This window comes from Lathyrus oleraceus, chromosome 2 (assembly GCF_024323335.1).
Source record: "Lathyrus oleraceus cultivar Zhongwan6 chromosome 2, CAAS_Psat_ZW6_1.0, whole genome shotgun sequence".
Classification (NCBI taxonomy): Eukaryota; Viridiplantae; Streptophyta; class Magnoliopsida; order Fabales; family Fabaceae; genus Lathyrus; species Lathyrus oleraceus.
Window position 1 is genome coordinate 359,258,001 of NC_066580.1, and position 72,089 is coordinate 359,330,089.

The 72,089-nt window shown below is 40.2% G+C and overlaps 3 protein-coding genes across 3 annotated transcripts; 2 read left to right on the top strand and 1 right to left on the bottom strand.

The window, feature by feature from the left end:
- Positions 1–14,252: 14,252 nt before the first annotated feature.
- LOC127123268 (uncharacterized) lies at positions 14,253–24,947 on the top strand (the record flags this gene model as incomplete). Its single annotated transcript, XM_051053503.1, has 2 exons — positions 14,253–15,464; positions 24,897–24,947. Coding segments are annotated over 2 exons (1,263 nt in total), but the record flags the coding sequence as incomplete, so codon positions are not given.
- Positions 24,948–25,492: 545 nt separating this feature from the next.
- Positions 25,493–26,245, top strand: LOC127123269 (uncharacterized). Its single transcript, XM_051053504.1, has one exon. The coding sequence runs from the start codon at positions 25,493–25,495 to the stop codon at positions 26,243–26,245; it is 753 nt and encodes a 250-aa protein (XP_050909461.1).
- A 1,023-nt stretch (positions 26,246–27,268) lies between these two features.
- Positions 27,269–30,458, bottom strand: LOC127119527 (APO protein 4, mitochondrial). Its single transcript, XM_051049766.1, has 3 exons — positions 30,274–30,458; positions 29,895–30,169; positions 27,269–28,483 (listed from the first exon to the last, which is right to left on the bottom strand). The coding sequence occupies exons 2-3, from the start codon at positions 30,158–30,160 to the stop codon at positions 27,736–27,738; spliced, it is 1,014 nt and encodes a 337-aa protein (XP_050905723.1). The 5' UTR covers positions 30,161–30,169; positions 30,274–30,458; the 3' UTR covers positions 27,269–27,735.
- Between the last annotated feature and the right edge of the window lie 41,631 nt (positions 30,459–72,089).

Genomic DNA, 72,089 nt, shown 5'->3' on the forward strand with positions numbered 1-72,089 from the left:
CCAGGGCGTTAACCGGTTAACACTGTTAAAATTGGCCAGGAAGCGTGTTCTGTCCTGCGTTAACCGGTTAACCCAGGGCGTTAACCGGTTAACACTGTTGGAAATTGAAAAAATTGATATTTTAATGTTGTGAACATAATTGGTGATTGACCTATATCGGTGTGTGATATAGTAGGGATTATTTCCCGTTGTTTTGAGTAGGATAGGTATTAGTAGAGTGTGCTAATACTGTGATTGAATTATTTAGCATGACATAATATGGTTATGTGATAAATATGCTGATGATGTGTGAAAATATGCATAATTTTGTGAATGTATATATTAAGTATGTAATTGTGGATGGACTGTTTTATGGCTTAGAGTGTGAGCATATGTCCATTGTGGATTGTTGTTGATGTTGCATGCTAGGTGATTTGGCATAGCATAATGTGGCCTTTATGGTGGTAGCTAATTCCCATGGTGAGGAATTAGTGATGTTAGTCATTTTGGATTGTTGTTGATGTTTGCATGCTAGGTGATTAGCGTGCATAGCATGGCCCTTGGGGTGGTAGCTAATTCCCATGGTGAGGAATTAGTGATGTGAGTCACTAGGTCTCAAATGAGTGGGACTAGTGAGCTTGGTAGCCGTACCTGGATTTGGTCGGTGAAGTTGAACTATATGTTCACGAATAGTCGGTACCGCATGCATGGAGTCTCATTGCATAATGTATGTATGGCGTATAATATGAATGGATGTATTCCAATATTATACGTGTGTTTGTGTTGGTATTGAGTATGAGTATGAATTGTGTTGGTATCGAGTATGATAATTGAGTTGATGTGCCGTTACTGAATGTGTGATATGATTAGGGTGATTGATGTGTTATTTACTTAGCATTACATGATATTTTATAATGCTTATTATATCGATTGAGGAACTCACCCTTACAACTATTTTTCAGGTAACGAGCAGTGATTGAGTAGGAGCTAGTGCTTGAAGTCTAGTGTAGTTCCTTAGTGGGTCATGCTCTGGTAGATGTAACATCGGGATGAGATGTTTTAAATGCTTATTGTTGGTTGTGAACCAGTTTACATGTAAAATGCTACATGTTTTGCATGATTGATTTAATCTCTATCCGCTGCGTATTGTGCAAATGCTTTATGTTTTGAATTAATAAAAGAGCATGACAGTTATTATGGTGAATGGTGTGAAGTGTTTGTGTGACACCCTTAATTGCATATTTACTCTGATTGATATATGTTGTTATTTTAATTGAACTTTTGGGGTATTTTAGAAGGGTGTTACATCCGAAACATGGGAAGTTACCTACAGACGTGGGAGAGATGTGCTGACACGTGTCATCTCGGGAAAGAGTTGTAACCTCCCAACTGTTATTTTCTACTAGTATTTAAGCAAGTTATAAGGATCATTTCAAGGGGTGGCATTTTTAGCACTGCAATAGGAGTACACTTGAAGTACCAAAGCGTTTACGAGAAAAGAGTCATCTCCCTACAAAAATGTACTTTTGTTTCCACTTATATTTACCAGTCATTTAACTTATCAAATTGTCTTTGTTTATTTCTTTTATTTCCACCAGACGTTTGTATTTTATTGCATGACTTTACTGTATTTTTAACTTGCTAAAAGTTACACTTACTCCATTTAAGCATTCCAAATACTTTACCAACAAAATAGCCATATACTCAACACCAAGTCTAGGACTTTGTAGCCGGTCCTGCAAGTAAACCTCTGATAGGAAGACTAGATTTTGTTGGAGAAAAACAATATGTCAATTGAATAATTTGTTGTTGTGTGGTCCTTTTAGTTGTTAGTATGAGGGTGTTCTACGAAGATGTAATGTTTTTGATTATGTGTAGAGTGTAAGACGCTCTCCATACGACATTTGGTTGCGGTGCGGCCTAAGGAGAGTCACCTGAAAAAGGATCTTTGAAACATTTTGGGTCGAAGCTTTTATCCGCGAATGGAGTCATGCCAGGGGCAAACTTGTCGGCCTCGATGAAAATATTCAAGTACTTCATAAAGAGGTGTTTGTTGGGAGTTTCCTGGCATGTCAACAGGGTTAGCCTTGCTCATTCGATCGGTCTATCCTCATTTAACCGAAGTATGCGTTCCGACACTAGGTAGCCTAACTGATATTCGAAAGTGGCATTTAACCAGTGTTGTAAAAGCCATGTGGAACCCGACAAGTTTAGGGCCTTGGGGGTAGTATGGAGAAGTTTTAATTTCAGGGTTGCAAGCCCCAAAGATTGATACAAGGAAGCTAGTAGCAGCTTACCCAAAGAAATTTGTCGACCCTCATGAATTTGGATCGCCAGATTGATGTAACTCTTTGCTATCTAGAAAGAGCTAGGACAGAATACATAATATGAGAGCCACAGTGTGATAAAAGCGATGTGCTCTTTGTTTGAGACTTCGACGAAATCTTTGTTGTGGTGGTCCTCTATGTAATTTTCAAGACTAGCTCGACCAAACGAAAAAGTGGCCTCTGTTGGAAGTGTGGGGTCGAAAGTATCGCTCAATGGCGATAGACCTGTAATGGCCGCTACGTCAAAAAATGTAGGCATCAACATCCCACATGGAAGTTGGAAAGTGTTGGTCGAACCTTCCCAAAAATACATAGAGGCCAACAACATACAAGGATTAATTTGGTGAGCATACCTAGAGATTTGGATAACGTCGAAGATCCCTTCACTTCTCCATTGATCTTGGCGTTTCCTTTGGAATTTGTTGAGCCACGCCAAATATTCTTTGTTGCCTGGGGTAGGCATAAATCTGAATACCTTAGCTTTGGGATCCATGAATCTAACGTCGATAGCTCTAGCCTTGTCGAAAGCTGGAGGAGCAGCAGAAACATAGCCAGGGAAAAAGCCTTGAACTATTTTTGCTGTAGATTTTGGGTCTGGGAGAGGTCCATGAAACACAACTAGTTTCCTATCAATGACAAAAGGAATAAGCATATGGTGTTGCCAGACTTTCATCATTGCTTCATCAGTAGAAATAGGTTGAGGAATATGCTTCGTGCTTTCTATTGCATTGAGTTGAAAGACAATAGGGTTGTCACCAGTGTTGAAAGAGCTTGCGCCTTTGGTGTGAGTGGAAGAAGTCATTGTTAAGAAGTTTAAAGGAAATATGTTGAAACTGAGGTTGTTGTGAAAGTTGCAGAAGAAATATGTAAAAGAAATATGCAGAAGAAATACACAGTTGCGGAGGCAGAAAAGTTTGAGGATGAAGAAGTGGCTATTTATAGGCGAAGCAATGGATAACCAAGCGTCAGTCGACTGACAAGTGTCTAACTAGGAGGTAGTGGGAGAGTTAGTGGTGTTGGTTATGATCCCACGACCTAGAGGATAGCTAGTAATGATGATAGTGTGTCTGGGAAACCGCAACGCAGGAAAGTCATCAACATGTACAAAACCATCATTAATGATTAGATGGATAGCCAAAATTTAGAAAGTTAAAAGTTAGGTTTCTCGGTCGAAGAGCTCATGCCGAAACTAGCCTTTTCAAGGGGCAATTTGTTAGCTATAAAATTTCGTCCCAAGGAGTGAAAGGCCTGGTCGACCAAAGGACGGTCGGAGCTTGGATCGACGAGGCAGAATGTCAATAGCGTTGGGTCGACGTAGGGGAAGCCTGTCGAAGTCGAAGGCCAATGCACCATGGTGGAGAGTAATCGTGGGTAATTGAACGTGGGAAGTTACCAACAAACGTGGGAAATGTGCTCTGACATGTGTCATCTCGTGAATGGGTCATAACCTCAAAACGATTATTTTTTACTAGTATTTAAGCAAATTGTAATATTCATTTCAAGGGGGGCATTTTTAGCATTGCAGTAGGAGTACACTTGAAGTATCAAGCGTTTAAGAGAAAAAAGTCATCTCCCTACAAAATGTACTTTTGCTTCCATTTTTATCTTCAAGTCATTTAACTTGCCAAATTACTTTTATTTGATTTGTTCATTTACATCAGTATTTTGTCTTTTATCGCCTTACTTTTATTGAGTTTTAACTTGCAAAACGTTGCACTTACTACCCAAAAGTATTTCAAACACTTTACCAAGGAAATAGTAATATACTCAACACATAAGTCTAGGACTTTGTAGTCGGTCCGGGAAGTAAACCTCAAATAGGAAGGCTAGAGATTGTCGCGAGAAAAAAATTGGCACACCTGGTGGGACATGAAGTGTTCAGTATATGCAACTACGCAATGGCAAGATGGTGTCACCACGACCACATGAAGAAACGTCTTCGGTGGGAGACATACATGCGTCACAAACAACCGATATTGGTTCCAGTGTTATATCTACGGTTTCGACTGCGTATGTTGGGCCAATTCTAACATCACGTCAGCCTCAAACACCGACGCAAATAACAATGGGAACTCCTAGGCAATACATGCCCAGTTTTACAGTCCCCATGCATAGGACGTTGGGAATGCCGATTGAGTTTATGGAAAGTATGCATAATATTGGTTCGACTTTCGATGAAACAACATCATCGCCATTCCCACGCTACCAGGGGTTAGGACCTTTGGCAACCCAATTTGGTCGACCCATAGGTTTTGGATTGTCATCTCACTCAGTCCCAATTTTCACGTCGAGTTCTGTCGTAGTCATTAGACAACAAATGGACTAAAGTAATCATGAAATGGTCCATATGCTGACTCAGCAAATGGGCATCATAATGAGGCCTTTGATCCAAGATTCGACACATAGTTACCAACAACTGGCAACTCAAATAACCATAATAGGGGATTTCTTAGGGGGGGCCTAGGGTGAAAGTTCGTCAGAATCCCCCACCTCCTCCTCGACCAAAAATCCCAGTCCGACAAGAGGAAATGACGGACAACAAGGTCAAACAAGAATATTAGGAGGTCGAACAGATTCCTAGGATGGCTCGAAGGCCTCCCATGGTTTTAGTCAATAGAAACCAGGATCCCGACCACGTGGTCAGGAAGATTCGACAAGAGGCAGCAGTTGGGGAACAAAACCTAGAGGTTATTGTCGAATGGATCATAGTGAAAAATGGAATAAACCCAGGCCTATAGAGGCCGACATACTCTTCGCCTTTACCAGATTTTATCTTACAGACAGAACAGCCCAGGGGGTGGAAAGTTCCGAAATTCACTAAGTTCATCGGGGATACTGAGGAATCCACTGTCGAACACGTTTCCAGGTATCAGGCCGAAGCTGGCGACATAGTGAATAATAAGGATTTGAAGTTAAAGTACTTTCCAAGCTCTCTTATAAAAAACACGTCACATGGTTTACAACGTTACCTTCACAATCAATCCAAACATGGACACAATTGTTCCATCAACAATTTTCCATGAGGCAATCGAAGATTATCCTGAAAGAACTAGCCAGCGTCAAAAGAAAGATCGTTGAGTTAGCTGATCAGTATTTAAACAGGTTTAGATTGTTGAAAGCGAGATGTTGTAGCAGTGCATTCGTGACCATTGAGCTATGGGTAAACCCGACGTCATTGAAAAATCAGAGTCGCCACCGTGCTTTTATTGTTTCCAAAGGAAAGGGGAAAAGCACGAACAAAACCCAAAGATAAGAAGTTTCAAATCAAAACTAATAAAAAATGTTAGAGATTACAGGTGAGGGGTTGGTTACACAGAGGGAAGGTATTAGCACCCAAAGCATCCTAGGTACTCCTAGGGAGCCCTTTTTGATTTGGGGGTAACTCTTGATTACCCTATCTTGTTTCTCTAACCTGTTTGTTGAGTTTTTTTGTGAGGGCTCACATGACTCTTGCAGAGATGGCCTGGTGTTCCACTTTATTTGTGGAATACCCCCTGGAGGTTTATTCTGATTACCTGTGCTTAATGGCTTGAGATATTTGTTTGCGACTGCTTATTCCAAAGGATGGGAGCTACTTGGATCATCAATATGATCTCAAGAGGGGAACTCCTAATGTGGTTTTATTTTCTTTTCCCTTATCTCTTGTATGTTTAGGAATTTAACCCTTTTCTTTTTTTTCCCCATTCTAACCCAAGCCAAAACTTTTTGTGCAAACAATAACTTTTGTTTTCAACATTAGAAACCTAAGCCTTATGCTTTTGATTTTCAAAACTTATTTTTCATAACACTTATTCTGAATTGAACCTTTTAATCCACTTTAACCATATTTTTGTAAATACTTTTAATTGGTAAATATAACCCATTCAAATACTTTTTGTGGTTTCAATGGCCACCTTCTTAATCAAACCTTTTTTTTATAACCATTGGCTATTAGGTTTGAATTATCCTTGAGGTAGATATAATACTCACCTTTATCCTTAGTGATGGACAATGAGTCTTCCATGCTTATTATAGGGTTAACCCTTCACTAGCATGTCGAAGCTATCCTCACATGCTGGATTTGTGGTTTTAGGTTGAGTTTTCTCCCTTTGATAACAAAAGACCTTAAGGTTTTTGGACCAATCAATTCACCAACTTTTTTTTGAATTTTTTTACCCCGAACTACGAGGTTTTGATCCTAATCTTTTTTTAAGATGGTACGTAGACAATGGGTTCATCCATTCAAACACAAAATGTAAATAAATTTGTATATTCTTTTCTCATCCCTTCAATCATGTTTGCACAAATAAATTTTCACAAAAAAAAACAACAACCTTACAACAAATGTGAAAAGGGCTCCCTAGGAGTACCTAGGATGCTTTGGGTGCCTAACACCTTCCCATTGCATAACCAACCCCCTTACCCAGATCTCTGACATTTTTACTAGTTTTTTATTCGATAAAACTTTTAGGTTTTTGTTCGCTTTCTAACCATTCCTTTGGATAAATAGAAGTGCGGTGGCGACTCGACTTGTATGATTTACCTTGGATTTAGTCAATATCTCTAATGGTAACGAATACCCCGCTACAGAAAAGTGGTGACTCTACTGGGGAATCATAATTTGCCTAGTGGGTTTTGCCTACTTTTCATATTTGTTGTATTGTATTGTATATTTTTTTTGTGACATATTTTTGTGCAATTTGGGATTACTGTATTGTATGTAATGATTGAATTGTTTGAATATTAATTCCTTGTATGCTTGGTGATCTTCGTGAGATGAGTTCTATACCCGAACTCGAGTGCACTTAGGATAGGAGAATGGCATAGTCTTGTCGACTTGTGTGGAGTTATTCCTTAGCAAGTTGACTTGCAAGTCCATTCACTTGGTGGAGGTTATGTTGGGATCAATAATGTCACACAAGTAAGTTGTGGTTAGACATTACTTTTCCAATATAGACCTTAGAAGCCAAGGACCTTAGTTTACCAAACCCATCTTGACCTATGCTTAGGATGTAGTGCGAAGGTTGTTCAAGTGTAAGATTTGATAGGATTGTTACGCGATACTACACTCATAAGAGTCTCTCTTGAGAATATTTTTGGAATACGAGTAGTCGTTTCTCCGATAATATCCAAAAGATGGGATGATGACTATGGGAACCTCTTGTAGAACATGTTTGGCAGGTTTAAACCTTAGTACACTCCCTTTTGGGTGGTTCTTAACCTAAACTCCATGCTCGTGACTTGCAACAAACCCTTGATTCATGGTTGATCCGTTCAGGTATCCTTAATATCAATGGAACTTTGGTGTTGATAAGGTGTAAACCATAATCCACCAAAATGGATGATTGATATTAAGGATAACATGATCCATCCCATGACCTTTGTTTGGTGTGCTTTGCTTGATCATTGAGTGTGATTGTTGCATTCATGCACCCATTTGCATTCATATCATCAAAATAATAAGAAAATTTTCAAGGAACTTAAGGGGGTTTATTTGCAAAATTTTCAGACATGGAAAGACAAAGAAGGAATACAAAGAAGTACAGTTTCAGACAACCAGACTTGAAAGAGTTAAGGAATTTGACATCTTATGTATTAGATCCCTTGGGTTTCAAGGCTCGTTTCGGGAAGCTTCTTCCTCTTCTGACCACTCAGGTGGATGAAGGATTGATGAGTGTATTGGTGCAGTTTTATGATCCCTTGTACCGTTGCTTCATGTTTCCGGATTTTCAGCTTTTGCCTACCCTTGAGGAGTATGCTTATCTTGTGGGTATACCTATTCTGGATGAGGTGCCGTTCAGTGGCTTGGAGAGTATTCCTACTTCACAAGAGATAGCAGACATGTTGCACATAGATGAATCTCTGGTTGGTGCTCATATGACTACCAAAGGTGGAATTCAAGGTCTCCCTTCTGAGTTCCTCATTGCTCAAGCTACTATGTATGGGAAGGCCATGAGTGAGGACGCCTTTGAGGCCATATTTGAACTTCTCATCTATGGGCTAGTATTATTCCCCAACATCGACAAGTTTGTGGATGTGAACGCTATTAGGATTTTCTCTACTCTTAATCCCGTTCCGACTCTGTTGGGCGATACCTATTTCTCTTTGCATATGAGGAATGCAAAGGGTGGTGGCGCCATTGTGTCTTATTTGCCTCTATTGTATAAGTGGTTTATTTCTCACTTAATGTAGACGGTCGCTTTCAAGGAGAACAAGGAATGTCTACGGTGGTCCACGAGACTTATGTCTCTCACTAATGATGATATCTCTTGGTATAACCGTGTGTATGATGGTGTGTAGATTATTGACTCTTATGGCGAATTCTCCAATGTACCTCTTCTTGGTACATGTGGTGGGATTAACTACAATCCTGTTTTGGCACGTCGGCAGCTTGGTTCCCCCTAAAGGATAAACCCAATAACATTCTGTTAGAGGGTGTATTCTTTCAGGAGGGTAAATATCCCCAAGGCTTGAAGGGAAGAATGGTCCGCGCTTGGCGCAAGATTCATAGGAAAGGAAGGAAAGAGTTGGGTCCTAAGAATTGCATCGCTTTGGAGCCTTACACTATTTGGGTTTGGAAGAGGGCGTCTGAGTATCTCATTCCTTACGAGTATCCGAGACCTACACCTATGATTATGGCTGGGCCTTCAACCCTCCCTAATCAAGGAGTAGAGGAGTTGAGAGACGAAGACCGTTCACGTGCCTGGATCCGTGAACGTGAAGAGTTGCTTCAGCAGATTAAGGAGAAGGATGCGTTGATTGAGTTTCTTGAGCATCAGGTTATTGATGACCCTGATGATGTATGGACTTCTCTACTTCCTCAGTCTTCTAAGTTCTGGAAGAGGAGGTATGATCGACTCGCCAAAGAGAAGGCCGATATGGAGGCAGCCTACGAGAGGGAGGTGAAGAGGCTTCGCGCATCTTATCTTCCTGTGTCCCGAGCTTTGGATGATTGTTTCTAGGGATCCATAGGATGATTATTTTCCTTTTCTCTTGTATATGATTAACAACGCTGCACTTCTTTTCCCTGATATTATTTGATGAGATATTTCCATATGTGATAAAATGCTTAATATTTCCAGAATTTGCAAATAAAACTCTAAAGTTCCTTTGAAATAAAAAACAAATCATATGCACAAGCATTGCATGCATCATATGCATAAGCATGTTTTGTTTCCGGTCCCTTGCCCTGTGGTCTAACTCTGTGTCCTTCATTTATTTTGAAGACAAGCTGACTCACCGGTACTACACTAGAGCCAACATTTCAAGACTGATGGATCACTTAGAGCAAGAGAACCGCGAGCTGAAAGAGGAAGTGGCCAGATTGACTGCCCTAATGGAGTCACTCATGGCTGCCCAGAGCCAGTCTTCTCCGACACCTTCAACTCCTCCCCAGAGGACAGTTATCTCCGAGATTGTCTCCTCTACTGTGCCCGCTGCCAGTACGCACTTTGTTCCAACAACCATGCCAACCGGGTTCCAGTGGGGGATGTCTCCCAATTTCATGCCTGAGGGTCTTGTTCCAGCCTTTGCTTCTATGCCGGTATCTAGCCCGGTCCTTGTTGTTCCTCCTCCCATCGTGCATACTTTGCCCAGGGTAGACGACACTATCTATCATTTTGAGCCGTTTGAGGGTCCAGATGTTTATGAGAAGATGGATGCTATGAACGATCAGTTTCTTGAGCTTCGCAAGGAATTGAAAACTCTCAGAGGGAAGGATCTTTTCGGCAAGTCTGCTGCCGAACTCTGCTTGGTTCCAAATGTGAAGATCCCTGTGAAATTCAAGGTCCCTAACTTTGAAAAGTACAAAGGAAATACTTGTCCTCTCAGCCACTTGGTCATGTATGCCAGGAAGATGTCGACTCAAACCGATAATGACCAACTACTCATCCACTACTTTCAGGACAGTCTGTCCGGTACCGCTTTGAGATGGTACATGGGGTTAGACAGTGCGAACATCTGATCCTTCAATGATCTCGGCGAAGCCTTCGTCAAGCAATATAAGTACAACGTGGATATGGCCCCCGATAGAGATCAATTGAGAGCCATGTCCCAAAAGGATAAAGAAACATTTAAGGAGTATGCCCAGAGGTGGCGAGAGGTGGCAACACAGATCGTGCCTCCGCTAGAAGAGAAAGAGATGACTAAGATCTTTTTGAAGACTTTAAGTTCTTTTTATTATGAGCGGATGATTGCTAGCACTCCTTCTGACTTCACCGAGATGATAAATATGGGGACGCGTCTAGAAGAAGGGGTCCGTGAAGGACGGTTAACCAGAGAAGAAGGCTCTTCTGCCAAACGTTATGGGGCGTTTGCAAAGAAGAAAGATGGAGAGGCACATGTTGTGACCTCCCATGAGAGACCAAGAAGACCCTCTGTGATGAGGAAGACCGAGCGTCCCGCCGGTAACCAGCACCAGGTGGCTCATATAGCACCTGTTTTCAGAGACAATCAACAATATTAGCAACAACAGCTCCGTCCGCAACAGCAGGCCTACCAACCTCGAAACAGTAATCAGACCAATACAAGTTACGAGAGGAAAAGGGTCGCCTTCGATCCTATTCCTATGACGTACGCAGAGTTATATCCCTCTTTGATAGAGAGGAAGCTGATTACTCCGAGAGACCCACCGGCTATACCTGCTAACCCTCAATGGTGGTATAAGCCCGAGTTACATTGTGTTTACCATTCTGGTGCTCCCGGCCACGACGTGGAGAATTGTTACCCTTTGAAGACCAAGGTTCAGGACCTTATGAGGTGTGGAATTCTGTGTTTTGAGGACGTAGGTCCTAATGTGAAGAAGAACCCATTGCCCGAGCATGGGAAATCTGTTAACATGGTCCAGGGGTGCCCTAGCAAATACAAAGTCAAGTATGTCAGTCATATCCGACAATCTCTGGTCCAGATGCATCGTTTGCTATGTGACTACAGTCATTACGAGCATGACCATGATAGATGCCGAGTCTGCTCTGTTAACCGATTGGGTTGTTGCCAGGTGCGCAAGGATGTTCAGGAAATGCTGGACGAAGGAGTCATTGAGATCCTTCAAAACAGGAGTGTTGATGAAAATGAGCCTGAGGTCAATGTGATCTCCCCAGTGTTCCGGATACCCGAGCCTGTTATCATCAAGTACAATGGTAGCAAGCAGAAGGCTTCTCCCGCTCTGATCATTAAGCCTGCTGGTCCTATGCCTTACTCTTCTGAAAAAGCAGTTCCCTATCGCTACAACGCCGTAGCAGTAGAGAATGGGAAAGAGGTGTCATTGCCCTCTTCTTCTGTTGTGAATATTGTCGATGTTAGCGGTTTGACCCGTAGTGGCCGTGTGTTTTCAGCGCTGCTGAAGCCTCAAATTAATGTTGATTTTGTTGAACGCCCGATTGGGAACACTATGAATTCTCCGAATCCGGCACTTGCTGTTAATCCCTCCTCCGTACTGAAAACTCCTACTTCTGTTGGCCCGAGTGGCAATATGAAAGAAAACTGTGATGAGATGCTAAGGCTCATCAAGAGAAGCGAGTACAATGTTGTAGACCAACTTCTACAAACGCCATCCAAAATATCTGTGTTATCCTTACTCTTAAATTTAGAACCACACCGAGAGGCTCTGCAGAAGGTGTTGGATGTGGCATATGTGGATCACGATGTCACTTTGGAGCAATTCGATAGCAATGTTGCAAATATTACTGCTTGTAACAACCTGAGCTTTTGTGACTCTAATCTCCCTGAGGAGGGAAGAGACCACAACTTGGCTTTACACATATCTATGAATTGTAGAGACGACGCCATGTCCAATGTACTGGTGGACATTGGGTCATCATTGAACGTATTTCCAAAGTCCACTCTCTCAAAGCTATCATATGAAGGATCCCCCATGAGGCAAAGTGGAGTAGTTGTGAAGGCTTTCGATGGGTCTCGCAAAACTGTGATTGGGGAAGTTGATTTCCCAATCAAGATCGGACCAAGTGATTTTCAGATTACCTTCCAGGTTATGGACATTCACCCATCGTATAGTTGTCTCTTAGGCAGACCATGGATTCACGAGGCAGGCGCCGTGACGTCCACCCTACACCAGAAACTGAAATTTGTGAAGAACAAGAAGCTGGTGGTGGTAGGGGGAGAAAGGGCTCTCCTGGTTATCCATTTGACTTCCTTCTCTTATATAGATGCTGAGGATGAAGTTGGAACTCCCTTCCAAGCTTTATCTATTGCTGAACCTGTTAAAAAGGGAACTCCTTCATTTGCTTCCTATAAAGATGCAAAGTTGGCCATTAAGCATGGTGCAACTGCTGGCTTGAGGCAAATGATTGAGTTGGAAGACAATAAGTCCCGGGCTGGCATAGGTTATTCTTCTAGGGTCTTCAACGAGCAAGGGCTGTTCAAAAGTGGAGGTTTCATCCACACCGGTCAAGATGAAGAGGCTGCTGCCATTCTGGAAGAAGATAAGGAGGATTCTGACAATTTCATCATCCCTGGAGGGATCTGCAATAATTGGGTCACTGTTGATATTTCGACAGTTATCCATAAGTCAAAGTAATGATCACTTTGTTTAAAAACCCTTCTCCCATGCCAAAAGGAGGAGTGATGACATTGTTGGCGCATAAACACAATGATATTTTCATTCAATAAATTCATGTTAAATGTTTGTTTTTCCATTTATTTTCCCTTTTCGCTTTTTGCATGAAATTGGTGATCACATAAAACCCTAAATAAGAATAAAATCAATCTTTTCATCTGCATAATGATTTGCCTTGTTTGAATTCTAAAGCTTTTCATATCCAAAAATCATTATGCAGGTTGATTTCTAGACCCATTGAACATAATGACCCAACACCATCTCCCAATTTTGAATTCCCTGTATTTGAGACAGAGGAAGATGATGTTGAAGAGATTCCTGATGAGATCACCCGGCTACTTGAGCATGAAGAGAAGATCATTCAGCCGCATCTTGAGAATCTGGAAATAGTCAACTTGGGGTCTGAAGATTGTGTGCGAGAGGTAAAGATTGGGGCACTCCTGGAAGAATCTGTTAAGAAGGGGTTGATTAAGTTGCTACGAGAATATGTTGACGTCTTTGCCTGGTCATATGAAGACATGCCTGGTCTAGATACTGATATTGTGCAACATTTCCCACCTCTAAAGTCTGAGTGCATGCCTGTAAAGCAGAAGCTCAGAAGAACTCATCCTGATATGGCAGTGAAGATCAAAGAAGAAGTTCAGAAGCAAATTGATGCGGGGTTCCTGGTGACTTTTACATATCCTCAATGGGTGGCCAATATTGTGCCCGTGCCTAAGAAAGATGGAAAAGTCTGGATGTGTGTGGACTATAGAGACTTGAATAAAGCTAGTCCGAAAGATGATTTCCCTCTACCACACATTGATATGTTGGTAGACAATACAGCTAAATTCAATGTCTTCTCGTTTATGGACGGATTTTCCGGATATAATCAGATTAAGATGGCACCCGAGGACATGGAGAAGACAACATTCATCACACCTTGGGGAACATTTTGTTATCAAGTGATGCCCTTCGGTTTGAAGAATGCCGGAGACACGTATCAATGAGCTATGACCACCTTGTTTCATGATATGATGCACAAGGAGATTGAGGTATATGTTGACGATATGATTGCTAAGTCAAGAACGGAAGTTGAACATGTAGAGCACCTGTTGAAGCTTTTTCAGCGTTTGAGGAAATATAAGCTTCGTCTGAATCCCAACAAGTGTACATTTGGAGTCCGTTCTGGCAAGTTATTGGGCTTTATCGTTAGTGAAAGAGGTATTGAGGTTGATCCTGCAAAGGTCAAAGCAATACAAGAGATGCCTGCGCCCAAAACTGAGAAGCAAGTCCGAGGTTTTCTTGGCCGCTTGCATTATATCTCCAGATTCATATCCCACATGACTGCCACATGTGCGCCTATATTCAAGCTCCTCCAGAAAGATCAGTCCCATGATTGGACCAAGGATTGCCAGAAAGCTTTCGACAGTATTAAAGGATATCTGTCTGAGCCTCCGATTCTGTCTCCACCTGTAGAGGGAAGACCTTTGATCATGTATCTGACTGTTTTTGAAGACTCGATGGGTTGTGTCCTTGGTCAGCAAGACGAATCAGGGAAGAAGGAGTATGTTATTTACTACCTGAGTAAGAAGTTCACTGATTGTGAGTCTCGATACTCGATGCTTGAAAAGACATGTTGTGCTTTGGCTTGGGCTGCTAAGCGCTTACGCCAGTATATGATAAATCATACGACTTGGTTGATATCCAGAATGGATCCAATCAAGTACATCTTCGAGAAGCATGCTTTAATAGGGAGAATTGCCCGTTGGCAGATGTTGTTATCTGAGTATGATATTGAGTATCGAGCTCGGAAGGCTATTAAAGGTAGTATCTTGGCTGACCATTTGGCACATCAGCCTATTGAAGATTATCAGTCAGTTCAGTATGACTTCCCGGATGAGGAGATTCTGTATTTGAAGATGAAAGATTGTGATGAGCCTACACTCGACGAAGGGCCAGAGCCTGGTTCCAGATGGAGTATGGTATTTGATGGCGCTGTAAATCAGTATGGAAATGGTATTGGGGCCGTGATTATTACTCCTCAAGGCGCACATATTCCTTTTACAGCAAGGCTAACTTTCAAATGCACGAATAATATGGCTGAGTATGAGGCTTGTATTATGGGATTGGAAGAATGCATTGATCTAAGGATCAAGCATCTTGATGTATATGGTGATTCGGCCCTCGTTGTTAATCAGATTAAGGGTGAATGGGAAACGAATCAGCCTGGCCTCATTCCATATAGAGATTATGCGAGGAGGATTTCAACGTTCTTCACTGAGGTTGACTTCCATCATATTCCTCGAGATGAGAATCGGATGGCAGATGCCCTTGCTACGCTAGCTTCAATGATTGTGGTTAAATATTGGAATGAAGTTCCCAATATCACCGTGATGCGCTTGGACAGACCAACTCATGTATTTGCAGTAGAAGAAGTAAAAGATAATAAGCCGTGGTATTATGATATCAAATGTTTCCTTCAGAGCCAGATTTACCCGCCTGGGGCGTCTGTGAAAGATAGGAAGACTTTGAGGAGATTGTCAGGCAGTTTCTACCTCAATGGCGAAGTGTTTTACAAAAGAAATTTTGACATGGTTCTGCTCAGATGCGTGGATAGACACGAAGCAGACCTGTTGATGACTGAGGTCCATGAGGGTTCATTTGGTACTCATTCCAATGGACATGCCATGGCTAGAAAGATGTTGAGAACAAGCTACTATTGGCTGACAATGGAGTCTGACTGCTTCAAATTTGTGAAGAAATGCCACAAGTGTCAGATTTATGCTGATAAGATTCATATTCCCCCAACACTTTTGAATGTGATCTCATCACCATGGCCTTTCTCCATGTGGGGAATTGACATGATAGAGCCGAAAGCATCCAATGGACACAGATTTATTCTCGTAGCAATTGATTACTTCACCAAGTGGGTTGAAGCGCGTCGTATGCAAATGTGACCAGGCAGGTGGTCGTGAAGTTTATCAAGAATCAACTCATATGTCGATATGGTGTGCCAGATAAGATCATTACTGATAATGGATCTAACTTGAATAACAAGATGATGAAAGAGCTGTGTAGTGAATTCAAGATTGCACATCATAATTCTTCTCCGTACAAACCTAAGATGAATGGGGTTGTTGAAGCTGCTAATAAGAACATCAAGAAAATTATCCAGAAGATGGTTGTTATGTACAAAGATTGGCATGAGATGTTGCCATTCGCTTTACATGGATATCATACATCTGTCCGCACTTCAACAGGGGCAACCCCTTTCTCTCTTGTTTATGGCATGGAGGCGGTACTCCCAGTAGAGGTGGAGATCCCATCAATGTGAGTCTTGATGGAGGCCAAGTTGACTGATGCTGAATGGGTTCAGAGTCGTTATGACCAGCTGAACTTGATAGAAGAAAAGAGATTGACTGCCATGTGCCACGGTCAGTTATATCAGCAGAGGATGAAGAATTTTTTTGATAAGAAGGTCAAGCCTCGTGTGTTCCGAGAAGGTGACCTTGTGCTCAAGAAAGTTTTGTCTTTCGCGCCCGATTCCAGGGGCAAGTGGACTCCGAACTATGAGGGTCCGTATGTTGTTAAGAGAGCCTTTTCAGGCGGTGCTTTGATACTTACAACTATGGATAGGGAGGATTTCACTCGTCATGTGAATTCAGATGCAGTCAAGAAATACTTCGCCTAAAAAAAACTGAATAGCTCGCTAAGTTGAAAACCCGAAGGGGCGGCTTAGGCAAAAATGAGCGTCTCGGTGGATTGAAAACCCGAAAGGGCGGTCCAGGCAAAAGTTAGAGACACAAAAAATATATAATAATGATATATGTATCCCTCTAGATTGAGTACCTCATCCTGGGGCAATCTAGGCAAAAATTAGGGATTTGGCAAGTAACTGCATCCTGACAAGACTTTGTTCTACAACTGTCGTCCGTCAGAGATCCTTGCTCATTATCAACCAAAGCTTCAAATACATCGGATTCAGAACTGGTGGAGAAATGGTCATTATGTTCAATGTAGCCCTTTTCCAATATATATCACCAATTTCAAATTTGTAAAGATCTATGGAGTCTTGCCATTCGAAGACTACCATTCTATCAAATAAATTTGAGCCTTTTATCCAATTATTGGCACTCTTATCTGTTTCTATTCAACAAATGGTTTGCATGTTTTGATTAAGAAAATATCATTGTTTTAAACGATCAAATTCTTTATAATCTGTTTTTAAACAAAGTGAACATTCACAATGACGAAAGGATACTTAGGAGATCCTCAGTGCTCTCCCAAGGGTGGCACGATCCCCAACAGGGTAAGATTTTTGTCCATATTCCTGGCATGACTGTATCTCCTCCCTCCGGAACCCCTTGTGGTTTATCCGACCAAGTGGATTGCTTGTTGAGAGTCACCTCTCTTCCCTTCAGCAGAGTAGCAATCTTTCTTCCTCAGCAGCTTGGATCTCTTTGGGCAAGAGCGGTATTTGGTGGTTGATCCCGATAAATCCTTTATCTCCTCGGATAGATTCCCCAGTAGATTTGTTGGTGTGGTGGACCTTGTCTGTGATAACTCTCGTCCCCAGCTGGAATGATTGATGATTCATCCCTTGCAGAGTTCTTTGCTTCCTGGTATCTCTGATCCCCAGCAGATTGGATACTCTCCAGTGAACTTGGCTTTCTCTCTTGAGATGTAGTACCGGGTTGTTAATTCCTGGACCTGGTTGTGTTAGATATGTCTGTCTGTCAGCATACATCATACATAAACCACGCATATTCATGCATAATTATAATATTCAGGTATTCATGTTGCACTCTTTGCCATATATCGTTGTTTGTTGTCTCCTGCTATTTAGTGATATACTTTCCCAAGCAGACGTGTGTGTCTGATCTCTCCATATAGAGTCAGCCCCATAAGCAGAAAGCGTCTATCCTTTCTTCCATATTCCCCACGGGTTATATCCTCGTGGATGTTGATTGTTTTTGTTCCTTCCCAACACATATACTGGGATGGTTTTCCCCATTAAGTTATATCCTCACCGGGACAAGTCTTGATTTGGTGTGTCTATCTAGTTTGATCCTAGATCGGTCTCTTGAGACTCTTTTCCTGTTTCCCCGTGGTAAATGAATAATCGCTCAATAATTAGTAATTATTATCCCGGCGGAGTCTGTGGTTCTCTACCCTCATACCGGTAGTTGTAAGTCATATTTATGTGGTCTACTACCCAGTAACCGGTAGTTGCAAACCCCATTTTGTCCCCGTGCAGAGTTAAACCTTGATTGTTGTTCATCCTAACCGATGACGGGTACTCTCTTTTGTGGTTCTCTACCCTCATACCGGTAGATGTAATTCCCTCCTTGTTGGTTATCTTTATACAAAATTCGATAGTGACATTCCTTAATTTTTTAGTATACCACCCAGTAACCGGTGATATATCTCTTGGATAATTGCTCTAATTACGCAATTTATCCCCAGCGGGTCATCTCTCGTCTATCTTGTTGTTGTTAGTAACGATTGTTCCTCCCCTGAATTTGTCATCATTATATACCTAGTTTCGGTATCCCGATGCCTTTTCTTTTCGGTCGATTTATCCTTTATTAACCCAGTAACCGGTTGTGGATAATCGTCCATGCGAGTATATTATCTACGTTCTGACGGTAATAGATAGTATATCTCATGCACTCTTTGGTCGAAGCCTTTTGTTCTTCCCCAGTTGAGTAAGATTCGTACCCCCTTTTCGGAGTCGAATGTCCATCCCATAATCGAGTTTGCCTTTTGCCCTCTTTTTGAATGATGAGTGTTTTGGGAATATTCCCCAATTCACGCCTTGATTGGTCATCATTATATACCTAGTTTCGGTATCCCGATGCCTTTTCTTTTCGGTCGATTTATCCTTTATTAACCCATTAACCGGTTGTGGATAATCGTCCATGTGAGTATATTATCTACGTTTTGACGGTAATAGATAGTATATCTCATGCACTCTTTGGTCGAAGCTTTTGTTCTTCCCCAGTCGAGTAAGATTCGTACCCCCTTTACGGAGTCGAATATCCATCCTATCATCGAGTTTGCTTTTAGCCCTCTTTTGGATGATGAGTGTTTTGGGAATATTCCCCAATTCACGCCTTAGTTGGTCACCTATTATATGCCCAGTAACCGGTATCCCTGGCGTTCCCTCCTCTCTGCTCCCTATTATGACTTTTTGTCCTCTGTGAAGTCAGATTTTCCTGAGTTGAGATATACCTTTTTAGGTCTTCCTCAAATGATTTGGTTGATTGATATCTCTCACCCTTATACCGGTCTTAGATATTCATTCTTCCCGAGCATGTTGTATCTCACCCTCATACCGGCGATCAGATCACATGTCTCCTTGAGCTTATTACCCAGTAACCGGTAATACCTCGTCCCGCTGCTTCCCTAGGAGTGTCCTTTTAGGCATCCCCAGCGAAGTCCCTTAGTGGATTGTTTTCATCCGGATTTTTATCCGAAGTATCCGTTATGGATAGTTTTTGTTGTATTGACATATTCCTCAATACATGCACCTTTGAGTCAGCTCGGGTCTTTCCATTGGATATTTTCCCTTTGGAATTATGTTCCCCAAGCGTTGAGTCGTGACCTGCTCAGGCATTTTATTCCCTCTCATATCCCCATAAGAGTCCCCAGAGTCTCTGTCCCATTGAGTGTATTTCTCATATGGATTGTCAGTTTCTCCGGATGTCTTTTCTTCTTTGTGGACACATATCCCCACAGAGTTCGTACTATTTTCATACATACATATGCATCATGAGGTCTCTTAGGGACCAAAATTTGTCTCTTTGTTATTATTTAAGCCCATTCTACCTCGTCGAGACGAAGATTTTAACCTTCACTTCTCCGGCTAGAATGACCTTAAATAGGGGCATCTATAAGACCCCAATTTTGACCCTAAGATCCCTCATGGCATCATAACATTGCATTTGCATAGCCTCAAGGATCATGAGCATCTTGGTTCCCTTTGCCTTTGGGTGGGACTCCTTGTGATTGGTTTGAGATCACCAAGCATGCTTGAATTATACATCATTGTTTCTCTTACTTTTGTTTACTAAAAAAAAAACAAAATAAATAAATAAATAATAATAATAATAATAATTAAATAAATAAATAAAATATAACAAAAAAAATTTTTTGGACTTGAGCCTCTCTAATTTGAGCCCACAAGTCCACAAAAACCAGGTTATAAATTCAAAGTTTCAGTGAAACAAAAAGATGTCATTCCTATTACCCTGGCAGGAAAAAGAAAGCGAGAGAAGAGCTAACAGAGTTCAGAAATTCCCTCTCATATAAACCCTCAGATTGCTCTGCAAACCTCACGGGTGCAACTCAATTTCAATCGATCCTCCCCAATCAGGTATGCCCTATTTCCACTACTTTATACTTTCAACCTGAAATTTTTTAATACCCTTTTAATGTATGTGTTTGACAAGAGGTTTAGGCCTCCTGCCCTTGGTTGCTTTTTGTGAGCTTTTTTTGTGAATTTTAATGGCATGATTCATGTGGTTACATTTTGATTTGGGGGCAACTCTTGATTACCCTATCTTGTTTCTCTAACCTGTTTGTTGAGTTTTTTTGTGAGGGCTCACATGACTCTTGCAGAGATGGCCTGGTGTTCCACTTTATTTGTGGAATACCCCCTGGAGGTTTATTCTGATTACCCGTGCTTAATGGCTTGAGATATTTGTTTGCGACTGCTTATTCCAAAGGATGGGAGCTACTTGGATCATCAATATGATCTCAAGAGGGGAACTCCTAATGTGGTTTTATTTTCTTTTCCCTTATCTCTTGTATGTTTAGGAATTTAACCCTTTTCTTTTTTTCCCCATTCTAACCCAAGCCAAAACTTTTTGTGCAAACAATAACTTTTGTTTTCAACATTAGAAACCTAAGCCTTATGCTTTTGATTTTCAAAACTTATTTTTCATAACACTTATTCTGAATTGAACCTTTTAATCCACTTTAACCATATTTTTGTAAATACTTTTAATTGGTAAATATAACCCATTCAAATACTTTTTGTGGTTTCAATGGCCACCTTCTTAATCAAACCTTTTTTTATAACCATTGGCTATTAGGTTTGAATTATCCTTGAGGTAGATATAATACTCACCTTTATCCTTAGTGATGGACAATGAGTCTTCCATGCTTATTATAGGGTTAACCCTTCACTAGCATGTCGAAGCTATCCTCACATGCTGGATTTGTGGTTTTAGGTTGAGTTTTCTCCCTTTGATAACAAAAGACTTTAAGGTTTTTGGACCAATCAATTCACCAACTTTTTTTTGAATTTTTTTACCCCGAACTACGAGGTTTTGATCCTAATCTTTTTTTAAGATGGTACGTAGGCAATGGGTTCATCCATTCAAACACAAAATGTAAATAAATTTGTATATTCTTTTCTCATCCCTTCAATCATGTTTGCACAAATAAATTTTCACAAAAAAAAAACAACAACCTTACAACAAATGTGAAAAGGGCTCCCTAGGAGTACCTAGGATGCTTTGGGTGCCTAACACCTTCCCATTGCATAACCAACCCCGCTACAGCTGTAAATATGTTATATGAGCTCCTATCCTTTTACTTTGTTGCATACTTTGTATAATGTTGTGATTCAATTTTCTTTTTGGAGTTAAGTTACATTGCATGCTAGAATACGCGTCACCATGCTAGAGTTCGCACCCTTCACGATGCAATTCGCAACCGTGTTATGATTCTCATCTCTCATTCATTTTGCAACCATTTTCATAATTCATTTCGCAATGGAATCAAAACCTCGATCAACATCGAGCGTATTTTCTCGATTAAATTAAAATACCTAACTATTATCAAACATTCTTTCATAAATCGGAAGAAAAAGGATTGATTGGGTGTATACCTTCTCTTTCCCCGAATGTTTGGACACTGCTGTAGAGCTTCATGTTCGAACAATCGTCATCCGTTAAAAAACTTTCAATGAGAATCAAACCTCAATCCTTATCGAGTCTACTTCTTTAACCAAATTGAATACCTATTGTCTTATTTTCATAACAACTTGAATGAAAAATGATTGATTGGGTGTAGACCTTCTCTTTCCCGAATGTTTGGACACTGCTGTAGAACTCCATGTTCGAACACTCGTTTTTCGTATTAAAACACAATAATTGTTGGTTCTAAGTGTTGGCAGCAATTTTGGTAAAACAAAGAGTGTTCACAAGATGTTGTATGTGATGTCTTAACATAAGATATTTGTGTACCTGTTGGAGTTTAAATGGAAAAACATAATTATGCAGGATTGTTTCAGAATGTCATACACCATGACATGGCATCTGATATTGTGTACCTGCTGGAGTTTAAAAACATAATTATGCAGGATTGTTTCAGGATGTCATACACAATGTCATGGCATCTGATATGTCTGTACCTGCTGGAAATTATAAATGGAATTATGGAATTATGCAGGATTGTTCCAGGATGTCAGACCCGATGTCAAGACATCCTGTACACAGAATATTCAGTATGAATGTCTGGTGTTTTGTGATTGCGCATTTAATGGCAATCTATGTATGATTGAAGATCTGATTAACAGGCGCATTCAATCATTGATTACAACCTGATTTACTTATTTTCCAAGGAGATCTAACCAACTGTCATGAGAAGATTTGATTGGAAAATAGTTTAGGGTTTTCAAGATGTCCAAGCCCAACTAAAAGCTTCTATAAAAAGGGACTTGGAAAACCTGATTTTACACACAACCAATACTGAGCGAAATATTGAGAGAGAGCTAGGGTTTATGTCTTGTTTAGTCGTGAGACTTGTAAGCCATTCAAGTCATCCTTAGATGATTGAATTGGTCTGATTTGTGGGTTGTAATTTGTCACTCAAAGCTTTTAAGCAAGAGTGTGTGTCTACTTGATCAAAGTTGTTAAGCAAGATCAAGTGTGTGTCTTCTTGATCAAAGTTGTTAAGCAAGATCAAGAGTGTGTCTACTTGATTAAAACTGTGAAGTAGAATCAAGTGTGTGTTATTGAAAAGTGTTTTCTTTTCATAAGGGATTGTTGTTTAAAATCACAGGTGTGATTGTAGGGAAGTGAGTGGGTTCTCATATCTAAGAGTGCTTAGGTAGAAATTGCACGGGTAGAGATTATGTGAAAAAGACTGTAACTTGTTGAAGTGTACGGGAGAGTCTTTGAACTGATTCTATTTTAGTGAATTTCCTTTCTGGCTTGGTAGCCCCCAAATGTAGGTGAGTTGGACCAAACTGGGTTAACAATTGCTTGTGTCTCTTGCATTACTATTCTCTATCTTTATCCTGTTTGAATTACTCAGATATTAGTGTCGTGACATTACCTTCGACATCTCATATCTGATACCAGAATTTCAATAATTAATAGAATTTGGTTCTCCTATAGAAGAAAAAAATTGATTGGGTGTAGACCTTATCCTTCTTTGATTATTTGGAGACTGGTTGAAGAGCTTGAGGTGTGAATAATCGTCTTCCGTTAACGAATCTTGACGTAACTCGCCTTACATTTTTTCACAATAAATTAGAAAAAAAATGATTGATGGGTGTAGATCTTCTCTTTCCCCGAGTATTTGGACACTGCTGTAGAGCTCCTTGTCTGAATACTCGTCTTCCGACTAAAAACAATCTCAACACATCAAACTCTTTTTTTCTCGCCCCCGTGCGACCGATAACTCTTTTCATAAACGAAAGATGTTTCGTCCATTCCGAGACTATGCAAATAAAGCTTTGTTCCTATCATGCACAAACGAGAATACAAATCTGTGAGAATCTGGATTGTGTTATCCATTCTGATGTGATGTCAATGTTCACTTCTCCATGTTTTTGTTAGCAAGTAAATTTTTCCGTTCGAATGCGACTAAATACCTTTCACTAAAATCGACCAACAAACATTTTCTACCCATTACTATGTAGTCTTAAATTCTCCATCGCACCCGGAGATATGTAGGAGCAAAACCTACAATCTTGTCAGACACATTAATAAAAATATTTTTTTGCGACCAATTTTCTTTTCTTTTTACAGTTTTAATAACTTGGAGAAAACAATTGACATTCAATAACATTATAATCGCAAAGCTAACTAACTGATTTCCGTCGAATACAATAGATATTAGGGGTGTAAATACATTCCCCTCGAGTGATCGACTCTCGAATCCAAATTTGATTGCGACGATAATTTCCTTTTTCTTTTAAGGATTTTATCTATATTTTTCCTTTTTCTTTTTAAAAATAAATAAAATCCGATGATAACTCTATTATTTCAAACCCACGAACGCTCATGGTCATTTGTCGCGCTGCAACAATAATGTCGGGCTATAATTGGACTGATGTCCCTCTAATTGATAGTACTTTTTATTTGAAATATCGCTAACTCGTCTATATTAAAAAAAACAGTGCAAAATTAGAGGGGCAACCTTATCCAAATGCAAAAGGAAGAAAAAAGAATATATAGATAAAAAGAAATGACGAAAAAATAAAATAAAATATAAGAAAATAAAAAATTACATGGAGTGAAATGTAGAAATCATATGTTATACACAGAAGTTACATTCATTGCTTGTTTGTTTTTCCTTTTTATGTGATTCTTGTATATAAGTAAAAAGAGACTCTATTTGTGTTGACATGAGGTAGAGTAACTCATGCATTTTATTGGTAATACTTTTTTTAATGTTGAATTAATGTCCAAAGATCTAAACAAAAGTCTCTAATTTTGTAGGAACTGAATCCAACTTAAATTTTTTTTTAATTATTATATTTGCAAAAACTATAAACATATATTAAATCTAACTTTTTTATTAAAATTATATAGTCTATATATAATTTCACATTGTAGTTAACAATTAAAGTTGATTTAAAAAGTATAAAATTAATTTTTGACATATGTAATTGTGTTTGAGTAGAATTAATTTTGTATTTAAAATTGATTCCAAGTTAAAACTAAAATTTATATCTTTTAAGTCTAAACAACAAAAAGTTAAACAATTAGAAAGTTTTTGCTGAAACCGGAGCAACAATGAAATAAATGTTTCAGAATTACAAGAGAATGAGACAATTTGCAGAAACAGGAGCAGCAATGAAATAAATGTTACAGAATTACAAAGAGAATGAGACGCCACAAACAACATAATAAGACACCACAAACATGATTTTCAAATAGTATAAATTTATTATTCAACTCACTTTGACTCCAAATATAAATTACTTTTAACATTCAAATAAAATCAATTTTGGGGACCAGACATGCTGACATGCATATATAGTCAGTTACCAATCAAATTGAAGTTGCAGTTTAAATATATCAGAGAATGCAGGTAAACAACACACACAGAAAGGGGTGTGTTGTGCTGTGATATTGAGTCCCACACTAGAGAATAAATATATAAGGCATGTGTCAAATACTCATGTCGTTTTTGGGTTCGAAAATACTCATATCTTTAACATGATTTAAATCAATTTATGCCCATTTGCTATCATAATCTCATGACCCTAACTAAAAGTTTGAGTCGTTGTAGTTTGTTACTCACACATTGGACTACTGTTAGTACAAAATTTTAAAACTGCTCAAATTTTCAGTTCTTGTTTCCCTTTTTCCTATCCAAGAACATTAGGCTTCAACATAGTTCCATCATGAAAATTGTTATTGCCACAAGAGTTAATCAATTTTTCATTGAAGTGGGTACCCAAGAAACAGTTGTTGAAATCAAAAGAAAAATAGAACAAATCCATGGTGTTCCAGTGGCTTACCAAATCCTAACAGTTTCTGGATGGGAACTAGTTGATGGATTAGACATGGAAGATTACCCAATAGTCACTGAAGGCACAAAAATGGATCTCACCGTCAAGCAAGGGGAGTCGCATATCATTAACTGTAATAGCAAGATGCAAATCATAGTAAAGTTTCCAGCTAAACGGACTAACATAGAGGTGGACCAGACGGATACCGTCCATAGCTTGAAGGAAAAGATTCACATCATTGATAGTGCCCCCATCAAAAGAATGTCGCTTTTCTTTTTGGGGAAGGAACTAGATGATGATTTTCGAAACCTAAACGAGTATGGTATTTGTGAATTTTCTGAAATTATTGTATTCCTCAAGACCATGAATCGGTCCAAAGAACCAGCATCTACGAAGGTTAGCTTTGTGGTACAAACTTCCTCTAGTTTGCTTAATGCAGCCACCATTCCATTGGAGATGAGAGATATAAGCACTATTAATGACTTGAAGCAGCTGCTGTTATGCAGAAAAATTCTGCCAGTTGATGACTATCTCTTTGTACACAGACAGAGGATCATGCGTGATACTTGTAGTCTAAGGTGGCATGGAGTTGAAAATGGTGACTATCTCTACGTGTTCAAAGGGACGGTTAGTCGCAGTGCCTGAGATTGAAGTTATCATAATAATTATGAATTTATTTGTCATAGGTTGTTTTGTGCATTGTTTGTCATTTAGAATGGAAAGTTGAAGAACATCATACATTAAATTTCATTGTTTTACTCATAAACATAAACATGTTTAAATTTTATAAGTTTTTTTTGTCTAGAAATTTTAAGACTTTACTATCTCTATATGTTATACCTGCTACTTACACAAATTTATATGACTCTTCAAAATTAAATAGAATAAAAACAAAATATTAAAGATTCCACTAATGTAGATGCACATTTGTATTAACATCACTCAATAACTTAAATAGCCTCAATAATCTCCATAGAGAACACAGAAAAGAACTATATCAGATGTCAGTTCTTATTCATTACATGCAAATATTCCTATTGAAACTGATGGGTTAGATGATTCACAATTTTGTGGGAATGTTTTTAGATTTTCAGTTCAACTGAATAAAAGTGATTGTAAGAAATTGTAACTTGCTGGCCACTGCTTCTACCTTAGTCATTGTATATAATTGCTAAAAGTACTTAGTGAAAAGCTAGAGATACGTAGGCCTAGCTATTGAATGCTAGAGACATCTCTCCTATGTTAGTTCGCAGAATGACTCATTCGGCTTTGGATCCACTGCCAATTATAAGCAAGCTGTTTAAGAATATCATCCCTATCCAATAAACTATTGTCATACCTTGCCTCTAGTAAAGTCTCCCCTAGATAAGTAAGAATCGAAGGCAGGGTGTTTTTTTGCCATAAACCATCTCAAATAGAGAAGCACCTGGGCCTGGCTCTTACGAGATCTAACATACACTTGACGTGATATATCAGACGTGTATTTTATCACAATTTTCTTCATTGATTTTTCAATCGCCGTTTGTAACTCTACACTTTTCCCTCTAGAGTGCTTGTAATACTTTAAAGGATTAAAATATGCAATTTAAATAGTTGATAACCGATAGAAAATAAACTCTTTAATCAACAAACTAGTCTTTCTATTTGTGTGGTATCTCAACAAAAATGAAATCTCAAAAATAAACCGCCATTTATTAGCAGCAATGAACTTTTTACAAACATTTACAACAACGTAGTATCTCCCATGTTGATATTTCTGCCAATTATTGGACTTAAGATTCCTCAAGGAACACAAATAATGTAAAAGGAAAAATACCTGGAATGTTTGACTGGAGAAATAGAACATTAAATTACCTTTGTCAGTTCTGAAGAATGGGTCCACTAAATCCAGCAAAACATAAATTTAGAGATTCTAATTTGCTCTGCAGAAATACTTTGATTTTGGGAGATACGAGATATGGGTGGGAGCAAAATTTCCTTCTGTAACCAACAGATGATCCGGCACAAAGATCCATAATCAGATATCCCAGACAATCTCAAATTATGCAGGAAATTGCAGATGAAAGTAATATCATCTCAGATTTCTTCCCAAATGATAGAGTGTCCGATTATGGTTTAAGTTGTTGTTTGATCCACTAATGCCCCTGTAAAATCTTATAATTGACAGGACCAGACAAACCTTGCACTTTCATCATAATATTATACTTTGCGGGCGCAATGGCACCGGCTTTGGTGCACAAATCCAGTACAGCTGGAACACGTCCATAGAAGTCTCTCCCTTCATTCACAAGTACAAGAGGGTCATGAGGCCTTCGTCTCCATACGATCTTTGGGGGCACTAAATTATCCACATTAGCTTTCGTCCAAAAATGATCTCCTTTCCAACTCTCATACTTGAACACTCCACAGAGCCTAGCTTTATGGCCAGACGGCCCAACATGAACCTCTGAACAATATTTACAAACTTTTACTGGATATACCATCAACAATTTCTCCATCCCAGACCTGAGAGTCTCCCAAGCTTCTAAACTTTCCTTTGCTATTAAGGCCAGATCATTCGGTGACAAAGACTCGGTACCATCGACATTGCCTTTAGTAGCCTCCAAGTTCCAACTACTTGAATTAAGATTTTCATCGTGGTGATCTGCCCCTGCTTGCCAGCATAGTTCAACAACAGCAGGGATGCGATCAAAGTCAAACCTTTGGTTATGCCTAATAACACTTTGGAACATGTTGTTAAGGTGAAACGTCTCAACAGGAACAAGTATATCATTCAAACCACCTTTGACCCATTCGTGAACCCTGTTCTTGGCACGATGCTTGTAACCCCAGCAAGTTGGAATTAAATGTCCCTGCTCACCAATATATATCTCTGGACAAAATCTGTAATTACACAACATAAGTAGAAAATAACACATCTATCAACATTTGAGCTAACAACACCAAGAAGACCACAAGTTGAAGTAACTTAATCAAAAACTTAAAAGTACTCGAGAAAAATAACTTAATCAATTTAATAGAATTACTAACTTGTGACTTATGATGACATTCATAATTTAGAAAGCACCAGTAACAAGTACAAGTCTTTGCTCACTTATGTTGAACAGATTAATGATGTCAATCTTATGTTCTCTCACCAAGAAAACCTTTTCAGATTTTTCTTCCCCCGTTATTTTACTACCTAAATAGAAATTTGAAACCAAATAAAAAGTATTAAAACATACCCACTCACAAGACTGTGTTTGGAAGTTTGTTGGAGAGGGAGGGGGAGCTTTGGAGGGAGAAGAGTAGAAGGAAAAATAGATAAGTTATTTTACTTTTTTTTAGAGTGTTTTTGAATAAATTATAAATGAATACTTATGATTAATATATTTTTAATGGTGAGAGTGAGAGTGTTATAACAACATAGATTAGATTTGGAAGAGTTATCCAAGCCCTCCAAATTCCTCCTCAAATACAATTTTTTAGTTTTCCCAAATTAGAGAGATTTTGTATTATGGGGAGAAAACAACCAAAGTCCTCCCCTCTCAGAACCCTCCATTCTCTCCACTTCTTCCTTCCTTTTTTAAAGTCCTTTTCTCCTCTCCTAAACTCCCAAACAGAGCATAAGTCATAACAAAATTACAACTTTAACACTGAAATATTTTTCAATTATCCCTGCGAGTATAACTATTTAAAATATAACACCATAAGAAGTTTAGAAGACATATACAGAGTTACACAGTAAAGTATAAAAAACAAACACCAAAATTTTATTTGGATAAACAAATTAATCAAGCGTTCATATATAATCACCTATCACATTAGTGCTTATATATAATCAAGCGATTATATAGAATCACCCATCAAAGTAGTGATTATATATAATTCATTTCTAAAACATAAAACAAAATATAGTCTAACCATAAACTATAGTCGAGCTTATAGAATAAGGCTGAACCAAAGGAGCTTGGTTCTAAGGGAAGGAGCTAGACTCCGACAACCTGTTGAACCAAAAGTTAAATCCCAATTGGAAGAGGTACCCAAATTTAGTGTCACCTTTTAAGTTGAGGGATCCTTTGAGAAGCCAAAAAAAAGTCTTAAAAAATATATCTTATCAACTTCTCCCAAGTCTAAGACGTTATCATAAGCTATCCCAAGTCGTCTCAGAAGTGATTGTACTAATAGAAAAGCTCAAATAAGTCAATCCAAAATTGACTCAAACTTATAACAAAAAAAAAACACTAATAAAAACAGATATACAACACTTTTTGGATGAAACATAAAATAGGTGTAATGAAAAATCAAAACTCACTTGCAAGCCATGAGAGGTAATGAATTGAGGAGAGTTGAAACGCCATGGATGAGAACACTCCTAGCAAGCAAGACCTCATTGGCAACAGGAACCATGGAACGAACAGGGTAAAGTCGGGAACGTTTCTCAATTCTCTTAAGAATCATGGGTCGGAGTTTCCTCAAGTCCACTTTAGTAGCATAGGATCTGCCGAAGTTCCCAAAGCAATACCCACCCAATTTTTCATATAGAAGAAGATCGTTCAAGAACATCTTTCTGAAAGCCATTGAATGATCCTGCAATGAAAAACAATAGAAAAAATTGAGATGAGGCCAGAGGGGCATTTCATCGAACAGATAGATGGCATTGTTAAAAGTGAATGTAAGTGATTATTACTGACCTTGTTAAATGCAGAACAATGCTTAGGGCACGGTTAAGAGGCACGGAGAGTCTGCAACGGTGGCAGTCTGTAGTTGAGAGATGAATTGGAGGGAGGATTGATGAACAAGAATATGCAGGAAGGACAGAAGAACACGATCTGATTTTTGTTTCTTGGGTTTTTGCCTTTGGAGCTGTTCTTATTTTATTTTATTTTTAATTTAATTTAATTGTTTTGATATTATGGTAAATATATGAAAATTTTAATTTCATAATGCCACTTTTATAAGTAAAATTAGCTTTTTATTTATTTATTAAATCTATTTAGGTAGACCAAATACTTCAATAAATCAAAAAATAATAATTTTATTTTAAATTAATAGTAATTTTGACGCGGACGATTTATTTTAAATAAAAATATTGAGATTTAATTTTTTTTATATTTTAAAATTTTAATTATTTGACAAATTCGATCTCTATGGTTAATATTCTTTTTATGCTACATAGATAAATTATGTCATGCATTTATTGAATCTTCAATAACATTTTATTTGTTATTATATTGTGTAAAATGTATTTTCCTATCTGAATTGAACATTATCATTGTAATCTTTTATTCTTTTTTTCCTCTTATAAAAATGGTTGAAAGTTACCATATTTAGTGAGTTTATGAATTCGAATTGGGTGGTAGGATGACTTTCTTGATAGGTAACTCAAATAGAAGAAATTTACTCAAATGTGTTGTGATAAGATCATGAATATGAGTTTCGAATACGTATGTAACATAAAAAAATGAAACTTGGGAGATGCAAATACTTTAGAGTTGTGAGTTAGTATACGTATTTTTTTTATTTAAGGTGAATTAATCTCGTCAATCTCAATCTTCTTCATTCTCCTCTTTAAGGTGAATTAATCTCGTCAATCTCAATCTTCTTCATTCTCGTCTTTAATCGTAAGCTTCATTGAATTATGAACTATTTATCTATTGTTAAAACCTGAACTCAACCATTTTCCATAAGTTTAGAATTTGATTACAACAAGTTGTGAGATTATACTTGCTTATCTAAGAGAATTTTTCAATGACATTAGGAGGTTTTTTTACCGAGATAACCCAGTTTTTCAAAAAAAATCCCAAAATACCCCAGGTTTCAGAAAAATTCTCAAACTACCCCATTTTTAGGAGGAGGCGCCAATTGAATTGGAGACTCCTCTTAAAACTTGAATGGAGGCGCCAATTGGATTGGCTAGGGCAGGTGCCCTAGCCAATCCAATTGGCGCTTATGTGTAAGGTTTAAGAGGAGGCGCCAATTCAATTGGAGACTCTCTTAAAAAAACCTCAAATGACAAAACCTCATACATGAAAGTTGTAGATCGTTTCAATACAATGAATTTGGACATAAATTTTGCATCATTTGAATTTTTTATGAGAAAGTTATGGGCAGTTGAAGTTGGGCTTCTAATTTTTTCAACTGTTATCTGACCTATAATGTTTTGTATTATCGCATGTGTTTATTTTAGAATTATGAAATTTTGTCCAACATAACAATTGAATTAGACATATCAAATTTTCCAATGCACTTGGTCCCACCTCAAAATAATTAAAAATGAGTGAGTTAGGTCCTTGCGAAGTTGACCCAAAATTAGGGTTTCTGTCAAAACATGTGTATGTGAATTTTGCCAAAAGGGACCAACTTCAAGCCCTTTTGTTTGAATGATAAAAGCCTCAAATGACAAAACCTTCAATATAAAAGTTGTATATCTTTTCAATATAATGAATTCGGACTAAAATTTTGCATCATTTGCATTTTTTATGAGAAAGGTATGGGCACCTGAAGTTGGACTCTTTGACATTTCAATTGTTATGTGGCCTATAATGTTTTGTATTATCACATGTGTTTATTTTAGAATTATGAAATTTTGTCCAACATAACAATTTAAGTAGACATCTCAAAATTTCCAATGCACTTTGTCCCACCTCAAAATCATAAAAAATGAGTGAGTTAGGTCCTTGGGAAGTTGACCCAAAATTAGGGTTTCAGTCAAAACATGTGTATGTGAATTTTGCCAAAATGGAGTTTAGACAAAGAAACCTAATGTTTGGAGTTTACACAAAGATAAATTTGATATAATACGACTTGATATTAATAAAATTTGGAGTTTACACAAAGAAACCTAATGGTGATGACCGGGATCACCTAACCGACCTCCGGTCTCACATCCCCTAGCTACCCTAACCCTTGGCCCTAACCCACGTTGACGATTCTGTACCGGTGTTTGTTCATCTGAGGGGCCAGGAGCGTCATTACCTCCTACAGGAGAAGGTCCGTTGAGGTATTCAGCCAAGTCAGCATAGTCTTCAGTATGCAATGATGGTGTACCGCCGTAGCTGAGCTCATGACCCATGCCAGAGAAGTTGGGATGTGGTTGACTCATGGATGGGCGACCGGGACGGTTGAAGGGAGACATGGGTGTGAATGATGCGTCTAGGAAAGGTTGGAAAGGTTGTTGGGGTGTTTGGAAGAGATAGGGTTGTGGGATGTTTTGGTTTTGTGATGTTTGGGCTTCTTGGCTACGGTAGGAGGAGGGGCGGTTGATGTTTTGGCTAAGGCGACTTTGGTAGGGTGATGGTGTGGGTGCGAAGCGATGTTCGGTCTCAGGTTGATGGTCAATTTGTTGGTGGTGGTATGGGGTATGTTCTTGGTATTGGGGTTAGGTGAATGACATGTTTTGGTTGTATGTTTGTGTGTTTGTGGAACGGAAAGTTTGACGGATAGGGGGTTGTGAGTAACCGGGCTGAGAATGTTGTTGGGGGGTTAGATGTTGATCCTTCTTGTGTGTAACTTGTCTGGCGTGGGTCGTAAAGGTACATATCATCGGCGATGAATTGAAAACCAACCGATCTGTACCAAGCTATATAAGTACGACTTGGTTTTACCTCATTTGGCATGACTGCGTCAGTTAAGACATGGTCATGACGGTGCTTCCACTTGCGACACTCCGATCTTGCGAAGGTTTGCCAAGGGTTGAAGTTCCATTGGTCGTTCACTTTACGCATATGCCATTCTCCTAGGCTAGTTGGGGGATCAGGGATATTCTGGACCATACCGAACTGTAGCTTCACACGATCGGTGTTGTGCATCTCCACAATTGTGAACCGTATTATCGATGTGCATGTTGTCCATACGGCTGCGTCTTTAGCGTTGACCTCATGCTCATGATCCAAATTAAGGTATGGACGCCAAATGAACTGAAATGTTAAAGAAGATAGGATTATAATGAATGTAGAAAAAGTTAACATAATATAACGAAATAATGAAGTTATTTTGCTTACGTCTGTCGGTCGAAGGTGATCCAACAGGTTGCGATACTGAGTAATACAGTGTCTCAGACATCTGCTGTAACTTATACCACGTGCCGACCATCTACACCAAAAAGTTAAAAAAATTAGTTTTCGGTAATAAACTTTAAGGAAGTAAGTAAAGATATAGCAATTTAAAGAACTTACTTTTTTGCATATGGAAAAGTGAAAGGGTTGTTATTGACCGGTGCTAGAGACGGTAGTCTTGACCAACCCCATGCTTGTAGCAAATCAGCACATCCAGAAAATGTAGATGTGTCTTTGTGGGAGTTTTTGCACAACGAACTATAGAGATAGGATAGACAAGCAGATCCCCAACTATAACTACCTATTCTATCTACATGTCTAAGTAGAGGTAAGTACATAATATGCATGCTAGAACCACTACCTTCGGGAAATAAAAAGGATCCTATTAACAGCATAATGTAACACCTAGTTTTTATTATTCGAGCATCTTCGGTAGAATGCTAATCTAAATATAAACTATTATAATATGACTTTAGGCGTGACAGTAGTATACCTTGGTCTTACCATTAACAGCTTTGCCTTCAATTCGTAGTCCTAAAAGCATGTAGACGTCTTCTAACGTCACGATACACTCACCGGTTGGAAACCAAAATGTGTGTGTCTCTGGCCTCCATCTTTCGCATAAGGCTAGAATGAACTTGTTATCTATAGACCAAGACATAATCTTGCTAATATGACCAAAACCGGCGAGTTCAACATAAGGTTGAATCATCGGGTCCATTGGGACAAATTCGTGGACTCGAGTTCGAAACCTTGATACATCCTATAATAGAAATAATATAACACTTTACTAAGTTGGTATTTCAAAATAAAATAGGGTTGGTGAAGATGAAAGATAAAAAGTTAACAAAAGAAAAAACTTACATAAGTTGCGATGTTTGCAACTGTTCCTCTGTGTGCTTCGCCCATTGTGAGTAAAGACATATTGTTGGGGAGTTGATGTAGATGAAACTAGAAGATGTTGTTGAAGATGAAATTGTAAAAGAAGTATTGTGGAGGAAGTAGTGAGAATGTTGGTGTGGAAGAAGTGTTGAAGGAGTGGATGTATTTATAGGCAAATGGATGAGAGCATGAAAATTTGTGTTTGCATGGTGTCTCCATATGAATTGGCGACCATGTACAATCCTAAAGAGGGGTCGCCATTCAAATTGGCACCTCCATAGGGACATGCATGCAAGGCTAGGTCTGAATGCTTGGTTTCGAGGTCTGAATGCATGGTGTCTCCACTTGAATTGGCGACCATGTACAAGGATTAAGTGGAGGCGCCAATCCATTTGGCGACACCATCTGCATGTCTGACACATGGCTGTCTTGTCTCCTGCATGCTGAACAAGTCACTTGTTGATGGCTTGCATGATTGACACATCATCTCTGACTATCTTACATGTCCGACACGTGGCTGTCTTGTCTCCTGCATGCTGATGACTAACTTCTTGATAGCTTGCATGGTTGACACATCAACTCAGACTATCTTACATGACTGACACATCATCTCTGACTATCTTACATGTCCGACACGTGGCTGTCTGGTCTCCTGCATGCTGATGACTAGCTTCTTGATAGCTTGCATGGTTGACACATCAACTCAGACTATCTTGCATGACTGACACATCATCTCAGAACTATCTTACATGTCCGACACGTGGTTGTCTTGTATCCTGCATGCTGAAGAGTCACTTCTTGATAGCTTGCATGGTTGACACATCAACTCAAACTGTCTTGCATGACTGACACATCATCTCAGAACTAGCTTGCATGCTTGACACATCATCTCAGACTAGCTTGCATGTCCGACACATCATCTCAGAACTAGCTAGCATGTGAGACACTGATATCATCTATTTAAGTGTCTTACTATCAACATCCAAGACACTTCACTCACATTCATCTGCAGTAGGAAAATAGTTTTCATCTCCACAATGTCATCTTCATCATTATACAGTGTCAACGTTCACTACAACGGTGAAACTTTTGAGTCTGAGCTTCATGGTTTTTGTTTTCGAAACATTGATACCATTAGAATCACGATCAAGAGAAATGCAACCTTTTTGCATTTGAAAAAAAGAATACAATCCTTTATAGGATCGGGTATTGTGTCAAAGATCACATATCAAAATCCAATATTTTTTGAGAATGGTCAATGCAAGTTTTCCCCCCTTAAGGTACGAGACGATGAAGATGTTGAATACATGTTTGTTAGTCATGAACATTTAGGCAACAATTGTATCGAGTTGTACATTACTCTACAACCATGTATACCATCTCAACAGTCTCAACTAACCGATCAGGATGAAGCTGGTGAAGATGATGCAGATGATGCACAATGGTCAGATGAACTCAACCCAGAAGCAGAAGTAGAAGTCGACGTTGTTGATGAAGAAGAAGAGGAGACCGAGATACAGGTTGATCACATGCTAAACAACAACGATGAAGATGATGATCAACCACCACCAATACCTCCTAGTCATGTCTACAATCCGCCTCAACATATGACAAATATGAATCTTCACGACGATGAAACATCCGACAGTGTCTTCTATAATCCGTATCCGAGACCAGTAGGCGAATTAAAGGTGGGAGACATGTTTCGTACCAAAGAAGAATGTGTTTTGGCAATCAAAAAATTCCACATGAACAACCTTGCTGACTTTACAGTGAAACGCACTGATTCTAGAAGGTATGTTATTGAATGTCGTAACATGCTTTGTAAGTTTCGTTTGGCTGCGTCTTACAAGAAGAAAAATGACTCTTGGGAGATCGCTTCAGTAGACCTACCGCACAGTTGCGTTGCAACTAACGTTGAACAAGATCACCGTAAACTGAGCACAACTTTGATATGTCAAGACATTCTGCCATTGGTAAATAAAGACCCATCAGTGAAGGTGAGTATAATTATATCCCATATCCGAACAACATATAATTATACTCCATCTTACAAGAAAGCATGGATTACGAGGACAAAGGCTGTTGAACAGGTTTTCGGCAACTAGGAGGATTCATTCAAGGAATTGCCACGGTTTTTATGGGCACTAAAAACATATGTCCCAGAAACTGTGGCAATTATGGAGACAGTGCCATCAATGATGCCAGACGGAACCTGTGCTACAGGTAATAGAATATTTCACCGTCTCTTTTGGGCATTTGACCCGTGCATCAAAGGTTTCGCTTTCTGCAAACCTATTATTCAAATTGATGGCACTTGGTTATATGAAAAATACAAGGGTACTTTGCTCATGGAGGTTGCACAAGACGGTAATAACAATGTCTTTCCCATTGCCTTTGCTCTTGTTGAAGGTGAAACGGCTGGTGGATGGGGTTTCTTTCTTCGACATCTCAGAACGCATGTGGCTCCACAAGCCAATCTATGTTTGATTTCTGATAGACATGCTGCCATTGAGAGTGCCTACAACAACCATGACAACGGATGGCATGATCCTCCTTCTACACATGTCTACTGTATCAGACACATTGCACAAAACTTCATGCGTGCTATAAAAGATAAGAATCTTCGCAAGAAGGTGGTGAATGTTGGGTATGCTTTAACTCAACCGTCATTTCAATATTATCGTGATGAAATTAGACTGTCTAATGAAGATGTAGGGAGGTGGATAAATAACATACCAATAGAGCAGTGGACAAGAGCATTTGACGGTGGTTGTCGATGGGGCCACATGACAACAAACATTGTGGAATGCATGAACGGGGTTTTTAAAGGAATTCGAAATCTGCCGATAACCGCCTTGGTAAGATCAACCTATTATAGGTTGGCTTCTATGTTCGCAACCAGAGGTGAAAGATGGAGTGCAGTGTTAATGTCCAGATAAGTATTCAGTGAGTGTTGCATGAAGGTCATGAAAGAGGAGAGCATCAAAGCTACGACACACACTGTAACAGTCTTTGACCGTCATAGACAAAATTTCAGCGTCCAGGAAATAATGGGCAACAACGAGGGGAGACCAAATTTAGCCTACGCTGTTAGACTACACAGAAGTTGGTGCGATTGTGGAAAATTTCAGGCCTTCCGCATACCTTGCTCCCATGTCATTGCAGCATGCGCTTATACTCGTCAAGACGCTTACAACCATTTATCTGATGTGTACAAGGCCAACACCATCATGAATGTATATACTCAAAGCTTCTCAGTACTACCAATGGAGGATTATTGGCCTCCATATGAAGGAGATATTGTTTGGCACAATGAAGAGATGCGTAGAAAGAAGAAAGGAAGGCCAAACAGCACATGTATCAGAACAGAGATGGATTCCACAGATAAAATGATAAGATTATGTAGTATCTGTCGTCAACCAGGACACAACAAAAACAACTATCCCAATCAAGGAGCATCATCTAGATCTTAAGCTTTTTGTAACATTGTATTTCTGTAACAATCAATCATTATATATCGTTAAGTTCTTGTTACAACGAGTTTCATAACAAACATCAGTACAAAACATCTGAAAACATAAATAATTCTAACTGATTACAACAATCAAATTAATGTCGTCTCGACCGAACATCATTTCCCTAGCATCCTTATTAGTCTTCATTCGCACCCAACCAAAGATACTGTCAAGTCTCTCAATACTTCTGAATTCCCCTTTTGGTATTTTCCCATCTAACCATCGAACCAGCTCCCTCTTTAGTTGATCGAACGTGGTGATGTTCCAAAACAGCATCAGCATTTGAGGTTTGTCTCTCGCATAAATCACCTTACCGTATCGGCGACGAACACCAAACATGATAGCCAAATGATTATATAAGCTGTGGAACAATTGGTCACACAACTCATCTATTTATAAGACAAAAAAGGCATTTTATGAGGGAGTCGCCAATTGAATTGGAGACTCCTCTTAAAACCTACACATAGGCGCCAATTGGATTGGCTAGGGCACCTGCCCTAGCCAATCCAATTGGCGCCTCCATTCAAGTTTTAAGAAGAGTCGCCATATGAACAACTTTCATGTTCATCAAAAATCCATTTGAAACTTGGAAGCTTATCATTCATTTCAAAACATTATAGGTCATTTTGACAGAAACCCTAATTTTGGGTCAACTTCGCAAGGACCTAACTCACTCATTTTTAATTATTTTGAGGTGGGACCAAGTGCATTGGAAACTTTAAGATGTCTAATTCAATTGTTATGTTGGAAAAAATTTCATAATTCTAAAAGAAACACATGCGATAATACAAAACATTATAGGTCAGATAACAGTTGAAAAAATCAAAAGTCTAACTTCAACTGCCCATAACTTTCTCATAAAAAATCCAAATGATGCAAAATATATGTCCAAATTTATTGTCTTGAAAAGATATACAACTTTCATGTTGGAGGTTTTGTCATTTGAGGCTTTTTTAAGGGTGTCGCCAATTGAATTGGCGCCTCCTCTTAAACCTTACACATAGGCGCCAATTGGATTGGCTAGGGCACCTGCCCTAGCCAATCCAATTGGCGCCTCCATTCAAGTTTTAAGAGGAGTCGCCAATTCAATTGGCGACACCTCCTAAAAGTGGGGTACTTTGGGAATTTTTCTGAAACCTGGGGTATTTTGGGATTTTTTTTTGAAAAACTGGGTTATCCCGGTAAAAAAACCACATTAGGAAGGCGTTTGATAAAGAACATGGGAAAGAACCAAACTCAAAGAAGTGTGAGAAAACAAAGAAGAAGCTTCGGTCAAAGAAAAATATAAGCTATTGTCTAATTGTTGCACATATTTTTTTCTTAGAATTTTTTTCTTCTATTGTCAACAAAATGATATAATAAATAATTAAATTTGATTTTTAATCACAATGTAAAAATGTTATGTAGCAACGTAGCCATTTGTTATTATCAATTAATGAATGAAATTGGCTTTGGATTTTGGTTATCCAACTATTACTAGCATTACTTTGTTAAGCTATTTTGCATTGACTGATATTAAAATTTGTATGTGTAAAAGAAAAGAAACATATTTTATCAGTTAAGTGTTAGAATTAATTCATTTTAGAAACTTGTAGACAAAGTTTGTTAGAGTGTATTTTAGTATTTCACATATAGTTCCACTTGTATTTAAGCAAGTGAGTGGTGTGAGTATTTTATTATTCCTTTTGCAGTCTGTGTGTAGTTGTGTGTGTGCAACCATTTATACATTTTAAGAGTATTGTGAGGTTGTTATTATTATCTCTTGTCTCTCTTGTTTCATTGTTCATCTTTATCACCTTGTGCACCAACAATTGGTATCTAGAGTTCCGTTTCAGATCTACAAGGAAACACCACGGGAAACACAAGTGAAACGGTGAGGCGTTGTGTGACTGATTTCTATTCAGAGAATTCATGTTGAATTTTTGTTCATAATCGTAACAGAATCACATATCTTAATTCTACGGGATTGGGAAACACTATGTTTAGGTGAGATCTGAGTGTATTGCACAAGGTTGAAGATGAACCAAAACAATCTGAGCACCAAGCTTCTAGTGTTCGATGGTAAGAATTGGAATTGTTGGATGATTTAGATGTGTCTGTTGTTTGGAGATTAAGATGTTCTTGATCTCATCAATGACAGTTACGTTTAGATTGCACTTCCAGATAATGCAACAGGTGCACAGAGAAATGCTCAGCATGACTTGAGGAAGAAGGATCATAAGACTCTGTTCTACATCCATCAGTGTGTGGATGTGAATGTATTTGAGAAAACCGATGATTCGATGACGACAAAAGCTAGGTGGGACACACTGGTGCGGTGCTACTGCGGTAACACATCAATGAAGAAGGTGAAGCTTTAGTCTCTACGTAAGCAGTATGAGAATCTCAGCATGAAGAACAATGAGAAGGCGTCTGACTACATCTCTAGAGTGATTCTGATCACAAATGAGATGAAGTCATGTGGATAAACTCTCTCTGAAGAAAATATCATTAAGAAGGTACTTAGATCTGTTACTCCTCAGTTTGATCACATCGTTGTAGCAATTAAACATTCTAAGGATCTGAGCACCATTAGAATATAAAAGCTGCAAAACATTCTAGAGGCGCAAGAGTTGCGTATGACTGAAAGAACCTCTGAGAGAGAGAGAGAGGGAGATAAAGCAGTCTCTGAAAGCTTCTTTTATCAATAAAGACCAGAAGCAGTCTTGATCAGAAGCCAAGAAAAGACATGGTAGGTATCATAAGTCAGAAACCTCAACTTATGGGAGCCATAAGGGAAAAGAGAAGTATGACAAGAGAAAACTTCAATGTTAATGTTGTAATAAGTCTGGCCACTTCTAAAGCTAGCGGAAATATATTTGAACGCATTGCACGCTCGGACATACAACAGAGTCGCCATCGAACTTTATTTATTCCCGAAGGAAAGGGAAAACATCGATAAAACCTGGGGAAATAGATATATTGGGTAAGGAAGTCGGTTATGCAAGGGGAAGGTATTAGCACCCCCTAATATCCATGGTACTCCATGGGAACCGTTTTGATTGTTCTCGCTCAAATGGGTGTGATATCTAAAGTTTACTCACAAAAGAATGGGGGAAAAGGAATAAATAGATAAAGTGCTCGGTGAGGATTGGGGCCCTCATGCCTACATATCCTCATGGTGCAACGAGGAATTCAGAGCTCCGTAGTTCAAAGAACTAGTGGTAGGAGATGAAAAGAAGTTGTGATAACAGTATGGTCTGAACCAAATAATAATATGATTTGAACTCCAAAAAGGGGTAAGATATGAACCCAAGAGTAAACTGGTATGAACCAACAAGTGAGGGCCTACAACACGATATCACTGTATTGGAACAACCGAAAAAGAAAGGAACTAAGTGTTTGGTTTCATAGCACAAGCAGCTCTTGGTTCACAAAGAGGTACAAGATGGAACACAAATGGATTATGTATTTGGCTCAAAGATGACTGATATATCACATTAAGTGAATGAAGGTAGAGTATGAATGCATCATGGAGATGAATGGAATGAATGACCACAATCACAGAATTGAAGATTTGATAACAGTGACTGGAGAGGTATAGTTTGAAACCAAGGGTCAGGTATACATCGGAATCCATAAGAGAAATGGAATTCGTGCCATTAAGGGAAGGTGGCACAATCCACAAGTGAGGGGCATATGGCATGGTATCACTGTATGGTTGGGCCTAAACAGAAGAATTAAATGTTTGGAGACGATCCAAATAACTCTAGGCACAAATGCAGATTCGTCACTATATGGTCCTAAAAGGGTGTATATGGAATTCCAAAGAAAACTGTATTTCGGTTCCAAAGAAACAATACGTCACTAGATGAATGGTTTATGATCGAAGGTAGACAATGGGTTATGAAAGATATGAATGGTGCCCTAAGGCAGAAAGAAGAAGAATAAATAAGTATGCTCGCTGAGGATTCGAACCCTCGTGCCTACATATTCTCATCGTACAATGAGAAAATCAGAGCAATCGTTGTTCAACCTACTACGGATGAAACAAAAGGGAACGAGATTGATTTACCAGGGTACACTACCATTCAAGGCTGGAAAAGGAGTGCCAAGGTTCACAACCTTCTAGGCAAGGTATTGTAAAACCCCAATTTTGACCCTAAGATCCCTCATGTTATCTCATCATTTGCATTGGCTTTGGGATCACACATTGGTAACCTCCTCACCCCTCATTCATTGGGTTTGCATTGGGAGAGATCACCAAGAACTTTTGGTTGTATCATACTTTATTTTCTTTTGTTTACTAACCAAAATATCAAAAATATGTCTATGTGTAGCTTTTTCTTTCTTCCGTAGGTAGTGTGTGTGTCCACCTATACCTCATCAAGCTCATATTTATGGTTTAAGACCCCCAATGCAAGAGATCAATCAAGGAAAGGTCCACAATGGTTCTAAGTATCATATATGTATCCCAATGTTCTTTATTTATCATTTTGATCAAGAATTCATCAAGAGATCGAAGCTTGTTTGCCTTGGAAGCCTTAATTCATCTGGGTATCTTGTGTGACTTCCTCAGCAAGTTTCTTCATCAATTGGTCAAAGATATCAAAGTATACTTCATTTCACATCATATTAGGCATATTTTATTCTCCATGAGCCCTAAATATCAAAGGAACCTCAAGTTTGCAAGTTGGTTCAAAGAAGTTGGTGTGAATATCACTTTCCATGGCCTATATATTGAACCCATTGGCCTCAGATTGAAGGATGACCTTGCCCAAGCCTTGCCAAGCAATCTCAGAACCCCATTCCATAGAATTCCTTGAGGATTTCATTGAAATCGAGTTCTTGTTTCAACTTCTGTTTGTGAACAAGAACTCCAAGGATTCATAACCATTTTCATCTCAATCAATCATTACAAGCAAAAGGAGGAAGAACCAAGTGGAATTGCATCAAGATCAAGCCAAATCACTGCAACCCAAAGGTGACTTTTCCAGATTTTCAAGTTTCGATTCTCCCTCATTTATCCATAATTCTACTTGTTTATTGGTTGTCTGAAGTCCTACCAATGTAGGCAACAAGATTGAGTTGCTTTAAGGTCAAATCGAAGCAACTCAGATCGTGTACCTCAAAATTCAATTCCTTGTATCTTTCAATATACTTGGAATTAGGAGAAACGGAGGCCAGATTCGAGCTCCTGAGCTTTTTCTCTTTAAAATACTGTATGCACTTTTTATTTTGGTGAACTTTGGTGGTGGACCAATCCGTTGAGGTCCACACGGAGAAGACGACTGAAGCTAGGGCTCCGGTGATGTGTTGGCATGCCTCTTGGCCATCTGATCATGTGGAATTGCATTAATCTGAGCCTTTCCTTTTAATTATCAAGCATGTGACGCGTTGACTAAGGACCATTATGGAACGCGCGCGCTTGGCCATCAAATCTGCTACCTCAATTAATAAGTGAGATCTGATGGCCCTTGTTTTTTCTATTTTCTTTTTAATTTCTGATTTTCCATTTAATCCATTTATTTTGTTGAATTCATATTAATTTCATTTTTTATCCAAAAAAATATGGGACTTTCACCAAAAAGCGTTAAATATTTTCCTCTTTTATATTTTGAATTAAAATCATTTTTTGGATTAATTTTGATATTTTTCATGAATTAAATGATTTTTAACTTGTTTTAAATATTTTTAAAATACTTCTGACTTTCCAAAAATCGTGAAATTTTTTGTCTAAGGTCCTTTGACCTTGTTTGACCTAGGATAAATCCATTGGCCATTTATTTGGTGTTTTGAAAGGGATTTGAGGTTTTGTCCATTTTTAAATGCATTTTAATTCATTTTTAATTGAATAATTGTTTGAAAATTATGTTAAGCCATTTTTATGGTCTTGTGATGTTTGAGTTTTTGTTTGGCCTTGATCTTGGTTGATTTGGCTTTTGTTTGACCAATACTATTGGATTTAGGGGATTGATGAAATGTACATTTCATCTCCCAAAGTGAATGAATAGTATTGATCAAATGAAATTCCTCTTATGATCAATTTGGGTTTCTATTTTCCCTTCCCTATTCATCTTCATCCCTATTATTCCCCAATCCATCATCGACCAATGAATTCTCTTCATGTCTAATGCTATTTGATTCATCAATGACCATGTGTCAGATGAATCAACATGAGTTTGACTGAGATAGGTCCCTCCCTTTTTTTAGTGTGTGGTGTGTTTTAGGAGTTTAGTTCTTTGTACCAAATCTCTAACATGCATTAACACCAATATTTTTATTGTCCGACCTCAAATAGTTGTGACTTCTACATAAGTCCAATTACGATTGCTTAACATAGAGCTAAATTTGACCAAAAAGGCATAGTATTCTTATAAGTGAGATTGTAAGTATCTCATTCTTCATGGGATTTTATGGAAACTTGACATTTTTTCCTTTCATGAGAGCTAGTGGCATACTTGTTGATTTATCCAAGTTGGAGCCCTTCTCATGGATGATGTCTTGGTTCAAGAATTCATACTTGTGAATGAATGGTTTAGTGTTCTCCAAAGAATGACTTAAACAACCAAACTCTTCACTAACATTTGACTAACTCTTTATTAATGTTGCTTTACTTTCAAGTCATTTACTTAATGCACTTTAACATTCAGTACCTTTATCATTCATCTGCCATTTACATTTCATGCAACTTATTTATGTTTCAGTCCTTTTCACTTTGCTCATTTGAGCCATATCTTGTAATTGTATGTATTTTGTTTGCTTGTTTTGTTTTATTTGTGGTCTTAGGACCTTAAAACACCTAATAACAACAAAAACCCTAAAAAACATCTTGATGGACTGTTGGACTTGATCTAAACTTTTGGACTTAGGGTAGGCAACTTCCCTATGCTTTAAGGACTTGGCCAATGCTACTATCTAAGACTGAGTTATACTTGTATGTGCCTTCCATCTGATGCAAGACCTTGAGTGACCCTAATTCATCTGTCACATTATCTTTGTGCTTAATTGTTATCCTGTTATTATTATTCATGCTTGATGATTCTTTTAAGTTGATCAAGGAATATTTTCATATGATACATTGGAAGAATTAAAGACTGTTAGTTATTGGATTGCTTGCTTGGATATTATGGCTATCTTTATTTGATGCCTTGATCTTCACATGGTTTGCTTGGATATTGCTTATGCTTGTTGCTTGCTATAGTCCAAAGGAAATAGGTTTCTATATGACATTTTTGTCTATTGGATTGCATCCTATTGGTCAGATCTTTTCAATCATTAACTTTTAATTTTTGTCTACGATAGTTCCTTTATCTCCTCCCACTTCTTTAATTTCAAAATCTCTCCCTCTTTTCAAAACTTTCTTTGTTTGTGTTTTTTTCAACTTAGACATGTTTAAATTATTAGAAACTTTGGCCTTATGCCAATGAATTTTCAAACTTTTCTTAAATCAAACTTGTGAATGAACTTAACCATATTGACTTTAATTTCAAAAATACAAAAAGAACTAACAACCCCATTCAAAACTTTGGCTTTTTGTGCCTTTTCTTGTTAAACTTTTTTTTAAAATCAATTCACCAACTTCTTTGAAATTTTTACCATGAACTACGGGGTTTTGATCCCTCATTTTTATGTTGGTACGTAGGTGTAAGACCCCAATTTTGACCCTAAGATCCCTCATGGCATCATAACATTGCATTTGCATTGCCTCAAGGATCTTTAGCATCTTGGTTCCCTTTGCCTTTGGGTGGGACTCTTTGTGATTGGTTTGAGATCACCAAGCATGCTTGAATTATACATCATTGTTTCTCTTACTTTTGTTTACTAACCAAAAGCACAAAAATGTGTCACTAACATCTTTTGTTTGAAGCTTGAGTATCATTCAAGACACTTTGTGGGTTCTATTTAGATGATCAGTCAACACAAGGGAATGTCTTGAGATACTTCCAACAGGTTCAAATGGGGTCTATTCGTCAGTCAAAACGTTAATCTTGAAGGAGCAAAAGTTTGTTCATGAGCTGTCATGCTCGCTAGGCGAGCAGAATGGGTCGCCTAGCGAGTCCCAAGAAAAGCCACCAGAATCACCTACGTTCAGAGGAATTTCTTGAACTGTCATGCTCGCTAGACGAAGCCCACGTGTTTAAAAAAACGAAAAACAAAAAAAAAACGAAAAACGAAAAAAAAAACGAAAAATGAAAAAAAAAACGAAAAACGAAAAAAAAAATAATAAATAAATAAATAAAATATAACAGAAATTTTTTGGACTTGGGCCTCTCTCATTTGAGCCCACAGGTCCACAAAAATCAGGTTATAAATTCAGAGTTTCAGTGAAACAAAATTCTATTCTATTCCTATTACCCTGGCAGGGAAAAAGATAGTGAGAGAAGAGCTAACAGAGTTCAGAGCAACCTCCAGAGACTGAAGGGAACTCATCTGCAAAGAACCAATTCCCTCTCCAAGAGGTTTAGGCCTCCTACCCTTGGTTGCTTTTTGTGAGCTTTTTGTGAATTTTAATGACATGATTCATGTGGTTACATTTTGATTTGGGGGCAACTCTTGATTACCCTATCTTGTTTCTCTAACCTGTTTGTTGAGTTTTGTTTTGTGAGGGCTCATATGACTCTTGCAGAGATGGCTTGCCTAGTGTTCCACTTTATTTGTGGGATACCACCTGGAGGTTTATTCCGATTACCTGTACTGACTCACTTTCTTTGATGGTGCTAGCTTGAGAGATCTCTGGGTTTCTTATCTCTTTAATTGCTGTTACTTCGGATCTTTATCCATACGGTAGATCTCTCGATCCCTTTACTTTTCCCGCATGTTACCGATTTCTTAGGTTTCGTATAGCCTCTCGTGGCATGTCATTTAAGGTAGCGCGATTCCTTCATCTAGGACTACCCTTTTGCATGAGCATCCCTAAAACCCCAAACTCATTGATTTTTCTTCTCCTAAGAACACGTTATCTCCTTCTACTACAGGCGAGTAAGTCTCCAAAGGTCGAGCATCCGGTAGATTGCATAGTAACGTCGTTCACCCCAAAACACAACCCTTACCCCGTAGTTGGTCGAACTACGTTTTGCTCTGATTTTCATCCCAGATGAGATACATAGGCATAAAACGCGATGTCTTGGCGAGCACACTCCTCTTTAACCCATAGGTAGCCGAGCTACGAAGACTCTGATTCTCGGATTCAGATGAGATACGTATGCAGTGGATGCGACATCCGTGCGAGTCATTTTCTTTTGACCCTTCTTTTAGTAAGTAGTACATTAGATAAACATACACGCCTTTCTCATCCCTTCAATCATGTTTGCACAAATAAATTTTCAAAAAAAAACAACAACCTTTGCAACAAATGTGAAAAGGGCTCCCTAGGAGTACCTAGGATGCTTTGGGTGCCTAACACCTTCCCATTGCATAACCAACCCCCTTACCTAGATCTCTGACATTTTTACTAGTTTTTGATTCGATAAAACTTTTAGGTTTTTGTTCGCTTTCTAACCATTCCTTTGGATAAATAGAAGTGCGGTGGCGACTCGACTTGTATGATTTACCTTGGATTTAGTCAATATCTCTAATGATAACGAATACCCCGCTACAGAAAAGTGGCGACTCTGCTGGGGAGATGAAATCCTAGTGGGTTTTGCCTACTTTTCATATTTGTTGTATTGTATTGTATATTTTTTTTTGTGACATATTTTTGTGCAATTTGGGATTACTATATTGTATGTAATGATTGAATTGCTTGATATTAATTCCTTGTATGCTTGGTGATCTTTGTGAGATGAGTTCTATACCCGGACTCGAGTGCACTTAGGATAGGAGAATGACATAGTCTTTTCGACTTGTGTGGAGTTATTCCTTAGCAAGTTGACTTGCAAGCCCATTCACTTGGTGGAGGTCATGTTGGGATCAATAATGTCACACAAGTAAGTTGTGGTTAGACATTACTCTTTCCAATATAGACCTTAGAAGCCAATGACCTTAGTTTACCAAGCCCATCTTGGCCTATTCTTAGGATGTAGTGTGAAAGTCGTTCAAGTGTAAGATTTGATACGATTGTTACGCGATACTACACTCATAAGAGTCTCTCTTGAGAATATTTTTGGAATACGAGTAGTCGTTTCTCCGATAATATCCAAAAGATGGGATGATGACTATAGGAACCTGTTGTAGAACATGTTTGGAAGGTTTAAACCTTAGTACACTCCCTTTGGGTGGTTCTTAACTTAAACTCCATGCTCGTGACTTGCAACAAACCCTTGATTCATGGTTGATTCGTTCAGGTATCCTTAATATCAATGGAACTTGGGTGTTAATAAGGTGTAAACCATAATCCACCAAAATGGATGGTTGATATTAAGGATAACATGATCCATCCCATGACCTTTGTTTGGTGTGCTTTGCTTGATCCTTGAGTGTGATTGTTGCATTCATGCATTCATGCACCCATTTGCATTCATATCATCAAAATAATGAGAAAATTTTCAAGGAACTTAAGAGGTCTATTTGCAAAAATTTTAGACATGGAAAGACAAAGAAGGAATACAAAGAAGTACAGTTTCAGACAACCAGACTTGAAAGAGTTAAGGAATTTGACATCTTATGTATTAGATCCCTTGGGTTTCAAGGCTCGTTTCGGGAAGCTTCTTCCTCTTCTGACTACTCAGGTGGATGAAGGATTGGTGAGTGTATTGGTGCAGTTTTATGATCCATTGTACCGTTGCTTCACGTTTCCGGATTTCCAGCTTTTGCCTACCCTTGAGGAGTATGCTTACCTTGTGGGTATACCTATTCTAGACCAGTTGACGTTCAGTGGCTTGGAGAGTATTCCTACTTCTTAAGAGATAGCTGACATGTTACACATAGATGAATCTCTGGTTGATGCTCATATGACTACCAAAGGTGGAATTCAAGGTCTCCCTTCTGAGTTCCTCATTGTTCAAGCTACTATATATGGGAAGGCCATGAGTGAGGATGCCTTTGAAGCCATATTTGTACTTCTCATCTATGGATTGGCATTGTTCCCCAACATCGACAAGTTTGTGGATGTGAATGCTATTAGGATTTTCTCTACTCTTAATCCCATTCCGACTCTGTTGGGCGATACCTATTTCTCTTTGCAAATGAGAAATGCGAAGGGTGGTGGCCCCATTGTGTGTTGTTTGCCTCTGTTGTATAAGTGGTTTATTTCTCACTTACCTCAGACGGTCGCTCTACGGTGGTCCACGAGACTTATGTCTCTCACTAATGATGATATCTCTTGGTATAACCGTGTGTATGACGGTGTGCAGATTATTGACTCTTATGGCGAATTCTCCAATGTGCCTCTTCTTGGTACCTGTGGTGGGATTAACTACAATCCTATTTTGGCACGTCGGCAGCTTGGGTTCCCCTTAAAGGATAAACCCAATAACATTATGTTAGAGGGTGTATTATTTCAGGATGGTAAAGATCCCCAAGGCTTGAAAGCTAGGATGGTCCGCGCTTGGCGCAAGATTCATAGGAAAGGAAGGAAAGAGTTGGGTCCTAAGAATTGCATCGCTTTGGAGCCTTACACTTTTTGGGTTAGGAAGAGGGCGTCTGAGTATCTCATGCCTTACGAGTATCTGAGTCCTACACCTATGATTATGGCTGGGCCTTCAACCCTCCCTAATCAAGGAGTAGAGGAGTTGAGAGACGAAGACTGTTCACGTGCCTGGATCCGTGAACGTGAAGAGTTGCTTCAGCAGATTAAGGAGAAGGATGCGTTGATTGAGTTTCTTGAGCATCAGGTTATTGATGACCCTGATGATTGTCGCATTACGCGAAAAACCGGCGGGAAAAGAAACAGAGCCGCCACCGTGCGTTATTTATCCCAAAGGCGGGAAAGGAAACGCTCGAAGTAAACCTGGAAAGGAATGGTCTCGCGACCAGAGATGCAAGGATCGGGAGTCGGTTACGCAAGGGGAAGGTATTAGCACCCCCTCACGTCCGTCGTACTCGACGGGATCCACGCTCAAGAGAATAGAATAAGGTTGCTAAGTAACTGCTCAAAGAATGCACACACACTGGATCAAAACACAGATGGAAGAAGACGGAAGTGGACTCGGCAGGATGTCGCATCCTGGGCCTACGTAGTTTGTCAGAAACAAACATCAGAGTCGACGTAGTTCGGGGAAAACGGGGAACGGGCTCGCTAGGATATCACATCCCATGCCTACGTATCTCATCTGGAATGAGAATCAGAGCTACCGTAGTTCGGCTAACACACGCCGAAACAAAACACACGCACAGACGCTGAGACGTCAAAACAAACACACAAATAGAAACAGACTGCCAATGGCTGGTCTTACGTCCGACTCCAAGCAACAAACCTAAACAAGGAAACCGAATGCCAATCACTAGACTTACATCAGACTCCAAGCACACAATAAACAAACGGGAAACCGAATGCCAATCACTGGACTTACATCAGACTCCAAGCAAACACACACAAGAAATCGACTGCCAATCGCTGGGCTTACGTCAGACTCCAAGCAAACACACACAGGAAGCCGACTGCCAATCGCTGGACTTACGACAGACTCCAAGCAAATAAACGCTAACCGGACGCTGAGTCGTCAAAAGAAACATAAAGGTTGGACAAACAAGCTAACAGGGAGTCTGGAACTCGAGCCTGCTAGCTGTCAAGCAAACACACACAAAAAAAGAGAAAAAAGTGCCCAGAGAGATCTCGCACGATCTCCTGCCTACGTACCTCATCTGGTATGAGGATCAGGGCGACGTAGTTCCCCTTAATAGGGGAAGAACTTCTATCCTAACCAGAGACTGGGAAATGACAAACTAAAAGGGAGACTGACTCGAGCCTAATAGTTATCATGTAATCCATAATAGTCCTAGGTTGAGGTTTCTAACGTGAGTTTGACTCACACAGGCAGTGAGTCAACTCAAGTCTATCTCTACGTACGTCAACTTCCTCAAAAGTTGATCATACGACTCCTACAGAAAGGAGATGAGAAGCTAAGCAGATAAACATCAAAAGCAAATAGCACACACTATACACAACCAAGGGGCTCAAGTAAGGTTAGGCTTTAGTCAAGGGGTCATATCGACCTTGACAAACAAACCAACTGGAAAAGGGTGTTGTTAGCTCTTAACCCTAACATTGAGAGTTAGGGTGAAGCAGATGAAATGGGAAGTGAGGGTAAGACCTCACAGCTCTTATCCCTGGCCTGGGAGAGCTTGAATCAAAGAATGTGTGGGAGTCCAGAATGTGGGACTCTATTCCACATGACTTGACACAACAAGATTTTGGGTTTTTATTCAAAGTGCATCAACACATGGTGTGAGCAGGATGAATGACACAACTGAATAGCAGGGGATGGATTGCACATCCCTTCTATCTGCCAATGCCTCTTCACTTAGGAGGTCTTTATATGTACAAGGCACAAAGATAAACAAGCACAAACATTGCCTCTTAAGGAGGGCTTCAGACAGGTGCCTGCCAAAGTAACATGACAGGTCTTCCAGACTACATGAAGTTAGGGATTATACCTAAGTGGTATGCCAACCACAAGCAAAGCAAAGTTCAAATGAACTTAAAGCAACTTAGGTACCTGTGTAAACAACTAAACAAATCAGTACATCATTCAGACAAACAGGCAACAATCAATAACAAACAGACAATCCCAATGCACAACATATAAGCCATAAGGCAAACTCAAGTGAATTATCCTCAACCTACAAAACAACCAAATGTTAGCAATCCATAGCAAATATCAACATTCAAATGATGAAGCAACATCGACCATGGAAGTTGGATGCTTGGTCCTGAAATTCAAAGCTCACATGTAAGTACAAACCACTAGGTCAAAGCCTAGGGTCAAAGGTGAAGAAAAAATTCAAAACAAGAGCTAATATTCAACACAATGCAACTTCAAACACATATGAACATGTCCTAAAAAGGACCAAAACAGAATCATCAAGCAAAGGCATTTCATGTGCAAGGGAAGTCAAAGACAATTTCAAAGCTCATATTTGATCATTATGAATGAACATTCCAAATCAAAACAGAAATGATTCAAATAATTCTAGAAAAAATCATGAGCATTCAAACATCCAATCCAATCAACATACAAAAAATCAGAAGCATCAAAGATCATTTGGCATGGAAATTAAATTGCACAAGTTGATCAACCAAATGTGTGACACAAATTGTCACACCAAGCAAACACATGCATAAAACAGAAATGGTAAATGAGAAAAATGCACAATTAAGCCTCAAACATCCATTAACATGTTAGGAACAATCATGCAAAATTTCATGTCATTTGGATTATTTTTGAGCATTTTATGATAAGATGAATGGAGCAAGGTCACAAATGTACACATGATCAAAGAGTCTAACACAATTCCAAATCCAGCCATGCACAACTTCAGAATTTATCATCATAAAATAGAGGACATTCTAAGGATCAATTTGCAAAAAGAATGGGATCAATTGGAGCACTTTTCAATTTATTATGGATTTTACAAGTTGGAGAAAAATTTGAAAAAAAATGAAGCATGGCATAGGCAATTAGGAGGGAAATAGGCTAAAGAGGAATTAATTTGAAAACATGGAGCCAGGGGGATTCGAACTCGAACACGCGCTGGCCAATCAGAAGGCGCGCTTGGAATGAAACGGCGCCGTTTAGCGCTAAAACCCTAGCTTCGAGCTAGCGTCGGTCCAGACGGACGCAAAGCCGTCGCTAGATGAAGAACTTCATCTTCTTCATGAAGACGCTGAAGAACAGTGATGAAGTTCATCACATTTTCCAGATTTTTCCAGAATTCTCCAGATTTACAAAATTTTTACATCAAAATGAAGTTCATGCAACGAGGAACATAGATCAACCATTATTTCATGCTAATTCATCACCAATCATGCAAATCGAAGCAAATAAAGTTTGACATTCAAAACTTCAATGAAGCATATCTCTCTCAATTCTTATCCAAATCGCACGAAAGTTATATCAGATTGATCAGCATCAAATGCTCTACAATATTATACACATAAAACAAAGAATTAAAGTGATCGAAAATGTGACCTCTTGAAGAACAGTTTCTGAATTCTGTAGATCCACGGTCTAGCAAGCATGCAAATCCACTCCAAATCACTTGTTATGAAGTTTGATGATGAAATTGAGGCTTGGAAACGTGTAGATCTTGCTTAAATCTCAAATGCCATGGTTATGTTCTTGAGCTCCACATGCACAATTCTGGTCCAAACTTGATGATCCAAGGCTTGATCTCTGCTAAATCAACACTAGAGATCCAGAATATGGAAGAAGATTCAAGGCTTATGTGAGAAAAATTTGAATTAAGATTGGGAGAAAATTTTGGAGGGAAATGAAAACTAGATCTAGAAATGGTGAATTGTGATTAACCTCCTCCAAATTCTGTTATGATTATCAATATATACTCTGTCATAATCTCATTTTAATTAAAATTAATCAAAGTTAATTAGAGATTAAGCCAAATAAGGGTGCATGGCAAAAATTAGAAATTTGGTGGTGTGTGAAGCATGCACACGTGAACAGTAACAAGAGGTTGATCATTTTCACTCAAAATCATCTTTTAAACACATTGGCAATGGTAGAAAGTTCTCATGATGCACCATTTTTAAATTTTCCAAATTCCCTCCAAAATTGACTTGAATAAGCAAGTGATCATATGTTCAAATTTCATGCAATGTGATGGATGTTTTTGAAAATTCATGTCATGACAAGCATTTTGCAAAAAGAACCACCAAATTTGGAGTTATGAATCAAAAGTTATGGCCTTTTGAAGTTCCATGCATCCTTGGCAATGATTTGATCATATCTCTTCAACCATTCATCATAAATTCATGACCTTGGACTTTTTGGAAATGGGAGAAAGAGATCTTAAACTTTCATGTTGGACAAAATTTCATTTGAAGCTTATTTGATGATGCAAGATCAAGTTGAATTTGAACCAAAAACTTTCCATTTTTGGAAACTTTCAATTACAGGTCACTTTCCATTTTTGGCAACTTTTGATCTGACCTCAAATCCTTCAAGATATGCATTTTTAATGATGAATAAACCTCTTTTGAACATGAATGAGATGTTGAAACTCATTTCTCCACCTCCTAGCCCTCAGTTGACTTTCTGTTGACTTTTTGGTTGACATATGACTTGAACATGCTCAAATGATTTTGAGCCTCAACCACTTGATGAAATGGCTCCAAAATGAAACCCTAGCTTGTACAAGCTCAATAAAATCAATATGATGACCTCCATCTCAATAAAGACCTCATCTCCTTGAAAAACCCTGACTGGTAGAATAGCACTGATTAGGGTTGACCAGAGGTTAAAACCCTAATCCCAAGGAACATGATCAGGCACAATGAACCTTTTGAAGATGATAAGACCATGATGATGGTGATATATCCTTGCCAACAAGATAATACTCAACCTCCTTGAGGAACCAATAAAACCCTAATTGAAGAGCAACCCTCAGATGATTGATCAATTCAACAAGACCCTCAGGCTTGAATCTCTCAACCTCTCTGTCTTCTGAGAAAGACTTAGGAGGATGACTTGTTTATTCCACATGATATGCAAAGATGTAATGCCTAATGTCCTAAAAAATGAAATGCAATATGCTAAGCTAGTCCCAAGAGAGGAGGGCAAATTTTGAGGTGTTACAGCTGCTCCTATTCAATCCACTGTGAACCTGTCGATATGAACAGCCTCGGCTTTCAGATGATCAGGGTGAAGAGTGATTGAATACCAAAAACAGACAAACAATTTGCACTCTGATGGGAAATAATTAACAGCGCCTGTCAGAATCGGCAAAGAAGTGATCTCAAAAGAAAAATCCGTCTGGTACGGAGAAAGTCGGCCTGAATACCGAAACAGAATGTTGACCTGGATAACAAAATAAATGGTAACACAGGAATACCCATGGCCTGAATGCCGCATTCGCTGGGGATTATTATTATTTTTCTGCTTTTTCTTGAACCTTAAAACTTTCTGATTGATTTCCTCTTTTCATTTTTCTTGAACCCCGAACTAATATTTTCTTTCGCGCGAATGATCCCGGATCACCGCAGTTGAACCCCGACACCTTCATAGTAGTCTTGTTTGCCAAACAATGAACCCCACTCTCCAATTGAACCCCAGTCGCCTGACGATAACTCGCGATCGCCATTGTGAACCCGCTCTCCAGAAAACACCCCGTGTCTCCCTTTCTCCATTCGAACCTCGTTCTCCAGAAAATGCCCAGCATCTCCTTCTCTCCATTTGAACCCCGTTCTCCGTTTTCTTGTGATAATTCCGCTGGCAACGCCGGAAATAACACCACAACACCACTCTGATGGCGACATATCAGAGGGTACACCTTTACAACAGGAAGGTAACATGTGCATTTCTTCCTCAGAAGATACCCATAACGACTTCGGTTGGCCTCAGCCAAAGTCTAAGGTGACACATGATCAGAAGACAATCCTGAGGACCTCATCCCGGATACAATCTTCAACTCCAATCTCCATTTGAACCCCGTTCTCCATAAAATGCCGCAACACTTCCTTTTCTCCATTCTTCGATTCTCGCGCTGATCGCATAACGTTCTTTGATCTTCATTTCCATCTCCGCCCGACGGAAAAGTTTCCACCAATATCGCACTACTGGGGAACATTATTGCTCCAACGTCATGATGCCGAACTCCTTAGAGTAACATCTTCCAATTTCTATCTCGCACGACAGAAATCTCCTCCAGTATCGCACTACTAGGGAATACGGTTAACCCAACACCACGATGCTAAACTCCTCGGAGTAACATCTTCACCATCCGGCGAAACCGATTCTCAAGCGGTAACCACGGCTTGAGTAACCAATACTTGCAATGCTGATGTTGATCTTCCAACTAGCGAAACCACTTCTCAAACGGTAACCACGGCTTGAGTAGCATCTTCACCAACTGGCGAAACCAAGTCTCAAACGGTAACCACGACTTGAGACCAACTTATGCTTGCAATAATGATGCATGACTAGTTTTAACGTAATTCTCCATAACTATGGAAATGCTACGTAATTTATTATGCAATATGCTATGATCTCCTAAATGATGAATGCACAAAAAGTATCCCCTCAAGGGACTCTTCTGGGGAGCTCGAGGCACTCTACTAAGGAACTCAATAACACTCCGATCTCCACCCTGCTGGGGAATAGCACTGCTGTTGGGGAAAGGACCACCCTCACCCGGGATGACCTCCACTGAACCCGATCCGCTTGGGAACCTCGCTGGGGAACCAACCACCAACGCACTCTGCGGGAAAAACAGCAATCCTCGACTTGCTGGGGAACTAACAAGCTCCGCCGTGCTAGGGGAAACAACTACCAATAGACACCTCCGCTGGGAAATAGCAACCTTCAGGCCTGGCTGCTGAGGAAAAACCGATCTCAAACCTGCTGGGGAGATAACCATCCCGACCCTGCTAGGGAAGTCACAGACCTTGAATCTGCTGGGGAGGTAACAATCCCAACTCTGCTTGGGGAAATAAGGAAAGTCTGGCACAAAACAACCGTCGACTTGTCGAACCATGGTATTCACCATCTAACTCCAGTGTCAGCTTTCCACTTTTGAGAGCTCCCAGACTCGTCTGGACTTTTCTGATTCATCACCTTGTATCCTCGACTCCTCCGTACTCTACGAAGATCGCACTCCTTGGATTCATACAAACTTTCCAGTCCTCAGACTTTGAAGAGTCTTCTTGATTAATATCCAGGATCGTCGTACGTTCACGCTGTCTTTTCACCATTCTTCAATCCCTTGTCCCGGATTGGACTCCACGGGGATCTCTTGTCAAAAGCTTCCACATCACAACCTGCAAGTGAGCGAAAATATCTAACAGCACCTGCAAAAGAGATCGTTAGACAAAAACGTGCCCCAGGCGTGCCAAAATTTCAACACTTGGGTCACTCAACCTTCCGAATAAGATTTCAAGTTTTCAATCTTATAAACATGCATTGGAAGGGATCTGTATGTCTTAAAATGCAAAGATTCTTTATCAAAATAAACGGATGTTTTTGCAATCAAAGCGGTAATGAAAAACAAAAACAAAATTATTTGACTGAATATGCATTTTATTGATTGGAAAAAGTGTGGCTCAAACTGAGCAATACAAAGGAAGCAATCCCTGAAAAGTGGTAATTGCGCACAAAAGGAAAATCTATCCTAATGGCAATGTGAAACCGCGATCTCATCGAGTTCCAACTCGGTTACACCCCATATGTCCTCAAGACTCTCCGTGCTTTTTGCCTTCTGAACAAGACGCTTCCGACTGATCCCTACCGGGGATTATCCATGTCATAACCCAAAGTACAAACGATCATGCCAGACGCAGTTGTTCGTTTCAATCCCTCTTTTGCCTGGACCGCCCTTTCGGGTTTTCAGTCCACCGGGATACCCTTTTTTGCCCAAGCCGCCCTTGTGGGGTTTTCGACTTGCCGGGTGTACAGTTTTTTCTTTTTATCCCTAATTTTTGCCCGAACCTTTTCTCATTTTTTTTCCTGGTTCGCCGGGATGCCCATTTTTGCCTGGACTATTTTATTCTTTCCGTCCAGCGGGTCTCCTATACGAAGTATTTTTTAACTGCGTCCGCATTCACAGGGGATGGAAAATCCTTGCCATCCATGGTCGTCAACAACAAGGCTCCGCCAGAGAAAACCTTCTTGACCACGAATGGACCTTCATAATTGGGTGTCCACTTGCCCCTCCGATCGTTTTGAGGAGGAAGGATCCTCTTCAGCACCATATCACCTACGTGATACACACGAGGTCGCACCTTTCGGTCAAAAGCACGCTTCATTCACTGTTGGTACAACTGCCCATGACAGATGGCCGCCAGCCTCTTTTCCTCAATCAGGCTCAACTCCTCGTACCGAGTCCTCACCCATTCAGCTTCTTCCAACTTCACATCCATCAGGACTCTCAAAGAGGGAATCTGAACCTCAACTGGCAACACGGCTTCCATCCCATATACCAACGAGAAAGGCGTTGCCCCAGTAGACGTACGCACCGAGGTTCGATACCCATGCAATGCAAACGACAACATCTCGTGCCAATCTTTATAGGTCACGACCATCTTCTGCACAATCTTCTTTATATTCTTATTCGCTGCCTCAACCGCCCCATTCATCTTCGGACGATAAGGAGAAGAATTGTGATGCTCAATCTTGAACTCCCGGCACAGCTCTGCCATCATCTTATTGTTCAGATTAGAACCATTATCAGTAATGATTCTTTCGGGAACCCCATATCTGCAAATGATGTCTCTCTTCAGAAATCTGGCAACGACCTGCTTCGTCACATTCGCATAAGAAGCTGCTTCCACCCATTTGGTGAAGTAATCAATAGCCACTAATATGAACCGGTGCCCATTCGAAGCCGTAGGCTCAATTTTTCCGATCATATCAATGCCCCACATAGCAAACGGCCATGGAGATGACATCAAACTCAACGGATTAGGAGGCACGTGCACCCTGTCAGCATAAATCTGGCATTTATGACACTTCCGCACGAAATTGAAACACTGGGCCTCCATCGTCATCCAGTAATAACCTGCCCTCAGCAGCTTCTTCACCATAGCATTCCCACTGGCATGGGTACCAAACGAACCCTCATGAACCTCTTTCATCAATTGGCTTGCTTCTTTATCATCGACGCATCTGAGCAAAACCCAATCGAAATTTCGCTTGTATAAGACCCCATCCTTATTCAGATAGAACACCATGGCCAACCTCCTCAGAGTCTTTCGGTCCTTTTTGGATGCTCCCTCAGGATATTCTTGGGTCTCCAGACAGCGCTTGATATCGTAATACCACGACTTCTCATCGTCAGGCGTTGTGTCAACAGCAAACACATAAGACGGTCTGTCCAGACGTCCCACCTCAACACTTGGGAACTGATTCCACCACTGCACCTTAATCAAGGCAGTCAGAGTAGCCAAAGCATCTGCCAACGGATTCTCTTCTCTCAGCACATGATGCAATTTCACCTTGGTGAAGAACGTCAACAATCTCCTCGTATAGTCTCGGTATGGAATTAAATGAGATTGATGCGTATACCATTTTCCGTTAACCTGATTCACAACCAAAGCTGAATCTCCATAAATGACAAGGTTCTTGATCCGCAAATCAATCGCCTCTTCAATACCCAAAATGCAAGCTTCGTATTCAGCCACGTTGTTGGTGCACTCAAATGTTAGCCGGGCAGCAAAAGGAATGTGGGATCCTTTCGGCGTAACCAAAACAGCACCAACTCCACTACCATTCACGTTAACGGCCCCATCAAACATCAGAATCCATTCGGATTCAGGGTCGGGCCCCTCCTCCGGGATTGGTTCCTCACAATCTTTCGATTTGAGAAACATGATGTCCTCATCAGGGAATTCAAACTTCATCGATTGATAATCCTCAATGGGTTTCTGGGCGAGGTAATCAGACAATACGCTCCCCTTGATTGCTTTTTGAGAGGTATACTGGATATCATATTCAGTCAAAATCATTTGCCATCTAGCAACCCGTCCGGTCAATGCTGGCTTCTCAAAAATATACTTGATTGGATCCATCTTGGAAATCAATAAAGTGGTATGAACCAGCATATACTGCCTCAGTCGGTGAGCAGCCCATACCAAAGCACAACAAGTTTTCTCGAGCAGTGAATATCTTGTTTCACAGTCGGTAAACTTTTTGCTAAGGTAGTATATGGCATGCTCTTTTCGACCAGACTTGTCATGCTGCCCCAGTACACACCCCATAGACCCCTCGAGGACCGTCAAGTACAGAATTAACGGTCGTCCTTCCACAGGAGGCATCAAAATCGGAGGCTCCTGCAAATATTCTTTTATCTTTTCAAATGCCGCTTGGCAATCATTATTCCACCTGACCGTTTGATCTTTTCTCAATAACTTGAATATAGGTTCACACGTGGCTGTTAGGTGAGATATGAACCGTGAAATGTAGTTCAATCTACCTAAGAAACCACGAACCTCCTTCTTTGTTCTCGGTTCAGGCATTTCTTGTATCGCTTTTACTTTAACAGGATCAACCTCGATTCCTCTTTCACTCACAATAAACCCCAGCAATTTACCGGACTGTACCCCGAAAGTGCACTTATTCGGATTCAACCTCAGTCTGAACTGTCTCAGCCGGTCAAACAGCTTGGCCAGATCTACCAAATGCCCCTCTTCTGTTTGGGACTTGGCTATCTTGTCATCAACATAACATTCAATTTCATGATGAATCATATCATGAAACAAAGTCACCATGGTCCTCTGATAAGTAGCACCGGCGTTCTTGAGACCAAATGGCATCACCTTATAGCAGAAAGTGCCCCATGGCGTGATGAACGTTGTTTTCTCCATATCATCTGGCGACATTTTGATTTGATTATAGCCAGAAAAGCCATCCATGAAGGAAAACACCGAGAACTGAGTTGTATTATCTACCAACACATCAATGTGAGGTAGCGGGAAATCATCCTTCGGGCTAGCTCTGTTCAAATCCCGGTAGTCCACACACATTCTCACCTTCCCATCCTTCTTCGGGACCGACACAATATTTGCGACCCAAGGCGGATAATTGGTGACAGCGAGGAAACCAACATCCAACTGCTTCTGAACCTCCTCTTTAATTTTCATTGCCATCTCAGGTCGAGTTCTGCGCAACTTCTGCTTCACTGGAGGACAATCTGCTCTCAACGGTAGCTTGTGCACAACAATATCAGTATCCAACCCTGGCATGTCTTGATAAGACCAGGCAAAGATGTCGACATACTCTTTCAACAAGGCTACCATTCTGCTCTTGACATTTTCCTCCAAAGCGGCCCCGATCTTCACTTCTTTCCTGACCTCCTCGGTACCCAGATTCACAACCTCTACCTGTTCCTCGTGCGGCTGAATCACCTTCTCCTCTTGTTTTAACAACCTAGCTAATTCCTCCGGCAGTTCATAATCTTCTTCGCCTTTTTCCTCGGCATGATAGATCGGATTGTCGAAGTCATATGAGGGTGTAACAGGATTCTTATCAATGAGATCCGGAGAAAGATCACATCTGCATGAATGTTGATTCATGCATTGCTTTAGAACCGGAGCGAAGCAAATTAAAAGGAAAATGAAAACAAACATTGCCATTTTTATTTTTGTTTTTATTAAACTGCAAAAATAAATGAAAAATAGGGAGCACCGCTTTTAATGAAAAACATCCATTTATTTATAATGCAAATATTGCAAAATGAAACATGAGGTGGCCCTTACAATGAACCATTACATTTCGGGCAAAACGCATGGCTTTCATGCAGACAAAATTGAAAAACAGAAAATATTACTCTTCAAGTAGAGTGACAGTGATGATCTTTTCGGCCTTCCAGTTCTGGACTTCCATCCCTGGTACGCACGACTTTATCCATTGATCTAGCTCACAGTCATTGTCAACTTCTTCACCCACCATACAGATGTGATCTGGATCCAGCATTCCAGCACTGGTGAATGATGTACGACGTCCTCTGCCCTGTCCAGACGAGCCTCGGCCCGGCTGATAACCAACCCCAAATCGGTCTTTCTTGGCGGCGATGTCCATCATCTTCCCCCATCCTGGAGCTTCTCCATTCTTCACCACCTCAGCGGCCTTCTTGTACGAAGAAATGGACGGCTTTTCCTCTTTAGCAAAAATAGCATTCTCCACCTTGACGGTTTCGAATACTTGACTTGGTGTTTCCCATATCTCACTGTCCATTTCAACATACTTGAACGATGATAGGTGGCTGACGAAGATGTCTTCCTCCCCACAAACGGTGACGACCTGCCCGTCCCAGATGTACTTCAGTTTCTGGTGCAAAGTCGAAGTCACTGCCCCTACAGCATGAATCCATGGGCGACCCAACAGGCAACTGTATGTCGGCTGAATATCCATGACATAGAATACGGACTTAAACACCTCAGGCCCGATCTTCACGGGGAGCTCCACTTCCCCAAACACAGCCCGCTTCGAACCATCGAAAGCCCTAACTATCAGGTCCGTGGGCGTCAAGATCAACCCTTCACAGTCCAACTTCGCCAGGGCTTTCTTTGGCAACACATTTAAAGAGGAGCCGGTATCAACCAACATGTGCGAGAGCACGGCTCCTTTACATTCCATGGCAATGTGTAACGCCCTATTATGGTTCCACCCATCCATAGTCAGATCCAAATCGGTAAAACCCAGCCCATGGCTGGCATTGGCGTTTGACACCACCGTCTCCAACTGATTGATTGTTATCTCCTAGGGAACATAGGCTCTCTTCAGTATTTTCAGCAATGCCTCTCTATGCCCCTCGGAGCTCAGCAACAATGACAAGATTGAGATCTTGGATGGGGTCTGCTGCAGATGGTCAACAAGCTTGTACTCTGACTTCTTGATGATTCTCAAAAATTCTTCAGCTTCGTCATCAAGTTCTCTCTCCGACCCACCAGGCGCCGGTGTCACCACATGAGTACCCTCATTCACCACCTGCTTCCCTCTCGCCCTGGCTAAAGCCTCGACCTTATCCTATTTTTCTCTCTCTCTCCATCCCCATTCCTCAAAGTGTCCGGTGCGAACAACCTTCCACTACGAGTGAAACCACTGGATCCGGCATTATCCACCTTTGAAACGGTAGTTTCATCCGCAGTCTGATCATCCAACTTCTCCCCATTACAGTAGACCTCTCCACCATAATGCCATGGCACGGCGTCATCTTTGTCATAAGGAATTGGCCCAGGTACCGTGATGGTAACTGGAGTCGCATCTGCCAGCATTGACAAATCAACCGGGTCAAAGTAAATGGTTATGGTGGAGACATCCTCCTTCCCCGAATCAACCTTTTCAAATCTGAGGCTTCCCTCATCCATCAGCCTCTGGACAACCTCCCTCAATAAAACACATCCATTGACAGCAACAGTGCACGCATCACAACAATCATCACAACCCAGGAAGACCCAATTCTTCAACAGTTGCCTCTTGACCTCAACCAGGGGAGTCTTCAACTGGTCTATACTCATCAGCCTGACCGTTCTACCATCTTCAGACATTGCATTCACCCCCATTTGACCATGCGCGGGCATGGGATTAGCATTAACATTTGGAGATGGAGCAAAATTGATTGCCTTAGAATCCACCAAGTCCTGGACCACATGCTTAAAAGCTTTACAATTTTCTACATTGTGTCCAGGGGCACCAGAGTGGAATTCGCACTTGGCATTCTCATCGTAGTTAGGAGGCCTCTGATCAGGTCTCAAAGGAGCCAAAGTCCTCAACTGAACCAACCCCAAGTCCTTTAACTTTTTCAATAAGAATGAGTAGGTTACAGATGGTCTATCAAATTGACGATCATTCATTCGCCCTCTCACCTGATACCCGGCCCTCTGCGGTCTCTGTTGAAATGGTTGTCGTTGCTGTTGTGGTTGTTGTTGTTGTGCAGGTTGATTGTCAGCAGGAATTGTTACCGCAACAGTGTGCTGGTAGTAACGATCCCTACTTTGTCCCCTCTGGGCGTACACAGCATTGGTATCACCCTCCTTCTTTCTTTGACCATTCCCAAAGGGCTTCTTCGATCCAGACGACGAAGCACTACCCTGGATTTTCCCCATCTTCAACCAACTTTCGATTCTTTCTCCGGCCACCACTATATCAGCAAAATTGGTAACCGGGCATCCAACCATCCTCTCTGCAAATGTCCCCTGAAGGGTACCCATAAACAGATCTGACATTTCTCTATCCACCAACGGAGGTTGGACTCGGGCAGCCAGCTCCCTCCACCTCTGTGCATATTCTTTAAACCCCTCATTAGGCTTTTGAGACATACCCTGCAATTGGGTACGGCTAGGAGCCATATCAGCATTAAATTGGTATTGTTTAAAGAATGCATCTCCAAGATCCTGCCAGCTTTTGATGTCAGAAGATTTCAACTTAGTGTACCATTCCAAGGACCCCCCAGACAAACTGTCCTGGAAGAAGTACATCCAAAGCTTCTGGTCCATTGTATAAGCAGAAATCTTACGGACAAAAGCCTGGAGGTGAGTTTCCGGGAAAGAACTCCCATTATACTTGTCAAACGCAAGCGCTTTAAACTTTTGCGGGATCACAATCCCTTCAACAAGCCCCATGTTCGACATATTAACAACCCCCGGAGTAGCATAACTTTCAAGAGCCCTGATTTTCTCCGCCAGAACCTGAATCTCTTTGTTGGGTGGTTGAACACCGTATTGCCCGGACTGTTCATTCAACATGGAGAACTGATCTGCTTCTTTGTCTTCCTCTCTATCCTCCTCGGCCCCGAAGAAAGGAGGAAACAGACTGTCCTTCAGGTTATTGCCCATCGGACCTGGTCTACCGCTTGTGGCAACACCAAAACCACCCCCATTATTTGTCACCACACCAGCAGTTGTCTTCTTTCCGAGATCTCCTCTATCCCTGGAACCACCAAGGTCATGGTTGGAGACACCCTCTAAATTGACACCACTGTTAGCAGCTGAAGCCCGCTCGAGCTTCTCCACTTTATCAGCAAGTGCTTTTTGCCCCACGGCAAACCCTTGCATGACATTGATCAGTTCGTTCATTTTATCCTTCAGCTCGAGAAAATCTGCGTTGGGTAGATCCATCAGCCTGGATGTATTGCGTCTAGTAGGATATCTGTGCGGACGTGCTGCGTGTAAAGGAATGATTCTACGTGCGCGAGCAATGATTCCTGAAACAATCAAGCACGTTAGAAACCGACACCTGCAAAATAGAAGACAAGTTATTATGATTCATGCATGAATGCACTGTCTATCCATATGAGGAACACTCTATCTTTCGATCCTGGTTTCATCGAGACATATAATAATTTGACAGCCACATTCTGACATCAATCATCTGATTTTGCCAATCCGAGCAGAGATATATGATTTAGCAAAGATATCACCCAACCATGTGTGTGCGATGTGAGTGCATACAGAAAAGCAAATAAAGCTTTGAAGATCAATCACTGAATGAAACAACCACTGTATATCAAAAGCGCACAATATGTGTGAAAGTCATACATCAAGTCTGATACAAATCAAATTACAATTCTCCAGAAACAGAAAGGAAATACAAGCAAGTGAATTCCGTCAACAGGCCTGACTGTAATCCACACAAATAAGAAAGGTCTAATCTGATGAAGGTCCCCCAGAAGGCCCTACATCATCAACCATCCTGGTAAACTTCACGGCGAACCTGAGCTCAGTGTTCTCCTGCTGAAGTCTTCCTATCTCCTTCTGGTGAATCTTCATCTGTCTGAAGTAATGATCTCTCTCAACAATAATCTTCGCTTTCTCAGTTTCCCATTCTGTGGCAAGGACTTTAGCTCTGGCATCTCTCTGATTCTTCACAAGGATTTGTCTCCTCTTCTCATCTTCAATATCCCTCAAGGCTCTAGCAAACTTCTCCTTGGTGAGGTCATGCTCCTTTGTAGACGACTCCAACGCTTGGCTGATCTTACGGTAATAGGAAGTGTCTATCTCAAAGCGCTTCACCTCCATGACATGTCTCTTATCCTGGTCTTCCATTTTCCCTTTGATTTCTTGATTAGCCATCTGAATCCTAGCAACACTCATCTCCAATTCAGTCTTCTCTACTTGCAGCTGATCTCTGGCTTTCTTCATCTCAAGGAACTCTTCCATGCTGACAGAAGAACGTGGCCCCTCAATCAATGGACACCAAGGATCACCTCCAGGAAATGGTAGATGTGTGAGCTCAATCCTCTTCCTAAGCCAATCATCAAATGGAGGAAGAGACCTGCTATTAACCTTACCAAAAGGAACCTTGCCCTTCCTCTGAATGTTACGCCATGCCCCGGACACTTGCCTTAACTGGGACAGATTACCCTCAGCTGGGAAGTAGAAAGACTCCTGAATCTCACACTCGAGAGGAGGAACCTCCATAGCAAACCCCATTTGTCTCCTAAGAAGCGTCGGGTTATAATTAATGCAACCCTGAACTCCTATAAGAGGCACATTGGGAAAGCTCCCACAACTATAAATGAAGTTTCGTCCAACCATACCATTGTGAGTCAAAGCTATGTCCTTGGCCCGCAAACCCATCAACCTGGTCGCCCAATTAACCGTAGGATCAAGAGAAACAAAAGCACCTCTGGAAGGCAGATATCTCATGAACCACTTGTGCAACAGTTGAGCACAACATCTGATCAACCCCCCACGCCGCTTCTCGTTCCGATTATGGACCAAGTAATAAACATCCCCAACCAAGGTAGGAATAGGATTCCTCTGCATAAACACCTGGATGGCATTAATGTCCACAAAGTTCTTCTGATTAGGAAATAGGATGATCCCATAGATGCTCACAGCAATCAAAGCACAAACGACCCTCCAATTACCCACAACAGCATGATCCTTGGCTTTAGTCTCTAAGAAACTCAGATGAAAACCGGGCAACTTCCCCTTCTCCTTCAAACCCCCCTTGGTCACCTCTGGGCTCAAATAAAGAGCACGAGAAATCTCGGCAACATCAGGTTCCTCCTTAGTGACGTAGAACGGAATTTGGTCCCTGATCGGGAGACCCAGGATGCTGGCGTAGTCCTCCATCAAAGGTCCCAACAAGTAATCCGGGAAAACAAAGCATCTCAAACCCGGGTCATAAAACTGGAGAAAAGTGTGGAAGACACTCTTATCTGTATCAATGAGCCTGAAAACCACCTTCAGAATACCACCATAATCCTCACGGAACAACCCCACATGGTCAGGTGTAATCAATGCTATCATATCCCTCAACACATCAATCTCTGGATTGAAGAAACTGTAGACGACGTCATCTTTCAAGCCGGGCCTCATGTCTGGAACAAAGAAGTCTCTCAACCAGGATCTCGATCAAGAATGTCCCCTGCATATGGATAAACATGAGTTAGATGCAGATAAATGCAAAATGTGAATGATGTTGATGCATGAATGCAATGCACTGTGCCATCCTCCAAGTCATCTGAACAACCCCTATACTGGATTCCGGTTTCTGAATTGATCTCAACCATCTGAGGTACTGAGCAACCATAAATCCAACTCGGGAGTTCCGAAATAAACGGAACCGGAGAATACATCACCATTATCACCAGAAAGTCCTTTGAACAGATAACCACCAGATCCTCTGAACCAGCCCAGGGAATCCTGAAATAAACGGATCCCCACTGATAAATACCGCGGACAGCATTCCGGCGTCAGAAATAAATATCCATAAATCCGACTTATAAATAGAACTCTGATCAAGAACTGAACCATCAGTCACCAACAGAAAGTCACCATCAGAACATGCATCTGTAAGAATCAACCCTCCCCTCACAGGTGAATTCTAATCAGGTCATCCTAAGGCGGATAATGGTCTCGACAATCGAGCAAAGATACTCAACGGGTTTGCCCTTTCGGGTGTGCCGCTGCAGCTCTCATAAGACCGTCTAAACCAAAGATCCGGGAAAGAACGGTCACCGAAGTCACCAGCTCAAATGAGGTGATACTCCACAAAGGAAGAGCTCCCTCAAAAGAACCTCGTCCGACTTGTGGTATGTCACGTCGCCAGAAACATGTTGACCTAACATGAGAGGCAACATGAGACCACGCTAATCCTAGGTGTATACTCGGGCCTGGGTTTTAGCCCCACTCAGAACACCCACCCCAAAACAGAGGAACCAACCTGTACAGAAGACAACACAATGATAGTATGATGCATGCAAACATTTATGCAAATATATACAATCTAATAATCATAAATGCAATAAATAGAGCAATAAAAGCAACCAAAACTATCCTAGAGAGCGCTAGGAGTGACTCGCTTAGGGAAGATGGACCAGCAAGAGGTCAACTTCTCTAAGTCCCCAACAGAGTCGCCAGCTGTCGCATTACGCGAAAAACCGGCGGGAAAAGAAACAGAGCCGCCACCGTGCGTTATTTATCCCAAAGGCGGGAAAGGAAACGCTCGAAGTAAACCTGGAAAGGAATGGTCTCGCGACCAGAGATGCAAGGATCGGGAGTCGGTTACGCAAGGGGAAGGTATTAGCACCCCCTCACGTCCGTCGTACTCGACGGGATCCACGCTCAAGAGAATAGAATAAGGTTGCTAAATAACTGCTCAAAGAATGCACACACACTGGATCGAAACACAGATGGAAGAAGACGAAAGTGGACTCGGCAGGATGTCGCATCCTGGGCCTACGTAGTTTGTCAGAAACAAACATCAGAGTCGACGTAGTTCGGGGAAAACGGGGAGCGGGCTCGCTAGGATATCGCATCCCATGCCTACGTATCTCACCTGGAATGAGAATCAGAGCTACCGTAGTTCGGCTAACGCACGCCGAAACAAAACACACACACAGACGCTGAGACGTCAAAACAAACACACAAATAGAAACAGACTGCCAATGGCTGGTCTTACGTCCAACTCCAAGCAACAAACCCAAACAAGGAAACCGAATGCCAATCGCTGGACTTACATCAGACTCCAAGCACACAACAAACAAACGGGAAATCAAATGCCAATCACTGGACTTACATCAGACTCCAAGCAAACACACACAGGAAACCGACTGCCAATCGCTGGGCTTACGTCAGACTCCAAGCAAACACACACAGGAAACCGACTGCCAATCGCTGGACTTACGTCAGACTCCAAGCAAATAAACGCTAACCGGACGCTGAGTCGTCAAAAGAAACACAAAGGTTGGACAAACAAGCTAACGGGGAGTCTGCAACTCGAGCCTGCTAGCTGTCAAGCAAACACACACAAAAAAAGAGAAAAAAGTGCCCGGAGAGATCTCGCATGATCTCCTGCCTACGTACCTCATCTGGTATGAGGATCAGGGCGACGTAGTTCCCCTTAACAGTGGAAGAACTTCTATCCTAACCAGAGACTGAGAAATGACAAACTAAAAGGGAGACTTACTCGAGCCTAATAGTTATCATGTAATCCATAATAGTCCTAGGTTGAGGTTTCTAACATGAGTTTGACTCACACAGGCAGTGAGTCAACTCAAGTCTATCTCTACGTACGTCAACTTCCTCAAAAGTTGATCATACGACTCCTACAGAAAGGAGATGAGAAGCTAAGCAGATAAACATCAAAAGCAAATAGCACACACTATACACAACCAAGGGGCTCAAGTAAGGTTAGGCTTTAGTCAAGGGGTCATATCGACCTTGACAAACAAACCAACTGGAAAAGGGTGTTGTTAGCTCTTAACCCTAACATTGAGAGTTAGGGTGAAGCAGATGAAATGGGAAGTGAGGGTAAGACCTCACAGCTCTTATCCCTGGCCTGGGAGAGCTTGAATCAAAGAATGTGTGGGAGTCCAGAATGTGGGACTCTATTCCACATGACTTGACACAACAAGATTTTGGGTTTTTATTCAAAGTGCATCAACACATGGTGTGAGCAGGATGAATGACACAACTGAATAACAGGGGATGGATTGCACATCCCTTCTATCTGCCAATGCCTCTTCACTTAGGAGGTCTTTATATGTACAAGGCACAAAGATAAACAAGCACAAACATTGCCTCTTAAGGAGGGCTTCAGACAGGTGCCTGCCAAAGTAACATGACAGGTCTTCCAGACTACATGAAGTTAGGGATTATACCTAAGTGGTATGCCAACCACAAGCAAAGCAAAGTTCAAATGAACTTAAAGCAACTTAGGTACCTGTGTAAACAACTAAACAAATCAGTACATCATTCAGACAAACAGGCAACAGTCAATAACAAACAGACAATCCCAATGCACAACATATAAGCCATAAGGCAAACTCAAGTGAATTATCCTCAACCTACAAAACAACCAAATGTTAGCAATCCATAGCAAATATCAACATTCAAATGATGAAGCAACATCGACCATGGAAGTTGGATGCTTGGTCCTGAAATTCAAAGCTCACATGTAAGTACAAACCACTAGGTCAAAGCCTAGGGTCAAAGGTGAAGAAAAAATTCAAAACAGGAGCTAATATTCAACACAATGCAACTTCAAACACATATGAACATGTCCTAAAAAGGACCAAACCAGAATCATCAAGAAAAGGCATTTCATGTGCAAGGGAAGTCAAAGACAATTTCAAAGCTCATACTTGATCATTATGAATGAACATTCCAAATCAAAACAGAAATGATTCAAATAATTCTGGAAAAAATCATGAGCATTCAACACATCCAATCCAATCAACATACAAAAAATCAGAAGCATCAAAGATCATTTGGCATGGAAATTAAATTGCACAAGTTGATCAACCAAATGTGTGACACAAATTGTCACACCAAGCAAACACATGCATAAAACATAAATGGTAAATGAGAAAAATGAAAAATCAAGCCTCAAACATCCATTAACATGTTAGGAACAATCATGCAAAATTTCATGGCATTTGGATTATTTTTGAGCATTTTATGATAAGATGAATGGAGCAAGGTCACAAATGTACACATGATCAAAGAGTCTAACATAATTCCAAATCCAGCCATGCACAACTTCAGAATTTATCATCATAAAATAGAGGACATTCTAAGGATCAATTTGCAAAAAGAATGGGATCAATTGGAGCACTTTTCAATTTATTATGGATTTTACAAGTTGGAGAAAAATTTGAAAAAAAATGAAGCATGGCATAGGCAATTAGGAGGGAAATAGGCTAAAGAGGAATTAATTTGAAAACATGGAGCCAGGGGGATTCGAACTGGAACACACGCTGGCCAATCAGAAGGCGCACTTGGAATGAAATGGCGCCGTTTAGCGCTAAAACCCTAGCTCCGAGCTAGCGTCGGTCCAGACGGACGCAAAGCCGTCGCTAGATGAAGAACTTCATCTTCTTCATGAAGACGCTGAAGAACAGTGATGAAGTTGATCACATTTTCCAGATTTTTCCAGAATTCTCCAGATTTACAAAATTTTTACATCAAAATGAAGTTCATGCAACGAGGAACATAGATCAACCATTATTTCATGCTAATTCATCACCAATCATGCAAATCGAAGCAAATAAAGTTTGACATTCAAAACTTCAATGAAGCATATCTCTCTCAATTCTTATCCAAATCGCACGAAATTTATATCAGATTGATCAGCATCTGTAGCAGTGTATTCGTCGCTATATGATTTATCGATTAAACCATAAGCAAAGCATACAATGAATTTTCGAGTCGCCACCGCACTTTTATTTATCCAAAGGACTGGCTAAAAAGCGAACAAAAGCCTAAGAAGTTTTACACGTAGAAAACTAATAAAAAGATCAGAGAGTCTGGGTAAGGGGTAAATTACGCAATGGGAAGGTGTTAGGCACCCACTACGTCCTAGGTACTCCTAGGGAGCCCTTTTCACACTTGTTGCATAGGATTGTTATTTGTTATGACATAAGTATTGTGCAAACATGATTGGGATGATGAGAAAAGAATGTACAAGTTAGTTATTTTTGTGTTCGAACGGATGAACCCGTTGCCTACGTACCTTCCATCAAAGGTAAGGATCAAAACACCGTAGTTCGGCTAAAAGATTTCCAAAAGTTAGTGGATTCAATTTTAAACACAAGCCCTAAGGTCTTACGTTATCCACGGGAGAAAACTCAACCTTATACAAACAACAGGTCCACCATGTGAGAAAAGCTTCAACTTTCTAGTGAGGGGTTAACCCTATAATAAGCAAGGAAGACTTACAATTCAATCAACTAAGGACAAATAGGTGAGATTGACATCAACCAACTAAGATAAATCAAACCTATGGCTCATGTATGAAAAGATTAACAATGGACAAAGCCATAAAACAATTGAATGGGTGAAGTTAATTGATTATGATTATGAAAGTAGGGTCAAAGTATGATTAAAGTTAATTCAAAGAAGTATTAGGAAATGGAGTTTGAAAAAAAATCAAGGACTTGGGTCCAGGTTTTCAGTTTGAAAAGCATGAAAATGTTTGCACAATATCTATCTCAAGCTTGAAAGTAAAGTGTGAAAAAGTTTAGGACACAATGGGGATGAATGGATGAGGATGGATTGTAAAACTTCTTAGAAAG

What these genes read in the sequence shown, in the direction of transcription:
- LOC127119527 (XM_051049766.1), bottom strand. Translation starts at nt 30,160, where the DNA reads ATGGCTTTCAGAAAGATGTTCTTGAACGATCTTCTTCTATATGAAAAA. An exon ending in TTACCTCTCATGGCTTGCAA is followed by an intron (nt 28,484 to 29,894) that starts GTGAGTTTTGAT and finishes GTGTAATTACAG; the next exon opens with ATTTTGTCCAGAGATATATA.
- LOC127123269 (XM_051053504.1), top strand. Translation starts at nt 25,493, where the DNA reads ATGAAAATTGTTATTGCCACAAGAGTTAATCAATTTTTCATTGAAGTG.